The sequence below is a fragment of the Lactuca sativa genome, chromosome 8 (genome assembly GCF_002870075.4).
Source record: "Lactuca sativa cultivar Salinas chromosome 8, Lsat_Salinas_v11, whole genome shotgun sequence".
In the NCBI taxonomy this organism is placed as follows: Eukaryota; Viridiplantae; Streptophyta; class Magnoliopsida; order Asterales; family Asteraceae; genus Lactuca; species Lactuca sativa.
Window position 1 is genome coordinate 178,455,422 of NC_056630.2, and position 72,089 is coordinate 178,527,510.

General features: G+C 39.6%; 5 protein-coding genes across 6 annotated transcripts; 3 read left to right on the forward strand and 2 right to left on the reverse strand.

Annotated features, from left to right (window-relative positions):
* The first annotated feature begins 5,452 nt into the window (after nucleotides 1-5,452).
* Nucleotides 5,453-8,690, forward strand: LOC111885772 (2,3-bisphosphoglycerate-independent phosphoglycerate mutase). Its single transcript, XM_023882013.3, has 9 exons — nucleotides 5,453-5,689; nucleotides 6,151-6,278; nucleotides 6,373-6,523; nucleotides 6,639-6,842; nucleotides 6,950-7,374; nucleotides 7,469-7,661; nucleotides 7,778-7,873; nucleotides 7,972-8,127; nucleotides 8,287-8,690. Exons 1-9 carry the CDS (start codon nucleotides 5,528-5,530, stop codon nucleotides 8,443-8,445), a joined length of 1,674 nt encoding a protein of 557 aa, XP_023737781.1. The 5' UTR covers nucleotides 5,453-5,527; the 3' UTR covers nucleotides 8,446-8,690.
* A 669-nt stretch (nucleotides 8,691-9,359) lies between these two features.
* LOC111885745 (uncharacterized) lies at nucleotides 9,360-13,395 on the reverse strand. Its single transcript, XM_023881987.3, has 8 exons — nucleotides 12,959-13,395; nucleotides 11,633-11,780; nucleotides 11,377-11,527; nucleotides 10,619-10,744; nucleotides 10,442-10,522; nucleotides 10,162-10,354; nucleotides 9,804-10,074; nucleotides 9,360-9,710 (listed from the first exon to the last, which is right to left on the reverse strand). The coding sequence occupies exons 1-8, from the start codon at nucleotides 13,217-13,219 to the stop codon at nucleotides 9,475-9,477; spliced, it is 1,467 nt and encodes a 488-aa protein (XP_023737755.1). The 5' UTR covers nucleotides 13,220-13,395; the 3' UTR covers nucleotides 9,360-9,474.
* A 1,617-nt stretch (nucleotides 13,396-15,012) lies between these two features.
* On the forward strand, nucleotides 15,013-17,768 carry LOC111885744 (uncharacterized). 2 transcript variants are annotated; one of them, XM_023881984.3, is made up of 9 exons: nucleotides 15,013-15,356; nucleotides 15,535-16,169; nucleotides 16,269-16,354; nucleotides 16,431-16,599; nucleotides 16,678-16,766; nucleotides 16,851-17,015; nucleotides 17,083-17,160; nucleotides 17,243-17,346; nucleotides 17,484-17,768. In XM_023881984.3, the coding sequence occupies exons 2-9, from the start codon at nucleotides 15,572-15,574 to the stop codon at nucleotides 17,587-17,589; spliced, it is 1,395 nt and encodes a 464-aa protein (XP_023737752.1). In that variant the 5' UTR covers nucleotides 15,013-15,356; nucleotides 15,535-15,571; the 3' UTR covers nucleotides 17,590-17,768. The 2 variants fall into 2 exon arrangements, with proteins under 2 accessions (XP_023737752.1, XP_023737754.1); XM_023881986.3 differs by having other exon boundaries at nucleotides 15,015-15,356; nucleotides 16,278-16,354.
* Nucleotides 17,769-18,948: 1,180 nt separating this feature from the next.
* On the reverse strand, nucleotides 18,949-21,128 carry LOC122194411 (uncharacterized). Its single transcript, XM_023882021.3, has 4 exons — nucleotides 20,819-21,128; nucleotides 20,324-20,542; nucleotides 19,651-19,815; nucleotides 18,949-19,472 (listed from the first exon to the last, which is right to left on the reverse strand). Exons 1-4 carry the CDS (start codon nucleotides 21,011-21,013, stop codon nucleotides 19,182-19,184), a joined length of 870 nt encoding a protein of 289 aa, XP_023737789.3. The 5' UTR covers nucleotides 21,014-21,128; the 3' UTR covers nucleotides 18,949-19,181.
* A 45,011-nt stretch (nucleotides 21,129-66,139) lies between these two features.
* On the forward strand, nucleotides 66,140-66,965 carry LOC111885770 (calcium-binding protein CML42). Its single transcript, XM_023882011.3, has one exon. The coding sequence runs from the start codon at nucleotides 66,176-66,178 to the stop codon at nucleotides 66,770-66,772; it is 597 nt and encodes a 198-aa protein (XP_023737779.1). The 5' UTR covers nucleotides 66,140-66,175; the 3' UTR covers nucleotides 66,773-66,965.
* Nucleotides 66,966-72,089: the final 5,124 nt, after the last annotated feature.

Below are 72,089 nucleotides of genomic sequence, written 5' to 3' on the forward strand. Positions count from 1 at the left end.
ATTTATTTTATTGCGGAAAAAAAAATTTGTCCTTACAATGCAATTCATTGAAAAACTATGCTAATACATCTTTCTTAGCAAACTAATTCTAACTCTAAGTAGTAGCTCAAGAATCTAATCTTCAAGAAATGCGATCGAAATCCATTCCTTCATGGTTAGATTCTGCTCACTTCTTCCCTTAAGCTTCCTTTCTTTTCTTCGATCCTACAAAACATCAATTGCAATCTTATCACATTATGTATTTAGAATCTAGAATGAAGCTTAAAAGAGTTAGTTAATGGATTTTACCTAAATTAAAGCTATACGTTTCGACTCTCCCATCTCTTAGATCTCTTAGGTAAATGGGGCAGCTTCGTCTCCAATGCCCTTTCTCTTGGTAATAAAAGCAAATTGACTCCTTTGGAACTTGACATGGAACTACTTCAGACATTGCCTTTCTCTTATGATCAAACTTTTCGATCATAGCATGTCTTTCGTTGCCATTGTCTATATCCATAGAGGTCTTGAAGACAGATTCACCAATCAACTTTGCTTTTCTATTGCGCCAAACCATTGCTGATTCAGCAGCAATAAGCATATAGGTGAGATCTATAAGGGTCACGTCGCGGTTCATCATATAGTACTCTCTTACGAACTCACTATATGAGTTAGGAAGTGACTGAAGAACCCAATCAACAGTCATTTCCTCACAGACAACGGATCCCAACATTCTTAACCTATCAATGTGTGACTTCATCCCTAGGACGTGTGCACACACCGACTTTCCTTCTTTATGTTTACTTGCCAAAAGGGCTTGAGTGATCTTGAACTTTTCAAGCCTTTGAACTTGAGGGTTAGGGAGAATAATTGGAGGAGGTGGAGGAAGTGAAGTATGATTTCTTGTTCCTCGATCGAATCGTGGAATATCATCTTCATGTGGAAAGCTTGTTCCACGGGATTTGGGAAGACCATAGTTGTCGAACTTTGACATCTACTAAACGGGAGAAAACAAATTCAAGTTAGTTGATTGATTGAGTCCTTAGTAAATCACCCAAATGAAATACTAAGGCTAGGACCCAACACAATATTCTACAACTCGGGAGAGGCATGTCGTAACCCTAATTGCAGAATATTTGAAGGTAAGTGAATGACGATTCACTAATTTCCACCACGAAAAAGAATTTAAGTTTTAAATCTATGAAAACTCCTAGATCCTTTGAGATTCATTGAACTTTCAATGGCATGTTTAAATCTCGATATGTCCCTCTTGTTTGTGACTGGGATGCCGAGGATCACAAAGCGGGTGTGAATAACCATGCAAACTTACATGGTGCCCTCACATGTTACGGTCACCTATTCGATGTACCGGTAAACCACACACGCTCCACCGAACTATGACAAACATTGAGTCACCCTTTGCTACCTTTGCTTATAACCATTTAGTGTGCCGGTAAATCACACACGCTCCACTAATGTCTTCGCAAGGGCACAAAGTGTAATTTCATGGAATTGCATCAATTCACTTTTGCCTAAGTAACTAAGATTGGGAATTTTATGAAAACATTTAGTTACTTTAATAATTCATTATACTTATAATGGAAGGTTTCGTCCTATCCTACCCGTTCGACTAACGACCCTCCACTAGTTAAGAGTGCGGTGGGTAAGAGTGGATACCCATTCAATCGCCATTTTATAGGCAATTTCCTTAAACACCCCTTATAGACCAGCTTCGTGAATGAGGCCTACTAACGGTAAGACTGACTTTACTCATACATATATATAATGTTAGACTTTTAATGATATATATAGTATAGGGTGTATTTTACACTTTTAAAATATCAGGTGGTTTAATTTAACAATTACACTTTTAATTCAATTAAATTGTAAACCTAAACTTTTATGGATTTATTAAACCTCTTTTAATTATACACCTTAATTAATTAATAAAACCATAAGGGTGTGATTTGAACTTTTTCAAAACTATAATAAGGTTTTAGAATTTAACATTCCTAATTAAACTTTTAATCAACTTTTAAATTTCAAAACTTGAGGGCAGGTTTTGAAACATTTCAAAACATTAGGGTTTAGAATTTAAATATACATCAAAATTAAACAATTAATCAAAATTTAAATTCCAAAACTTGAGGGCAAGTTTTGAAACTTTTCAAAACAATTTAGTTTTAATATTTCTTAAAAAATTTCGAATTTATGACATTTAAATTTAAAAAAATTAAATATTAATACTCTTGATTTAATAATTATCTTGAATTAGACTATTAATTTAATTATTAAATCATAAGGGATTATTTAAATCATGAGGATAATTACCATTTATACATTTAAGATTAACTAATCCCTTAAATATCTCTATAGATTTCGAAAATAAGGATAGGATAATGCAAAATCTATAATTACCATATTTAACAATTAGAGGATAATTACAAGATATGGGATAATCCAAATCCCTAAAATTTAGGATCTTATCTTGGGGAGGAGGCTAATTTCGAAAATCAAGGGATTGAAACAAACCCTAGATTTCGAAATTTAAGGGTTTAAGGAAAGGATTTGAAGATCTTATTCAAACTCTTGCAAATTAGGGTTTACAAACCCTAATCTCAAAAAAAACCCTAGCCTCCTAGGGTTTATTGGCAATAAACCCTAATATGTCAAGTTCATACAATTGAATTTTTTTTATACATATCAAGCATCAATACAATAGAAACCAGTCTAGGCTCTGATACCACTGATGGGTTTTAGTCATAAGACATCCTATATGCTCATACAAACCCTAATGCTTGGATCTAGGTCTCTCTATTGTACATGCTTGTTATCCAAGACTATAAACCCTAATTCTAGCATATGGAATTCGATATTAACATATAATTAGGTTTATGATATTACCTTGATTGTTATGTAGCAATAACAATCCCAATTCCTCCTTGAATTGACTTTGGAAGGCTTAGAGTCACAAGTGTCATTCCTCTAATGGCTTACAAACACCATAAGCAAGTGGAGAAGGTATAAAGAGAGAGGAGAGAGGTAGAAATTCGTCCTTAGATGCTCTAGGGATCAAGTGCATGAAATCCTAAGGCCTTAGGGGTCTTTATATAGGGTTGGGATTAGGGTTTCAGTCCTTATCCTTATCTAGTTACTTGTCCATCAAGCAACCATAAGATAAGCCTTGAAAATCTCTATCTCTTGGACCTTCGACGATTTTAAGGATATCCTTATCCTTGAATTCGTCCATCCTTTAACAAGGATAACCATTGCCCTATTTTGCAACTATCACATAATTACAATTCAGCCCCTCTAGTTTAATTAATTACATTTGATCACAAAATTAATTCTTAATTAATTATTGACCAATATTAATTAAACAAATATGATTTCTCTTTTAATATATTATTCTTATAACATATTAATAAATCATAATAACCTCTCTATTTATTTATTTCTCCAATCAAGTTGCTTTGGTGAAGGCAACCCAAAAGGACCATGCACCATCGGGTCAAGTACATACCAAAATAGTTATGGACTTAGACACTAATCCAACAGATAAGTAGGAATAAAATGTAAGAGGATATTTAATTTCTCATATATCTACCCTAATAAATAATAATGGTTTTGCCACATGTCTTTTTCTCATTCAATTGGTCACATGTCATTTTGTCATAATTTTGAGATATATTTATTTTCCACTTGTCATTTACTTCATTTTTCATTTCCAATATATCATTAGTTTAGTTTCCATAAATTAAACTTACCATAATGACTATTAATTTTAAATTTTAAATTTTAAATTTTCAATTTCAATTTCAATTTCAATTTCAATTTTCAAACAAATTTACAATTTAAACCTTTGTGTTTAACATTTTGTTATAATTAACCCATTTAATAGATGAGTCTAATAATTAAACATATAATTTTAATTAATTTATTTTTTGCATGTATTTTTTCTCATAATTTTCAAATTCAAATAAACTTTCCATTTTATTGTTCTTATTTAACATTTTGTTTTAATCAACCCGTATAATATACGAGTCTTACAACTAATTATATAGATTCACACAATTTTGTGATATAAACTAGACTTTTTCTTACGACTACTTAGCCAAAAATTATCTTAAATTTTCCTCTAATAAATGAAATTTTTTTGTCACATGTTACATTGTCATTGATTTGGCCATATGTCATTTTGTGGTTATTTTCAATTAAATTCTTTTCACATGTCATTTTATGGTTTTTTCCATTTTATTAAATCCCACATAATATTTAAATATAATAATTGCAATAAATGTAATAATAAATACATATCAATTTCAATAATTGACTTTCCTTGTAATTTTAATATTTCTAAATTAAAAATTCATTAGTTTTCTTTGTTTATTTATCTAAATTATTTGTTTAAATTTAAAAGAGAAAAAAAAACACTTTAATTTTAATAATTCAATATTTTTCTAATTTTTCTTATTAATTCAAACTCTCAAATGTTTAGAATTTTCATATTTTTTTTAAATGAACCCATATAATATATGAGTCTTACACACACACACACACACACACACACATATATATATATATATATATATATATATATATATATATATATATATATATATATATATATATATATATATATATATATATATATATATATATATATATATAAGGAAGGGTTATAAGGAAAACAAAAAAAACCCCTAAAAATCATAAAAATGCATAAAAAAAATACTTAGAGATCACAAATCTTTTTTTTTTTTCGATTTTATATTCTTAAAAATCGCAGGTTTGTTTATAAATTTGCTGAAAAAAATTAAAAAATTGATTTTATATATATATATATATATATATATATATATATATATATATATATTATTTTTTGGTTTTTTTCAAAAAAAAAAAGTTCAGCGAAATTATATAAAAAATTGTTATTTTTAAGAATATAAAATCAAAAAAAAGTTATGATATGTATTTTTATGATTTTTAGAGTTTTTTTGTTTTCTATATATATATATATATATATATATATATATATATATATATATATATATATATATATATATATATATATATATATATATATATATATATATATATATATATATGCACAATTTTGTGATATAACCTAAAAATGTGGTTATTACCTATTATTATTATGTTTTTAAAATTTAGTCATTCATGGAGGTTGATGCGGCTTCCTTTCCTATTTTCCCTCGAGATGCGGGCGGAGACAGTTTCTTCATCTTGATTTTCCTTTTTTTCACCTATTCTTACTTTTCCTTTTCTCATTCATATCCCTCGATTTTCAAGTTTACTAAACCCTCCCTTCTCCATGCAAACTTTATTTGGGTCGGATACATATGACAAGAGAATAAATGAACTGAAGGGCTGCTTTTAACTATCACGTATAATTTAGGGGCTTTCTGATACTTTTGAGATCACACTCGAAGGTTCTGGAGAAACTATATATAGACCAGTTTGATCATCTGATGGGGAGTGCCTGAATTAAGCTCTCATAGAAACCAGAGACAGAGATCGTGAGAAGGAGATGGGAAGCAAAGAGGTTTCATGGAAGTTGGCCGATCACCCAAAGCTGCCGAAGGGAAAGTTGGTGGCGGTGGTGGTTTTGGATGGTTGGGGTGATGCTTCTCCCGGAAAATACAACTGCATCCATGTCGCCGAAACACCTACCATGGATTCTCTGAAAAACGTACATTTTTTTTCCTTTGATAATTCTCATACATTCTAACATCTATATCTACGATCTATCTATATCGATTTTTGTATTCGTTAGTCGATTCCGGAAAACCTTTTGTTAGCTGCGTGTTAGAATTATTGTCGATCAATCCAATTTAAAATTGATTGATTTTTAGATTTTGTATCGGAATCGCAACCTGATCAAAACAATGGTTCTAAAATCAAGTCGAATTAACGAGTATAACCTCGAAAGTGTAACAAAACTATCATTAATTTAGGAATTCTTGATGCTGTTTTACAACAGTTTTTTTGTAAATTTCACTCGAAGTATCTGTCGTAATTCTTCTTCGATTGATCTGTAACCTATTGGGATTCAAAAGGTTAAACTTTATTGAACCTACAATCTATTAAATTTCATAAATAATTACTATATCGAAGACATTTATTAAACTCTAAAGTGTGTTTTCTTTATAGACTGCCCCTGATAAATGGAGACTGGTGAGGGCTCATGGTACTGCTGTTGGGCTTCCCACAGAGGATGACATGGGAAACAGTGAAGTAGGACATAATGCTCTTGGTGCTGGGAGAATCTATGCTCAAGGGTGATGATTTCTTCATCTTCATTAATACTCATTTTTTAATCACATAATTGTAAACATAACATAACAAATAACATCTCATATATCTGTTTTGCAGGGCAAAACTTGTTGATCTTGCCCTTGCATCTGGAAAAATATACGATGATGAAGGGTTCAAATACATTAAGGAATCTTTTGCAAACAACACCTTACACCTCATTGGATTAATGAGTGATGGAGGTGTCCACTCTCGCCTTGATCAATTACAGGTATACATAGGGTTGAAAAACAATGTAACATGATTCCATGATTTACCTTCATCTCACATAAGATTGATCTTTTTTCAAAGATTATCATGTATACATGTATGTTATTGGATTGCAGTTGTTGCTAAAAGGTGCTAGTGAGCGTGGGGCCAAGAAGATAAGAGTCCATGTTCTTACTGATGGTAGGGATGTTTTGGATGGAACAAGTGTCACCCATGCTGAAACCCTAGAAAAAGATCTCTCCGAGTTGCGTGCTAAAGGCATTGATGCACAAATTGCTTCCGGTGGTGGACGCATGTATGTCACTATGGATCGTTATGAGGTAACAACGATTCATTGAATTGAAATCTTTATACTGTGTTTGACATGTATTGGACTGAGACTGATACTGATATCAGAATCATTACATTTCTTGAATTCTTTTTGAAGAATGATTGGCAAGTTGTGAAACGTGGTTGGGATGCTCAAGTTCTTGGTGAAGCTCCACACAAGTTCAAGAATGCAGTTGAGGCGATAAAGAAACTAAGGGAAGCTCCAAATGCTAATGACCAATATTTACCACCATTTGTGATTGTTGATGATGGCGGGAAGGCGGTGGGTCCCATTGTGGATGGTGATGCGGTTGTGACAGTTAACTTTCGAGCTGATCGTATGACAATGCTTGCTCAAGCTCTTGAATATGAAAAGTTTGATAAGTTTGATAGAGTCCGCTTCCCCAAAATTAGGTATGCAGGTATGCTTCAGTATGATGGAGAGTTGAAACTTCCAAGTCATTATCTTGTATCACCTCCATTGATTGAGAGGACTTCCGGTGAATATTTGGTCAACAATGGTATCCGCACTTTCGCCTGCAGGTGATTCTGATTCCTTTTCTTTATTTAAAAAAAAAAAGAAAAAAAGAAATACGCATAATAGAATTGAGAAGTGTCGTTTTTTTTTTGACAATAGCGAAACGGTGAAGTTTGGTCATGTTACTTTCTTCTGGAATGGAAATCGTTCGGGATGTTTCAATTCTGAGAAGGAAGAATATGTGGAAATTCCAAGTGATTCTGGAATTACATTTAATGAGAAACCAAAGATGAAGGCTTTTGAGATTGGTGAGAAAGCGCGTGATGCTATCCTAAGTGGAAAGTTTGACCAGGTAAATAAATCGTTTTCTCCCTTTATGCGGGCCCCACATGACATGACAAGACAGAACAGGTTGTACTGGAACTGATGTTAATGGGAAAAAAAAATTTAAAATGCGGTTAAATTTAGGTACGAGTGAATATACCAAATGGTGATATGGTTGGGCATACGGGCGATGTGGACGCCACAATTGTCGCTTGCAAGGCTGCGGATGAGGCTGTTAAGGTATGTTAAGTGTCACGTAAATTTTTAAATACATTTATAATTCTTGTTTATATATTTTAAATTATGATATACTGAAATAAATAAATATATTTTGACAGACGATACTTGATGCGGTAGAGAAAGTGGGTGGCATATATGTCGTGACTGCAGATCATGGAAACGCAGAGGATATGGTGAAACGTGACAAGAAAGGGGAGCCAATAGTTGGCAAGGATGGAAAAGTCCAAATCCTAACCTCACACACTCTTCAACCAGTAAGCAATAAATATATGTATATAACTCGTACTTTTACATTTATGCCCTATCTTTACTTTTTTGGGTTGGACAAGAAAAAGTACAGTTTTGTCCTATTCACATTAGTTACAATTACAGCTCAAACATAGTACAAGACTGATATGTTATGTTGTGTGCAGGTGCCGGTTGCGATAGGAGGACCGGGGTTAGCGAGTGGTGTGAAGTTCCGTAAGGATGTCCCGAATGGTGGGCTAGCGAATGTAGCGGCAACGGTTATGAATTTGCATGGGTTTGTGGCTCCTGATGACTATGAGACCACACTTATTGAAGTTGCTTAATTTGTTAATTAATCAACAGTTGAGATTATCATGAGTTTTGGCTTCATTTTTGCCGGTTTAGGGTGAGTTGAGGTCGACTCTTGATGCTCAAATAATGTCTGTCTTTTTTAGAATTGAATGAGTTGGATTTACGTAAAAAAGCTACCAACTTAATTTGGTTACAAGAGTTGGATCATATTAGATAAAATTATATTCATGGAATGGTTATCGAGAAAATAGTGAAACAATCCCCAAATTCTACAAAATTTTCAATCATGCTGATGTAATTCTCGGTAAAATATAAGATCATCGACGTAAAGACGTACATAAAGAAATTTACTTTTATCTTCTTTGAAGTGGACATCTTTTTAAAATTATCCTTCATAAAGCAAGCATATATTTGCTCTTTGTCAGACTAATCGAGCATTGTGTTTCTTGACATCTCTCTTTTCATTTAGAGTAAGACCTCATGAGTTCTCCCAAAATGTATGCTATCTAACATATTTAACATTTAACATCAACTATAAGTATAAAATTAAGGTACATTGATTTTTATAAATGTCCCTAATTTATTATGAAACCTAACTCGAATATACTACCAAATTGAGATGTATGAGTTATAACTTCTAATTTGAGATTCAAAATCACCAAAAATTTGAAAAGAATCAAATAATTCAACCGGGATTGTGAAGAGACCCTAACGCTTGCTCTTGTACATTCTCATGCTTTTGTTTCAAATTACAAAGCAATGGTAATAAGAATATTACCATTGTTTCATTTTTGTTTTGGGTTTAATCACCATACGATCTTTAGCAATTTTTATAATTTTCTTATCATTCACATTGACACGAATCCCAGTATTTAGTTCTTAGCCACAAAACAGAAACCGAAAGCTTCACATATATCTCTATTATCTCAAAGATCAAACACACAAATTAACCTATATCATATATCATATATATATATTTATATACTTAGAACATTCATATTCATAACTACTAACATATGTAATTATTCTCCACAACACAACACGGCCTATTATTATTTATATCAGTTAGACCAAACATGAACCAAACCATTACTATTTCCTGTATAGATTTCATTGCGATCTTCATCAAAGTAAAGGGCAGTTATGTCCTCAAGTGCTTCTTCAACCATATTCACTTCAATTTGCCTTGACCTTGAACTTGAGCTTCCCTCTTCTTCCTTTGATGAAATTGCATTGCTTGAGTTTATTTTTGCTATGCATTTTCCAGTCCATATGTTGCTTATATTAATAGAACCAGCTGCAATGCAACCAATCCCATTAAGAACCATTACATTGTGACACGCAATAAATAGCAATTGGGAAATGAAAAAGGGCATAAAAGTAAATTCACCTCTTCGATCAGTGAATTGCTGGTTATCAGCCGCCTTGCAGAAAGAAACAATGAGATCTTGATCACTAGTTATATAGATGTTGTTAGTATTACAGTCTGGATGTGATAAGACATGGTCTTCAAAAGATGTAACAAGTTCCCCTCTAAAGTTCCACACAGAAACCGTTTGATTTCTAAAGGTTAGAAACAGCTGATTCTCATATAGAAATATAAATGCAGATGGAGTCATAAACTTTGTGCTTCCAACTTCTTTCACCTCTGCATTCCTCACCTACAATCCAAGATGAATGATGTTTTAGATAAATTGGAAGAAATGAAAGGAACATGAACATTTAGTAACATTTAACATTTAACATACATCAAGAATTTGAAGATTCTCATTGTCTTGTTTAACAAGAAGCTTTTCATTGAATTGCTCAATAAAATCAACTTTCTTGTTTCGATGAAGTAAATGATTGAAGTCTTTTAAAACTGTGCCATCTTCTATGGATAAGATCTTCAAAGGAACATGGCTTTGACCCCGACTGAAAATTAGTAACATGATTCCAGGGCTGTTTCATAAAATGAATCAAAGGTTTTGTTTATTATTTAATATTTAATATTTATACAAAAAAAAAAAAAAAAAAAAAAAAGTTTACCTGATTTTGATTTCTTCCACATGTTTATCGGCTATGGAGTATAAGAGAGTGTAGTTCTTCAGGTCAAATACCTTGTATATACTAAAGTCAAAACAATATGTTATCATGTAGGGGACAAAAATTGCAAGTTTGTGTAAAAGACATGAATGCCCTCCTCTTTAAGGTAAGGAAAGATACCTATCTTGTGCAGAGTAGGTAAGAACCTTTTCATTTACATCATCAAACTCCACAAATCCAGGCCACTTTAAAGATTCGGTTTCAAAAAGAGGAAACCCTTCATCAGGTTTCCCTCTTTGTATGTATCTATCATAGAAAAGGAAAACAAATATTCAATTAATTAGATTTTCTACTTTTTTTCAAGTAAATTACATGTACATAAAATGCTGCATTTCCCTAGACAAGCTTCTAGGTCTCTTTTTGTCCCACTCACATTAATCCTTGGGACAAAAAACTGCAGCTTTTTGGTGGAACAAAAAACTGCAGTTTTTGGACAAGAAGCTGCAGCTTTTGGGTGGAGAAAAGTTGCAGCTTTTGAGCGGAACAAAAAGTTGCAGCTTTTGTCCTTTGAGCGGAACAAAAAGTTGCAGCTTTTGTCCAAAAAACTGTAGTTTTTGGACAAAAAGCTGCAGTTTTTGGGTGGAGAAAAGCTGCAGCTTTTGAGTGGAACAAAAAGCTGCAGTTTTTGGATAAAAAGCTGCAGTTTTTGGGTGGAGAAAAGCTCCAGCTTTTGGGTGGAACAAAATGCTGCAGTTTTTGGAAAAGTGTGACATTTGTCGCACTGGGGAGAAGTTTCTAGGGCTATTTTTGTCCAATTGACAAAAAAGCTGCAACTTTTGTCCAACTACATTAGTCTAAGCCTGTCATGTTGTGTCATGTCCTGTGTAACAAATAGGGGGAAAGGAAGATATATAAAAGAAATGAGTAGATATACGCACTCTATTCTTATTGATCTGCATTTTAGTGAACTGAAGTTATCGGAAGCATATACCGAAACTGTAATCAATGAATCATTATTTTTATTATAAAACAAGCTCCGGATGACTTCATCTGGATAGATATTCAAGAAACATATCCTCTTGTTTGTATCTGTATTTGGATTAAAAAAACAAGAAAATGTTATTCTTGCATACCCTTAAGTAGAAAGATAACAAGAAACTGTAGAGATTTAAAAATGTTTGTGTTTTGCATTACCTCTACTAAAAGCTGCACAAACACCAGAACTTGCAAGAGCAAAGACAATATCATGCACCACAACTATTTCAATGACTTTTGCTCTTTTCATCAACAATGGTAATACTAATGAACATTGGCCCACGGGATCATGGATATCGTATCTCTCCTGATATTGTATTAAAAAAAGTAAAGTAATTTATGTAATGTTTATTAACATATAGGGGAAATTTAGCAGGAAAAATGTAAATGTGTTGCATGTGATAATTATGATTTGTGTGGACATGAAAATCTCTTCATTTTTCTCTCACAAGCACACATGTATACATGTGTTAGTTATGTTCATCATTTTTATTCTTTAACTTTGATATAACGTGTGAGCACTGATAAGCTTTTTAATAGTTTGTAGCAAATAAATAATAATGAAAAAGAAATGGGACAACACATAGATGTGTTGGGTTGAAATGTAAAAATGAAGCTCTAGATATCATGCTTTATGTCATTGCTATATGACTGTTCAAATTTAAAGAAGATAAAAAGTTATTTTAACTTGAGTATATCTGAGAATTCTAATGTACAGTATTAGGAACTTAATTTCTTTAAACATTCATAGATTATTGATTAACAAATGAGAAGGGAAGAGGGTTGAAAAAAACAAGGAATAAAGCACATTTAAACCCTTAATTAGTAAGCAATTAAGCATCCACACTAAACTAAGCCCTAATTTTAGATCTATATTCAAATGCTCCCCTCAGATTGGAAGATAAATATCAAGATCCCCAATTTGGCAACAGAAACAAAACAGAAGCATCATATAAAGAAAATATTCATCTACAATGCTTAGGTTTGAACCATTCATTAGTCTCACATGTTTTGGTTCCAAGATCAGAAAAATCCCCTTCACAAATAAATAGACTAGAGAAGGAGCACATCATTAAGTATGGTAAAAACAAATGTTAAATCGCCTGAAAAGGCAAATAGATTAAGAACACCAAATCAAAGTTTATAATGTATTAATATCTAAATTAGGATTACGTTAGCATAATCAAGTGTTATTTTCCATAGCAAACAATCATCATACATCGCATCAACCCACAAGTTATATTGTCCAGATGATCATAGCCATTAGGGATTTCCGCATCCAACACGAAAGAAGAAAAGAGATTGACTACTTTTTAGTTATTTTATTATTTAAACGCATGACAAGGGAGCCCTAAAATTAGTGTCTGATCTCAAATTATATAGCTAACTCTTTAATTTTTGATAATTTTAGCTGCATAGTAGTGGAAACTAGCTGAATTGAAGAGAACTGAAGAAGAATACAGGGTAGGATGGGAAGGGGACTACCGTCAAGCGGAAGTTGCGAAAACGGTGGAGAGATTTGGTGATTGCAGAGGCACGATTGGGTTTAGAAGAAATCTCGCGTCTTTGAAGTTTTTTGACGCTGTTGTTGACCGACAGCGGGTTGCTCCATCCATGCTTCTTTGTAGCAACCACTCTCCTCCGACCACCGCATAGCGGTGGAGGTCTACTCCCACCTCTACCCGTGCTGCTAGCCATCGTAATTCTCCTATTTCTACTACCACCGCTACCACCAAACCCCTCCATATCCCTTCATTCAACTTTCACTAATTTAAAATTCAAGTCTTCAATTGAAATTCTAGCAGAAACAGTAGCAGCAGCTGCTGATTGCGACCTAATTGATGATAACGATGGGGGTGATCCTTTCGATCCTTTGGAATAACTCCACTGAACTGGAGTTCAATTGGGAAGTTTTCTCTTTAAGTTTGTGAAGGACCTCGGTGCTTTATGGCTGCATCTAATGCAATTATTACATTAAAGGTCCATACACTCTTCACATATTTTCATGTTTAGTCCTTTTTAGCTCAATAACTTCTATAAATGCCCCTATTTAAAAACAACAAAAAATAAAAAACAAAAGGTTTTTTTTTTTTTTTACCATTTATCTAAGATTTATTATTATTATTTTTTTAATTTGTATTGAAAAGGATTCTCGCTCCTAAAATAATAATAGTAAAAATATGATTGTATAATTACGGAGAATATAGAAAAATAATTCATTTTTTTTTTGTGAATAACAGTATCATCTTCGAAATATTGTATTTAAGACTAAAACAATTCTGTTTCGTAATGTCAGAAGATTGTTGAGATTACATCATCCAACCTAAACTCAAACTCTTTCTTCCCGACGTAACTATCTTGCTAGTTGTATATATAGTTATTTTGTATCCCGAGATTTAAGTGATTATTGCTTATATGGTCTCATGGTTGATCCTATTTGATTTTGCGAGCATTTTTTTCCAGCTACTGTAATTATAAGTGTTATTACTTATTACCATATTGCAACTGAAACAATCACTCGCAACATAGGTGTCTCTGAGGGTACGTTTATACCACCAACATCTTCACGTAATACTAAGAAATCATTTTATGGCAAGGAGACCGATTCGGTGATCCCGTTATAGTTAAGGATGAGAATGTATAGCTAGGGAAGACAGCGTGACATATATAAGACGATTATTAGTGATTCTAGTCTCATAATCATCTACCAAATTATAAAACCACATCTTAAACTCGTTCTGAGCCCATCGATGTCCGGTTAGTAAATATTCATTGGGGTTCTGGGTATATCTAGTGGACACAGAAACTATTGATAGTACTGGCACTAAAAAAAATTCTGACCAAATATAAAATAGTAAAGACATTGCTCCTTAATAGAAAAAAAAAATACTTTAATAGGTTGAAAAGGAGTAGTGTGGTTCCCCATAAGTATCCACATCCAACAACAATGTAATGCATCATCATTCATCCTTTCTCTTTAGGCAACAAAAGATACTACTAATTTATCCACACATTTCAATTTATTTCTCATATACTTCCATGTGTAACACATCAGTTATTTTAACATGATATTTCTTGCAAAGAATCGAGTCCACGATCATTGATCATTGAAATCTTTCTATTACAAATAACTACTACATAGGAGAGAAAAAATTCTACCAACAAAAAATACTTTAAAATGACAACACACTATTTATTCAAATGACTTTAAATATCCGATTTTTTTTTTGTCAAACAATATATTACAACATGTTGCAACGATATTGTTTCATTGGTTTATAATATGTTGGTATTATAAACAATATATTCGTCATCTTTCGATTACATTATCATTATATCAATAATCATTGGTCAATACATTACGATTTTCATGACTTCCAAAGATACCATATTCATAAAAAAAATTCCTGTAAATAGTCAAACTATCTTTGTATTAGTATATTAATTTTTGTTTAGTATTTAATTTAAAGAACTGCTACAATAAGTAGTTTTAAATATCTTTTTAACTGACATTCTCTTAGTAAAGTTGAAGGATTTAGCGTTACTTTGCTATTAAACCAAACGCATCTCTCTCTCTCTCTCTCTCTCTCTCTCTCTCTCTCTCTTTGTGCAGTGCTAAAAGATCGAATTTGGAGACGGAGAGATACAATCAGCCATCTCCAGTCCACCACTACCTCCGCCATTTTCTTCCAATGCTCCGTCGTCCTTTGAGGATCGGCATACATTTGTTCGTACAACGCCCAAACGGCTCATGTATTCCCGATAGCGTTATGCAATTTCCAACGTTCTCATTGGTTTCCCCACTGCAATTCGTTAGGGTTCACCTACTGAATCTCCGTATCTCATAATTCAGAGCCATTTCAACGGAGCTTCGGTCTCCAAGGCAAGAATCTTACCTTCTCTTTAATTTAATTTTATGATCACTTTCAGTGTTCATCTACCTAGCTATTTCAAATATGATCTTTGATTTTTGATTATTTAGTTTGTTATAATTATCCCTCTATAAATCGTTCTTTACTGATTATATGTGAAATTTTCTGTGATTTTTTCCCTTTAAATAGTGTTAGGATTAGGTTTAGGGGTAGGTTTTCGAACAGAATGGAGGCTTCTGGTGTTAATTCAGACGCGCACAGAGGCTCTTTGGCAAGCACCAGTACTAGCGATCATCATTATCACCATCCACGAAGGCAAAATGGAAACAACCCTTTCTCCGCTTCAAATTTCTTTCGCTCACCTGTATGTGCATTCTTGGAGTATATGGGAATTTTACAAACGCAAAGCATTATTCATTCCGATTCATCAGGCAGTTTGATCAATAGTGGACGCACTCGGAATGACTCCTCTCCATCCATGGATGATTCAAGTGAAGTATCTATCAGGATCGCTGGTAGTGGAGAACAAAATATCAATCAATCTTCAACTGTTGGAACAGCTACACAGAGTGAATCATTGGTTCACTCAATTTCAAGAGCTGTTTCTGCAGCGACCATGGATACTCAGGGAGATTCAAGGAGTGATCAAGGTGGTGCTGTGAGTGGGAATGGTGATGTGGAGTCTGCAGATGGTATTGGTGTTAACAATAGCAGAGATTCTACTTACCAAAGATATGATTTACAGCAGGCTGCCAGATTGGTTGAGCAAGTTCTTCCATTTTCTTTATTACTGTTGGTGGTCTTCATTCGGCAACACTTTGAAGGTATTGCAATCACATTGTTCTTATCTTCATCCATTTATGACTCCCATTTCCTCTTTGTTTGGAAATCTACTTTTTCTCACTGTAATTGCTCTTTGCAAGAGATTCCAGATTTTCTCATCACAATCTGGATTGCTGCTTTTATGTTCAAATCAAATGATATTCTTCGCAAGCAGACAGCTCTCAAGGTGCAAATCATTCTTTATTTCTTGATGTTTCTTTTTTGTTTTCCATCAATAACAGTTTCATCAAATATATTTTCAGGGAGAAAGGAAGATAGCAGTTCTAGCAACCATTTCTGTTTTGTTTACACTCCATGTGGCTGGTGTTTACTGGTGGTGCCGCCAGGATGACGTCCTGTATCCATTGGTGATGCTCCCTCCTGAAAGCACACCACCTTTCTGGCATGCAGTTTTCATAATAGTTGTCAATGGTGAGTTCTTTTCATCAAAAGTTATATATTTTATAACTTTTGATAACAAAACACTCAAGAATTTTTATTGGTTTTCAGATACTTTAGCTAGACAAGCAGCAATGGTGGTCAAATGTTTTCTGTTAATGTATTACAAGAACAGCAGAGGAAGAAATCGCCGAAAACAGGTCAGATACAATGCATAAATAAAGCTGAAAACAATATCTGTGTTGTTTGTTTCTGATTCTGAGTGGAGGTTTTGTGAGTGATAGGGTCAAATGTTGACTGTGGTTGAGTACTTGTTGCTTTTATATCGCGCATTGCTTCCTGCTCCAGTGTGGTATCGTTTCTTTTTGAACAAAGAATATGGAAGCCTATTTTCATCACTAATGACTGGATTATATCTCACATTCAAACTAACTTCCATTGTTGAAAAGGTTCATTCTTTCTATCCCACATTGAATGTTGTATGTATGGATTGTGACTTTTATAATTGTTGCACAGGTCCAATCATTAATTTCGTCTGTAAAGGCTTTATATCGCAAAGAGATTCACTATGGACCTTATGCAACATCTGAACAGGCAATCCTCTTTATTTTATTTTATTAATAATTAGTGAAGTTGAGAGATCCTAATAAAATTTATGATGATATGGATATGTCAGGTAAATGAAGCTGGTGAGGTTTGTGTTATTTGCCAAGAAAAAATGCATGTTCCAGTTGTGCTTCGATGTAAACATGTCTTCTGTGAAGAATGCGTATCAGAATGGTGACAATACCTCTCTTTTATGCTTTTATTTATACATGACAATTGACAAAAGAAAAGAGGTTTTATATGTTATATAATTTTGATGTATGAAAAAATGTAATGTAACAATAACAATAACAATAACAATTAACAAACAGGTTTGAAAGGGAAAGGACGTGTCCTTTGTGCAGAGCGTTGGTGAGACCTGCGGAGTTGAGATCGTTTAGTGATGGTTCCACGAGTTTATATTTTCAGTTGTTTTGACAAAGTGTTTAAGTAATGCATTGCATTTAGTAGTGGTGTGTAAAAGGTTGGTTTCACTAAAGTTTTTATATTGAAGTTAGTGAGTGTATAGTAAATAGTAATATTGCTTATTCCTTTCCCTCCTTTACATTTTATATTTTACAGATTTTTCCTCATTTAAATAATGATTTTCCTATTAACTCCTTACATTTTACATTTTACAGATTTTTCCTCATTTATGTTATTCTTCATTTTCTCCAAATATGAAGTCTTTTACATGGAAAATATATATATATATATATATATATATATATATATATATATATATATATATATATATATATATATATATATATATATATATATATATATATATATATATATATATATATATAAACAAGCTTTTAAATCATTCAACTATTTACATTTTACAAGTGCTTCTTTTGCCTTAATATATAATGTTGTGGAAATGAGCTTAAGTAAATACAACATTTGGGAATGTATGTAAAAATGTAATCTGTTTTGTTTATTTTTTTAAATATAGTAGTTTAATTTAAGATAAACTAAGGGTATATCCTCACAATGGATTTGAATAAAATTATATGGTTAAAATGTTGATAGATATATGTTATTGGATATAACTCACTTGTTAGAATACGTAATTTCCAGTAGTATATTGTCTTAGGATCGTTTTTTGTATAGTTTTCACACTAAATGAGATGTTATGGATGCAACATTGTTATAAAATTTTAGTTGAGTTGAGTCGTTTGAGTAATAAAGCTCGTAAGCATTGTAAAACTTTTGATATGTTACATGTTTACTAATTTTCTTGATCTATACACATATATAGTCAAGCTTTCCACTCATGAGAGCCTAGTGGTTGAAGCGTGAAATTTCATACATGATGTCCACGATTTAAACCCTAACACACCCAAAACATTACTAGTTTTACGCGATTGACCTCCTATATGGTCCAAAGTGTTTGCAAATTGTAAAGATTTTCACTTGCTCAATTATTCCTAAAAAATTCATACACATCCGAAAACATTTCTCTTCAAATTTAAGTAAATAAATGTTATCACTTGCTCACTTGTTTGTAACAATTGCCTAAACAGACACTCTTAACATCTATCCATCATTTCACATCGTATACACCGTTTGACTTGCAAATCAATATATACCCCTACATAGATATAATTTTCTTTGTTTACATAGATATAAATTTCTTTGCAAGTTTAGGTGGTTGGTGGACATTATAGTGAAATTCGGTCAAAGGGACAAAAACTTGATTGCTACCCATAAAAGGTGATGCTTGATTTGCATAAACCCCGTGGCATGGAGTTGGCTATGAAAGATCGCATGAAAAGTAGCAGTGTTAGGGCTTCGTTGTCTAATATACTTCCAAATTGTTTTCTGTTGATGTTGTTTTTTAGTAAATATATTTCTTTCTTTGAGTTCTTAATTGTAAATTGTGTAATACATAAACTTACTTAGAGATCATTTGTATCTACACAAGAGAAAAAGAAATAGATTTTATGTATACGTAACTTACTCCAGACATACATCATTTATCTATTAAAAAATTTATCCATATAAAACTTAATAAAAAAATCCTAATTCAAATTTGCACGACGACGACTCCCCTCTTGGAATTCAGTTTCCTTGGTTGTAAAGGAATTGTTCTGAGGAGACGAAGGAAACGGGGGTGCAGAAAGTGTCCTGGAAACTCTAGGATTAACTTCAGCAACCTCTTCAATTCCTTCATCCAAATACACCACCTCTTGCATACTTAGTTTATGATATTCAATTACTTCCCTCAAGCAGCTATTCTCGCGAACATATACCGAGTTCTCATTAGCCAAACGTGCCTTCTCAGCTAAAAGTGTTTCAAGTTGGAGTCGTATCTGATCATATATAGTAAGTTGTTATTCAAATTTAAAGTTGTAGATCATAAAAACATTTATGTATTTTGTACAAACAAAAAAATCCAAAATGATTTATAGTCCTATTTTTTTTAGGTGACAAACGGGGTTATAGGAAAAAAAAAGGGGGGGAAGTTAAATATTTATAGTAAATATGTACCATGTCATCATCGGCAGGGTGGTCTCCTTTTTCACGAGCCTCTCGAAGAATTTTATTTTCTTCTTCTAGCTGAGAACTTCTTTGTTTTGCAAAAGCTAAATCCGCTTTCACAGTTTTAATCTCTCGAAAAAGAAGTTTCGCTTTTGCAGCTGTTGCAATCGCCACCTGGCATATAAAACCAATTATTGTTTGATGCTTCATTTGTTACATGGGGCTCGAGTGGACTTTCTAGATCTATTTTATTTTCTATAATCATTGTTAGGAGGACAATCATGTCTTTTGAACATCTAGAGATCCAGACTCTTCTTTAAGTGGGATACAACATGCCAAAAAAAAAAAAAAAAAAAAAAAAAAAAAACCCATGTTGTAGTTGTACGTCTGGACTGAGACCGAAAATGATGTAAATGGAACAAAAATTATAATTTATTGTCACACCCAAAAGAAAAGACATGAATACCCTTCTCATTCTCATTATCCTAAATAACCTAGAAAATTTGTCCAGTCCAGTCCTATCCAAAAGAGTCCCATGTAACAAATACGGAAAATCTTGTAAGAATAACATGCATGTGATGATGCAATAATAATGTGAGAAGTCCAAGCTTATAAATTTGCTATGGTTTCAAATACTTGAACCATAGTAGATATGCAATTAATTACACATTTGCCACTTTACGTCGCGAGATGCCTTCAGTTGATCCTCATGATTGGTCGGTGTTTCAGGCTCTTGCTCCTGCGGCTGTGATTGTGACTGTTTTTCGGTGTCAAGTTCTTTACGATCAGTTGCTTCAGATTTGATCTTGTTCTGCAACTTACTAGCATCTTGAATATCATGACTTTTTTTGTCCACATTAATGGTGAGTGTACCCCCTTGCACTTTTTGATCACTTAACTCCTGGTTACAAATTTAACAACGAATCATCCCTTTTATTTTTTTTATTGGACTCCAACATTTTGTTAACTACATAATACATCACCTCTACATTATGCCTTCGCTAAATTTAGGAAAGATGAGTAATGTTGATTAATACATTATTGTTGTTGAAGAAATTATTAAAATAATATGGAAACAATTGAAAATGCATGAAAATGAAAACGAAATAAGAATTCTCAGAATAATTTTCATTGTAGGGATATATATGAAGAGTAAAGCACAAATAGAATGGAAAACCTTGGATCTGCGTTGAAGAGACGTGTTAAACGCCGAATTGGAGAGAGAAGAGTCACGGTGAGCATCAGATGTTCGTATCTGAGAGGCAAGAGGCGATGATGGAGCGGAGGTGGTGGTTTTATCGTCAGGAGGACGATAGAGTTCTTCCTTGAACGTCGAAGACCTAGAAATCCCATGCCTTCTACGGTACGCCATGCATATATATGGCTGATCAAGCAACCGATCGACAAGAAAACAAATTTGAAGCAGGCTGGTGATCAGAATCAACCGGAATGAACACCGCCGGGCGCCATTAACGCCACCGCAAGCCTACAATTACACAACCAGCGGATATGCTTCTTTTGAGGAATCAATGCCGTACGTCTTTTTAACAAACTCTCCGAATCTCAAGTTAACCGTTGTTTCGCTATATATATATATATATCTATGAGTAAAAATATTTTTTTTTGTGCCGCTAACTTTTGGTCCAAGTTTAAAAAATCAATGCACTTTTTGTCCAAAGTTTTAAAACATGGTTTTTATGGATTTAAAACCCACCACAGTTTTAAAATCCATTTCTCATACATACTTGTAGAATAACCATTATACGGTTTATACCCTCTATTTTATTTTATGTTATTTTATTTATTTATTTTGTGTGTCTTATTTTGTTACTGAATTAGGTGTGAGACCAGACCTATATATTACATGAGTTGATTAAAAAAAATATATCAAAATGTAAACATTAAGTATTTTTTAAAATTAAATTCTAAAATAAGGAAGGAAAAAACATATTTATTACAATTTAAGATCATATTTATTACATTTACTACTTACTTATATAGCTATATGTATTATGTGGTTTCTTAATTTTAACATTAAAAAAAACTAGACATTGACATGTGGATATTATTTATTTCAAAAATACTACCAAATAACAAGTGTCAAAACTTATGAAAGATTGAAATGTGCCAAAATAGATCTTCATTAATTAGGGTAGACTTGATGGGTCAATTATGTTATTTACATGAAAAGGAGAATGGCGCACTAAATTGTTGCAGACCCCATCCATCGGCCAATACACTAATAACCGATATCAGCTCTCATTTCCTCCCAAACGAGTAAAACACAAGGGGCAATCAATTGACTATTTCACTCTGACTCACTAGCAACTCCAAGAGTGTCCCCTCATCATCTTACGATGAAAAGCAAGTTTATTTTGTGGTAAAAAAGAATGACTAAACCCTCCTCCACCATCGATAAACTCTCCCTATTTTGCCATAGGTAGCACCAACGCCACCCACGAGCTCCGCCTCTTCCTCCATTATGGTTATCACATTCGCATAATTGGGCCATTTTGGGTTGAAGCAAACGCTTTAAATTGTTTGCAATAATATATGTTTGCACAAGAATCACTAATTTACTTTGATGGATTTTTGAACAATTGTGCGGGAAATGGAAAATCAAAGAAACTGGTGACAACTATGTGTTAAACGAATAAATGGTTGTTGAACTTGAAACACCATCTTTTCATTTTATATTTTAAAATCATTTAAAATGCTTTTGCAAAAATTTGGTCACAATGGGCGTGTTTGGCATGAAGCTTTTGGAAGCGTTTGGGAGCTTCTAGCTTTTAGCTTTTGAGAAAACGCTCTAGTTTAAACAAAAAGCTTCGTTTGGCAGTACGAGCGTTTACCTTTTAGTTTTAACAAAACGCTCCGATTCTAAAAGCTACTTCATGTAGCGTTTAACAAAACGCTCCTGAGCTTTTGAAATCAGTTTCCATAATTACCCTTAAAAATATATTTATATATTTATTTATTTTTAATCAATTGTCCGTTTATGTAATTTTATATATTTCAAAAGTTTCCAGCTACTTTTGCCAAACATTCATATAACAAATAAAAGTTATAACTTCCCGCTACCAGCTAACCGCTACCTGCTTTCAGCTAACAGCTATTTTTTCCAAACACGCCCAATATCTCACAAGTTCTCAAAATCAGTTTAGTTTTTAAGAAGTTTTATCAATTCAAATATCATTATATAAGATAAGATAAGATACCATTATATAATAACTGTAACATTCCAAAATTTTAGACAAGATTTTATTTTTAATTAATTCCAAAACATTCAAAGATCATATAAAAAAACAACTGAAAGTGAATCATAGTAAAATAATATCATAGTACAAATCCCAAAATCACATAAGGTGGAAAAACATGGACGGATGCGGTGCGATCAATCTGATCCCTTCCCTTTTGAGCTGGAAGTAACTGAAACATAAATTGAAAATCGTAAGTACAAAGCTTAGTGAGCTCCCCCAAAATACCCCATGCCATACATACATACAGTTAAAACATAATTGGGTCTATTTCACCCCCTTCGGTCTCTTTCAACCAGTACCGGTCTCTTTCAATCAGTATCGATCTCTTTCAACCGGTATTGGGTGTATTTCAACCTCTCAGGTCTCTTTCAACCGGTACTAGATGTATTTAACCCCCTTCAGTGTCTTTCAATCGGTATTGGGTGTATTTCAACCCCTTCAGTATCTTTCAACCGGTATCGGGTCTATTTCTACATCAAGCATATAATCATAACAGTAAGAGTCACAGAGACAAAAACAGATATTCAAGCAATACAAGAAATTGTCACGAAGACAACTATTATCCTACCAATATAATCTAGTGGGTCGGAATTGGTGCCTTCGACCCACGAGTATAGTGAAAGAAACTCACATCTTAGTCTGAAATGATCGTTGAACAGATCACAGCTCCGAATATCAACTCTACCGGTCGCTTATCCAACAAATAGTGACCAATTCTCAAATACAACTCAAAAACACCCATAATCCCCCTAAGTCAAACTTGGTCAAAGTCAACAATTAAAGTCAAAGTCAATAGACGGACAACCACGTCGTTGTCATCCTTGACCACGTCGTGGTGTCGATACGACAAAACAGTCATGGCTAGCCTAGCCACCATGTCATGGTGACCTTTACCACGTCGTGGTTATAACAACTTAACGAATTAAGTTGTTTTTTTTTCAATTCCAAGGATTCTCCAACTCAGATCTGGACCATTTTAGGGTCTAGATGGAGAAAGTTTCCAACTTTATCCCTTAGGACCCTCTAAAGTGAATAGATCTCAACTTTATGGTCCAAAAGACCACACGACTTAAGAAATAAGCACTTAATCTATAAGGCCACTTGTCTAACAACTCCAGAAGAGTTTTTGACACCATTTTCATTATAAAATTTTGTTCTTTTCATATATGCATGTCCAATGCATGTCTTGAACTCTTATTAGGTCAAAAATAGGGCAAAAAGAGCCAAGATCCATGTATGGTCTGAAAGCTCAATCCTAGTCTAGATCCAAAGCACCAAATACTCCCAAAGGTATAGACATCCATAAAGTCACAAGATTTATGAGACCAAACCACTCAAGACAACAAGGCATAGAAAAGGGGTGGACAAAATCTAGAGATCTAACAATTTATGCATCAAGATGAAAACTTTATACCTCATGGAGTTGCTTGAGGAATACACACTTCTGGATCTACGTTGCTTCGGAATCCCAAGATGATTTACCACCACCTTCTTTCTTTACAAGCGCCAAAAACACACACACACTTTAGGCTAAAAACTCATACAAGAGGTCTAGGGTTTACAAGGGACGAGTATGAGGGGTAGAGGCTGATGGGAGGGATGCTACAAGGGGATAAGGTCGTTTAAATGAGGCTCAAATCCTAAACTTTAGGGTTTTCTCCAACAGCGTCCACCACATCATGGCACCTATCGCCACATCGTGGTGATTCATAAAATCCTTGCGGCCCATAAGCAATTGCCACGTCGTGGTGAGGCTCCACCACGACGTGGTGTTGCCAAAATCCAATATATATATATATATATATATATGTATATATATATACATACATACATACATACACACACACACACTTTAAATTAGAGTACTTCCAAGAATCCGGATGTTACAATTCTCCCCCACTTGAATTAGAGTTCGTCCTAGAAGTATGCTGATGCAAATAACTTCGGGTGATGCTCCCCCATCTATTCCTTAGACTCTCATGTCCACTCAAAACCCTTTCGGTACTACCACTGCACCTTCACCAATCCCACAACGTTTTTCCTCAAGGTTTTTGTCTTCCGGTCAAGGATCGCTACCGGTCTCTCAATGTAATTCAGGCAGTCATCCACCTGAATATCCTTCAATGGAACCATTGCGGAATCCTGAACCAAAAACTTCCGCAACCGAGAGACATGAAAAGTGATCTAAATATGACTAAGCTCCTCCGAAAGATCCAAACGATATGCCACCCTTCCCACTCGGGCTAAAACCCTGAAAGGACCAATATATCTGGGGCCTAGCTTGCCCCACTTCCTGAATCGGATGACAACTGTCCAAGGTGACACCTTTAGGAGTACTATATCCCCGACTTGGAACTCCGAGTCTGACCGACATCTATCTGCGTAGCTCTTTTACCGACCATGTGCTGTCTAAAGTCTACCACAAACCTGCTGAATCATCTCGGTCGTCCGGAGTACTACCTCCGTACTCCCCATAACCTCCTGACCGACCTCACACCAACATATCAGGGTTATACACTTCCACACATAAAGCATTTTAAAAGGAGGTCGATCAATGCGGGTGTGATAACTGTTTTTATTTAAAAATTTTGCTAATGGAAGATACGTATCCCAACTCCCGCCAAAATCCAGAACACATGCTCACAACATGTCATCCAATTTCTGGATAGTTAGCTCACTCTGACCATTCGTTTGTAGGTGGAAAGTCATGTTGAAGTGCGGACGAGTACCATACTCCTTGTGGAATCTCTTCCAGAACGTGGAAGTGAATTGAAATTCCCTATCAGAGACTAAAGAAACCAGAACCCCATGTCGTGCTACAACCTATTGAATGTTAATGTCTGCCAACTTTTCGGCAAAGATACTCTCCTAAATCGGGACAAAATGCGCGCTCTTGGTAAATCAATCCACAATGACCCATATCGAATCCACTCCGCGCGTCGTCCAAGGCAATTTGGTGATAAATTCCATCGTAATCTCTTCCTATTTCCAAACGGGAATACCCAACAACTTCATTTTTTCGTGGGGTCATTGATGCTCGGCCTTGATTGTCCTGCAAGTCAAGCACCTCTCCACATACCAGGCCACATCCCGCTTCATGCATGACCACCAATAATCAAGCCGAAGGTCTCTGTATATTTTTGTCTCTCCAGGATGAATAGAGAACCTCGACTTGTGTGCATCCTCCATCAGAACTTGTCGTGCACTACCGCAGTATGGAACCCACACCCTCCAATGAAGGGTCAATAACCCCCGACTATCATAATTGAAGGAAGCCACCTGACCCACTATGTGCTAAATCATATGGTGTTTTTCCTTCAAATTCTTAACATGAACCTCTTAGATTTGCTCTAATAGTGGGGTAATCATAGTCATACTCAAACATACATCCCTGATCGGGGTGGAAACCGCCTTGTGGCTGAGAGCATCGGCCACCACGTTGGCCTTCCTGGGTGATAAAAGATCTCACAATCATAATCGTTCACCTCGTCCAACCATCTACGCTACCTCATGTTCATATTTTCCTAATCCATCAGATACCTCAGGATCTTGTGGTCCGTGTAAATAGTATAACGAACCGCATTGTAACGTCCCAAAATATGATCCAAAAACTTCATTTTAATTTAAATAAAACAATATTCCAAAAACATTACCCATACATCTCAAATGAAAATAAGTATCTCAATATCATAACAATCAAAGTGATTTCTCAAAAGTGGAATCCATGTGGGGTGTGCGATGCGGTCATCCCGAGCTCTTCCCATTGGAACCGGAAGTACCTGAAACATAAACTAAAACCGTAAGCACAAATCTTAGTGAGTTTACCAAACTACCTCATACTAAACATAATAAATCACATATTGGGCCCCTGCCCTACATCGGGCCTCGCCCGACATCGAGCCCCGCTCGGTTTACAAATTTGTTTTTCTCAGGCCTCGCCTGTCACTAGGCGTCACCCAATATACACATACAATATATATCTCACATAATAATGCTAACACATATAATGATTATAAACACTAGCATATGTTCCAGTTAGGGTTGTTCACTATTTGGATAAAACCGAATTGTCCAATTGGACAATTTGGATTGGACTATTTGGTTCGGAGATTCGGATTTTTGGATTGGTTTTCAACAAAACCGAATTATTATTTTGGATTTCGGATTGGTTTTGGTTTATAAAATAAGAACCGAATAGTCTAACAAAACAGAATAAACATTTATTATTTATTTATTTATAATATATATCTACAGTTATCTATTAATTTTGTAATTTATTTTTTCAAATAGGTTCAAAACATTTCACCCGATAAAAAAACATCAATATGTATTATCTTTCAAAAGTTTTCTATCTATAAAATATTTAACTATAATATATCTGCTTAGTAATTGTTTATAAATTTCAAATCACAACTAAATAACTTTTTTCGCTTCTTGTGTAAAATTGGGTAATATTATAATTATATGTTGGTTTAAAATGTTTCGATTTTGAAAACCGAATTATAAAATCGATCCAACCGAATTGTAATTGGATCGGATCAGATCGGATTTGAATTTAGTTTGGACTATTCGGATCCATGTTTTGAAAACCGAAATCAATTTGGATTCACTTGATTGGATCGGATCAAACCGATCCATCCAAACGAACACCCCTAATTCCAGTCCTCAAGCCTCGCCCAGCATCGAGCCCCGCCCAGTATACTGATGGGTTTTAGTCAAAAGAACAATCCTATGTGCTCATATAAAAACCCTAAAGTTTGGATCTAGGATTTTCTCCATACTAAAACGTTTTAGTACCTTGTCCAAGTAAGTGTTCTGATTAAGTCCCATTAGCCTTTTACTCTTATTTCCCACTATCCTTATTCCCAGAATATAGGCAGCCTCTCCGAGGTCCTTCATGGCAAAACACTTCCCAACCCAGGACTTGACTTCTTGCAACGCCGGGAAGTCATTTCCTATGAGTAGTATGTCATCGAAATACAACACGAGGAAGCTAACTATACTCTCACTGGCTTTGACATATACACATGATTCATCCTCGCTTCGCAGAAAACTAAACTCTTTGACTTTCTCATCGAAACAAGGATTCCATCGGCGAGATGCTTGTTTCAATCCATAAATGGACTTCTCAAGCTTACACAACCTATTGGGGTGCTTTGCATCGACAAAACCCTTTGGCTAACTCATGTAAACATCCTCAGCCAACTTTCCGTTAAGGAAAGCAGTTTTGACATCCATCTGCCATATCTCATAGTCATGAAATGCAGCAATGGCTAGCATCACCCTAATAGACTTTATCTTCGCAACCGGTGAGAAGGTCTCATTATAGTCAACTCCGGGAGTTTTAGTAAAGCTATTCGCAACTAATCGCGCCTTATAGGTGTGTACCTTCCCATCCATGTCAGTCTTCTTCTTGAAGATCCACTTGCACCCGACCGTCTTATGACCTGACACATTGTCAACCAAATTCCAAACTTGGTTGTCATACATGGACTGATTCTCGCTATCCATAGCCTCTTTCCATTTTGCAGACTACTGGCCTGCCATGGCTTCCTTGTAGCTATTAGGTTCATCCAAATTTATTAGTGTACTGCCACTAATAAATGTATCACCTTCACTTGTTATATGAAAACCATACAACACAGGTGAAACACTAACTCTACTGGAACGTCTAAGAGGTAAGGATTCTTCAATCGGTTCAACCGTAGTTTCCTCCTCGGGTTGAGCGCCAGTGTTAGAGGTTCCTTCATCACTCGACTCTTGAAGCTCTTCAAGATCGATTTTCCTCCCATTGTCCCCTTGGCTTATGAGTTCTCGCTCTCGGAAAACCCCTCTCCTCGCAACAAAGACAACATTGTCACTCGGTCTATAGAAAAGATATCCAAAGAAATTTTGTAGATAGTCGATGAAAATACACCGCTCACTTCGAGGCTTGAGCTTGTTGTGAGTCTCTCGTCTTACGAAAGCCTCGCAACCCCAAACCTTGATATGTGCCAACGAGGGAGCTTTCCCTGTCCATATCTCGTGAGATGTTTTGGCAACCTTCTTTGTAGGGACTAAGTTAAGGATATGGGTGGCAGTTTCTAAGGGATACCCCCAGAATGAGATAGGTAGCGAAGCACGACTCATCATGGAACGAACCATGTCTAGCAAGGTTTGATTACGCTTCTCATCCACACTATTCAACTATAGTGTCCTAGGTGGCATCAATTGTGAAACGATTCCGCATTCCTTGAGGTAGTCATGGAATTCAAGACTTAGGTACTCTCCACCTCGATCGGATCGAAGCATCTTGATTTTCCTTCCCAACTGATTCTCCACTTCTTGTTTAAACTCTTTGAACTTTTCAAAGGTTTATGACTTGTGCTTGATTAAGTAGATATACCCATATCTGCTATAATCATCGGTGAAAGTCACATAGAAGCGACTCGCATCCCTTGTGGTAGATGTAAAGGGCCCACACACATCGATGTGTATGAGTTCCAATAAACCCTCACCCCTTTCGCAGGTACCAGTGAAGGGTGACTTAGTCATCTTTCCAAGCAAACAAGACTCGCACACGTCATCGTCCCTAAAGTCGAATGACTCCAACACTCCATCCTTTTGGAGTTGAGTTATGCGTTTCTTGTTGACATGTCCAAGATGACAATGCCACAAGTATGCTTTGTCTAAAATATTGGAAGATTCGATATGTAACACATCATTTCCTAAGTTATCTACAACAATCACATGCAATGCTTCAAAATAGAAATCACCATTAAGATAAGCATTAATAGAACCCTTTTCATTATCTTATCTAAATCCTTGTCTATACAAATCATGAAAAGAAATGATGTTTCTTGCTATTTCTGGAGAATAGCAACAATTATTCAAATCTAGTCCTAATCCATTACTAAGCACTAAAGAGTAAACTACAATCTTGGTGACAGGCGACGATCTTCTATTCCCCATGATCAAGTTTATCTTCCCATGCTCCACATCATGTATCAAGTACCCAAGAAATAGCATGTGATGAATCATTAGATTGAATAGTATAAATACCTGCAAAGGACGACTTGATCTTCCCATCCTTGAAGTCTTGCAGATATTTCGGGTAGCTTCGTTTCCAATGCCCTATGTCGTGGTAGTGATAGCACTCTGCATCCTTTGGGTTGGAGGTGGGTCCAGCAGAACCAACCTTGGTTCCAATAGAAGAGGTGCCATCACAGGACTTTCCCTTATGGTGGCTCTTTGAGGGAGTCTTCCTCTTCTTACCCTTTCCTTGCCCAATAGTCAAGACTGGGGCAGCAGTAGGAGTAGGAGTTTGTGCAACAGACTTGTCCTTGAGGTTACGCTCAGCAGTCCTCAACAGACCTTGCAGCTTGCTCAATGTGACCTCCTTTTTGTTCATGTGGTAGGTCATGCGAAACTGGTTGAAGCAGGGTGGCGGCGAATAAAGAATGATGTTAATCGCCATCTCTTCGTCGAAGTTAACGTTTAACTTCAGCAGGCGGTCAACATACCTCTACATCATTTGTAGATGAGCATTGACAAACTCTCCGTCTCTCATCTTGGTCGTGATCATCGAAGCGATGATCTCGTACCTCTCCTGCCTCGCACTTTGGTGATACCTTTCAACCAAGTCCTGATGCATTTCGTAGCGATTGAAGTCCTCGTATGACTTTCGGAGTTCAACAGTCATTATTGCTAGCATGATGCAATGGACTTTCGTGGCATCACGCTCATAGGCCTCGAAGGCAGCGATTTCTTCGGGAGTGGCAGTGTTCATGTCCACCTCTTTCAGTTCCTTGTCGAGGACATACTCCTTGTCCTCGTAGCGGGTGACCATTCTTATGTTAAGGATCCAATCATTAAAATTGTTTTCGTTGAAAATCACCCTCCCACACAAATTCATGAGTGAGAATGAGCCGGAGGTGTTTGAGCTGGAAGCGTTATTGTTCAAGTTCGACATCTGAAAAAGAAAAGAGACAAAGTTTGATTAGATAAGAATCCCTAATTAAACACCCAAATGAAAAATTAGGGCTAGGATCCAACCACATTATTTTCAATTTAGAAGAGGGATGTTGTAATCTAAACAACAAATAATTTTAAGGTAAGTGAATGACGATTCACTAATCTCCACCATGAAAACAAATTAAAATTAAGTTTTAAATGTATTGAAAACTCCTAGATCTTTCGAGATTCATTGAACTTTTCAATGGGATGTTTAAATCTCGATATGCCCCTCAAGCTTGTGAGTGGGATGTCGAGGATCACAAACAGGGTGTGAATAACTGTAACACCGTAAATTTCAAAACAATTTTTCATTTTAAAATAATCGTTTAATTCTTAAAACACTTGGATTAAAATCTCATTCATAATCGAATTACAAAACATAACTCCAATTTTACTTGCATAATAAACCAGGATCCTCAAAACATGACTTTTTCTCTGGTGTGTACAATCGAGCCGGTGTTGTCCCGTGATCCTGAGAGAAACCTGAAACACATAACACAAAACACTGTAAGCACGAAGCTTAGTGAGTTCCCCAAAATACCACACATAACACATATTAGCCACTCGAGGCTATAACTATGTGGGTCCGTAGACCCTACTCTGTGAACCCTCTGGTTCTAACTCTGGGAACCTTCCGGTTCCAACTCTATAAACATGCACAACATAAATCACATAGAAATAATGCAGTACAATACATAACATACATATAGCATACAAATACTCTGTCACATAACTCTGGTTACCTACTCAAGGTAAAGTATAGTGAGAAGACTCACCTCGCGTATCTCGATAACTCGTAAAGCTCGGAAATCACTTGCGCTCGATCCCCCGAGCTATAATCCTCCTATAACACAATATATCTCTGATTAACACTTTCATAACTAAGGTCGACTACCCCTGTCAAGTCAACACTAGTCAACTTTGGTCAACGGTCAACTTGACCGGACTCGGCAAGTGCAGTAGAGTGACTCGGCGAGTCTATACGTGTTCACTGACTCCCTAGGATCCTCCCTTGACACGTCGAGTACTTCCCTGACTCGACGAGTTCCACCTGGCATGAATCGTAGGGCCACCACGACTCAACTCGCCGAGTCTCAAGAACAACTCGGCGAGTTCCAGCTTGACTCAGTCCACCTATCAACCCTCTCTGACTCTCCCTGACTCACTGAGTCAACCCTTAACTCGGTAAGACCACTCGCTGAGTGGTTATGGATAATCTTCATGCTACTCGCCGAGTCTGTTCTTCGGACTCGGCGAGTCTAAGCCATGCATGAACTCAAACTCACTTCTGAGGTCAGATCCGTTCCAGTAACTCATAGAACCAGTCCTTCCAAGAACATTTATCACGTAAAGTTACAATCTAGGTGCTCATGCAAAGGTCCAAAGGCCTTATTTGATGATATGGTCTCTAGAATGCTATTCTAAGCTCATGGCCTCCATTAACACTCATAAAGCTTGAGGGAAAAGAGTCTCTGGACTTCTTTGGGTCCAGATCCAAAGCATCAACACAAAAAGTGGCCAATTACTCCATGAATCATTCCACAAAGAAGCCCTAGCTCTAAGATTTACACCAAGGGCTGAGAAAGGAATGAATGGTTACCTCAAATGAAGTCTCTGGACTCAGGAATCACTGTATTAGCACCTCCTTTGGTCTCCTCTTGCCTTGATCCTCTTTTATATGCAAAATCACCGACAAATAATCAAGGATCTTCCTCTTTTCTCTCACAAAACGCTCCAGGACTCTTTTAGGGTTCTCTCTGGGGTTGGTGGCCGCAAATGACGGCCATAAGCCCCTTTAAATAGGTCTCATACCCTAAAATTTAGGGTTTCATTAAACAGCGTGGACTCGTCGAGTCCGAACGCGAACCCTTTCCCAAACCGCTATCATACTCGGCGAGTTTGAGCTCCAACTCGCCGAGTCTCCTCACAAAACACCAAAATTAAGAAGAAGAAATAATACCTAGGAATTCGGGCTGTTACAATTCTCCCCTACTAGAACTAGACTTCGCCCTCGAAGTCTCGCTCTGCAAATAACTCCGGATGCTGCTCACGCATCTCAAGCTCCGGCTCCCAAGTCATCTCGAACCCCTTACGATGCCGCCACTGAACCAAAACCAAGGGTATCTCCTTGTTTCTCAGAACCTTGATTTTCCGATCTCTGATTGCCACTGGTCTCTCAGCATAATTCAAGCTTGCATCCACCTAAATATCCTCTAATGGAACCACTGCCGACTCATCGGCTATACGTTTCCTCAGTTGCGACACATGAAAAGTGTCGTGAATCTGCCCCAACTCTGCTGGCAAATCCAAACGATAGGCTACCCAGCCTACCCTCGCGATCACTCGGAATGGACCAATATATCGGGGCCCCAACTTGCCCCTCTTCCTGAATCGAATCACTCCTTTCCCAGGAGAGTCCTTCAAGAGTACAAAGTCACCGACCAAAAATTCGTGCTCGGACCGGCGCCTGTCCGCATAACTCTTCTGGCGACTCTGAGCGGTCAACAACCTTTGCCTGACCTGCTGTATCTGCTATGACGTCTGAAGCATGATCTCTGTACTTCCCATCGCACGTTGCTCTACCTCTCCCACGCAAATGGGGTCCGATACCCCCTTCCTTACAACAGCTCAAAGGGTGGCATACTGATGCACTAATGATGGCTGTTGTTGTAGGAAAACTCTGCCAAGGGCAAATACGGGCCACAATTTCCCCTCGAAATCTAATACACATGCCCGAAACATATCCTTGAGCATCTGAATCATTTGCTCGCTCTGAAGTGTCCGTAGACATCACCATGGTAAACTCTAGCTCATTTCTCATATTCATCTTCGATACCGAGTACTAGGTCAGCCTTTGGCCCCACAACTGAACCCCCAAAGGTCACACATAACATGATCCAAAACATCTCACTAACTTCCTCCCTGTGACCACTATCATGGCCCAGTGACACGCAAGTCACGAAATCCCCTTTTCCTCTTAAAAAAATACAATCCGATCAAAGATCGACTCAGCTCTAACCTCTGGCGTCTCCTGCGCATATTCTCCCGCGCGCCTCGCTGATCCTCCCGACAGAGACGGAGACCCTGGTCTTGCCCCGGTTTAACCACTAGGATCCAAAAACTCAACACTAGGGCTACTCAAGCCTAAAACTCTTCTGCATCATGTACTTATCAGAGAACACTCTATCATCACACTCTCTTGCCGTCTAGTGGGTACTATGGCTTCCCGCAACATTACGACAGCCTCTGACTAGTGAGTACTACGGCTCCCCGTAGTATCACAACGCCAACTAACTAGTGAGTACTACGGCTCCCCATAGCATCACAACACCCTCTCTCTCTGGCTTGTGAGTACTACGGCTCCCCGTAGCATCACAACACCCTCTGACTGGTGAATACTACGGCTCCCGGTAGCATCACGACTCTCTCTCTCTCTCTGACTTGTGAGTACTACGGCTCCCCGTAGCATCACAACACTACCTGACTGGTGAATACTACGGCTCCCCGTAGCTTCACCCTATACTCTCATTCTCATTACAACGCCACACTATGTTCACTAACTCATGCACCGAAGACTATCATAGATAGTTACACACCCACTTGCCCCAATATGCATTACAGACTCTGGCGGCAACCGCCATAACACAGAACCTACCTCTGCGGAGATCCACTTCCTTAAATAATCCCTCTTGATGACAATACACGAAGGACTCCCACTGGAACCATGGATACATGATACATCACTAACCATCTTAAACCCAAGACTCTAAATAACTCTGAAATCGGGACGCTATACGCGGAAACCACGGAACACCCTAACAGAGCATCACAATGTCTTGCCTCTACCACTGATTCCCTTACTCCTAGCACCATACACATACAACAATACATTTCCTCTGAACCCCATAATAATTTCCTATTTCACTCAATGCGCAACTTCAGTGCATCCAAATACTCAATTGGAATACAAGGAAGGCGCTAACTCTTCAGAACACACTGATGATCCTCCGAAACCCTTTCCACTACTGCTCAAAATCCAAGCAAGAATACACATCCCAGCCCGGGAGTTGGCTACTCGACAATCTTTTACCCATATTTCAACCCAAAAGTTCTCAACTGCCCATACCATCATTACGAGTCTTCCACTTGAGACGACTCTGACCACCACCAGATTCCTGACCATTGACCACCCACTGTGGAGACACCCATCCTTTGCTCAGACATATACCACATGCATTATCTCACCCTGCACCTTTCCTTGATCACTAATAACCCTGATCTCATGAATTCAAGCCGCAGGTTTCTGTATCCAACCCCTAACCGCTCTTGCACAAATCTCTGGTTCTCTCAATAAACCACCCAGTTCTCCCCCACTTAGGGTTCGAACCATCACTATTTGACACATCAAGAACCTCACAACCATTTTCACCAGCAATAACGCACCTGCCCCTGGAAAGTGCTACGCAACGCCCGATAATCCCCTTTAAGGAAATCAATCGATCTCATAACTCTGAACCTCAGATGAAATCCTCAAGAACTTCTCGTCACGACTGCCTCTAGTCGTTCCAAGTTTCGTACCAATCCAATATCAAACAACTCAATTGTCCAATAACATCACTGACTCATAGACTGGACCACGAAATCATCATACTCCCCCACCTCGACTCATCAACCGACGTTCCAACACATGGATCATCGCAAGAACAGGGACCCACTCCCATATTTAATACCCAACATAGATAGAAAAACCACTGCACTGATTAACTCGACTGGACTCCCCACTGATACCTCTACAATACGCCCTACTATACTCAAATAGGTGTAACGTGGTCCTCAACTATCTCAGTCCTAACTAACTATCTGCTCATGGTAAATCACTGCCTCGCAGCACACATGCTACTTGATACTCTGATGGAAAATCATCATCAATGACAACCTGCAGGGTTTACCCCCAAACCCAAAACTTAAACATCATGCCTCTCATGTTCCGCACACGAACATAAATAGCACCACCCAGGTCATAGAAGGTGACATCTCCTCTATCGACTGATTGCTCAACTCAGACCGAAATTCTCCCCTCCCTCTGACTCCTTACCAAAGTACTCTAAAAGGCTCTCGACCTCCCTCTCAAGGGACGCCTCTTCGAACTCAATCATGGCCCACATGCCTAACACCCATAGCATCCAATCTCTACCTCATCAATCGTGACCGGATAACCGGAAAACCACAAGCATTATTCACTACGAACCATGGCACTCATCCCATGACATCTCTTCTCAATATGCTCCGGTGTATGGTACCCGAACCATAGCATCACTCCTCCATTTGCTCCGATGTATGGTACTCGAACCATAACATCATTCCTTCATCCGCTCTGATTTATGGTACTCGAACCATAATTTCACTCCTCGATCCGCTCTGATGTATGGTACTCGAACCATAACATCACTCCTCAATCCGCTCCGATGTATGGTACTCGAACCATAACATCATTCCTCAATCTGCTCCGATGTATGGTACTCGAACCATAACATCACTCCTCAATCCGCTCCGATGTATGGTTCTCGAACCATAACATCGCTCCTCAATCTGCTCCGATGTATGGTACTCGAACCATAACATCACTCCTCAATACGCTTCGATGTATGGTACTCGAACCATAACATCACTCCTCAATCCGCTCCGATGTATGGTACTCGAACCATAACATCACTCCTCAATCTGCTCCGATGTATTGTACTCGAACCATAACATCACTCCTCAATACACTTTGATGTATGGTACTCAAACCATAACATCACTCCTCCATCCGCTCATTAGAACCTTTAGAATACTCCCTGTATCAAGTATGGGTCCTCTGCTTTCAGTAGTACGGGCCCATACTACCTGCCACATCTACCCATACTTTCCACACGGACTATCTCGGAGCTTCTAAGTAGCTGCTCGACCTTCTCGTTCACCAATTCCGTCGCGCGCTTGCTCCCCAGCGAAATTCTCTACTCTGCCAGCGCACTCATCTGGCTAAGGTTACCCCCTAGGCTCTTCCTAGATTCCCACACTTCTCTGCCATCAGCTGCTGAAGAGCTCCTAATGATTCCAGTCATCTACCTCCTGAATATCGTCATATTCGCTTGGTAGCTGACTCCCATCATCGAGAGTTCCACAAAGCACGAAGCAAGCAGCATTCGAGCATCGAAGAATCTATATAACTCACTCTGGGTGATAACTCCGCTTGCTCTGCTCATCCTCGAAAGTACCACCGAACTCTGCAACTCTTCCCCTCTCGGGTTCTAACTATTCTTTCTCAAAGTACCACAGTACTTATCTAGGTATCTCCCCTAGATTACTCCTCTACTCAAATCCCTTAAAGGATTCCAACTAAATATTCTCACTCATCACATACTCAAAAGCACATCGCATATAACAGGAATTCCTAGGCTAAGGCATCACAAATCAGGCCACTCTAGTCCTATGATATGGAATACCTAGCCTGTCTCTAGCATGCAATAATATCTCATAAAGTGCATCAAAAATATCTCATAACACAAAAGTAAGGGTATTTTGGGAAATCACTGTTCGGGCTCTGGCTGATTGTACACACTGCTCTTTCTCGCTTTCTCTTTGAACTCTTATTCGCTTTAGAAAATTATTTCTTTGAAAACTTTTCTTACTTCCTCAGTTTGAGTCCAGATTTACTCGAAGGCGCATCCGAATCCCTCAAACCAAGGCTCTGATACCAACTTGTAACACCGTAAATTTCAAAAGAATTTTTCATTTTAAAATAATCGTTTAATTCTTAAAACACTTGGCTTAAAATCTCATTCATAATCGAATTACAAAACATAACTCCATTTTTACTTGCATAATAAACCAGGATTCTCAAAACATGACTTTTTCTCTGGTGTGTACAATCGAGCCGGTGCCGTCCCGTGATCCTGAGAGAAACCTGAAACACATAACACAAAACACTGTAAGTACGAAGCTTAGTGAGTTCCCCAAAATACCACACATAACACATATTAGCCACTCGAGGCTATAACTCTGTGGGTCCGTAGACCCTACTCTGTGAACCCTCTAGTTCTAACTCTAGGAACCTTCCGGTTCCAACTCTATAAACATGCACATCATAAATCACATAGAAATAATGCAGTACAATACATAACATACATATAGCATACAAATACTCTGTCACATAACTCTGGTTACCTACTCAAGGTAAAGTATAGTGAGAAGACTCACCTCGCGTATCTCGATAACTCGCAAATCCCGGAAATCACTCGCGCTCGATCCCCCGAGCTATAATCCTCCTATAACACAATATATCTCTGACTAACACTTTCATAACTAAGGTTGACTACCCCTGTCAAGTCAACACTGGTCAACTCTGGTCAACGGTCAACTTGACCGGACTCGGCGAGTGCACTAGAGCGACTCGGCGAGTCTATATGTGTTCACTGACTCCCTAGGATCCTCCCTTGACACGTCGATTACTTCCCTGACTCGACGAGTTCCACCTGGCATGAATCGCGGGGCCACCACGACTCAACTCGCCGAGTCTCAAGAACAACTCGGCGAGTTCCAGCTTGACTCAGTCCACCTGTCAACCCTCTCTAACTCTCCCTGACTCACTGAGTCAACCCTTAACTCGGTAAGACCACTCGCTGAGTGGTTATGGACAATCTTCATGCCACTCGCCGAGTCTGTTCTTCGGACTCGGCGAGTCTATGAAACGACCCAAAAATTTCATTTTTCAATATAACCAAAATCCATAATCTGAGTGTCATATCATAAAACCATACGTGATGTATCCCAAACATAATAAAAACACTGTGCGGAAAACTGTATCATATCTATGTCATATCAAAATCAAAGACTAAATCAACTCCCAGGATAAAAGATGAAGTTGTGGTGTGTGCGATGCCATCATCCCGAGCTCTTCCCTCTGCTTGCGGAAGTACCTGAAACCAAAACTGAAACTGTAAGCACGAAGCTTAGTTAGCTCCCCCAAACTACCACATACCATACAATAACATATCAAGCACATACTGGGGCCTTGCCCCCTCCATCGAACCGAAGTCCGAAGCTGACTGACTGGGACCTTGTCCCCTACATCGGACCGAAGCCTGAAGCTAACTGATTGGGGCCTTGCCCCCTCCATCGGACCGAAGTCCGAAGCTGACATCGGACCGAAATCCGAAGCTGACTAGGACCTTGTCCCCTACATCGAACCAAAGTCCGAAGCTGACATCGGACCGAAATCTGATGCTGACTGGGACCTTGTCCCCTACATCGAACCGAAGTCCGAAGCTGACATCGGACCGAAGTCCGAAGCTGACTGAACATAGCATAAACATATCACTAGCATGATCACACATATATCCTGTCTGAGCCACGAAGGCATCAAACATGCTAACTACTGCATCAGATCAAAATCCGGATACTACTACTAGCTAAACGGGTCGGCATTGTGGCCTTAGACCCATTCCTACTGGAAGGAAACTCACCTCGTGAACTGGCTGCTGAGTGAATGGCTTTGAGGGCTAACTGCTGCTGCTCTGGTTTCTCCCCGGCTACAAGTCCATAAACACACTCAATCAAATACTAAACACTGCACTGGGTAAAATGACTCTTTTACCCTTGGTCAAAGTCAACTCTAGGTCAAAGTCAACTCTTGGTCAAAGTCAACTCTAGGTAAAAGTCAAGTCTAGGTCAAAGTCAACCCACAGTTGACCTGACTCGCCGAGTTGGGCCGCCAACTCGCCGAGTCTCTAATCTCACTTCTCAATCCTACTCGTGGTTACTCGTCGAGTATGACATCGACTCGACGAGTACCCTCTCGATCCAAGAACTCAGAAAATCTTCATCCGACTCGCCGAGTCATATGAACAACTCGACGAGTTGTTCTTGAGCTTAAGAAGATTGCCTTGGACTCGCCGAGTTGTATGAACAACTTGCCGAGTCCTTCCATCACTGAGTCTACCCTCAAACTCGCTGAGTCCACTCCACTACTCACTGGACCCGCTCGACACCGCTCAAAAGGAAGAAATTGGGGACTCGCTACTCGACTCGCCGAGTCATTCTTCCGACTCGCCGAGTCACCGCCATGCAACTATTCTACACTCGATTCTGCTCGAATCCAATACATACACAAGATAGATCTGAGTCCAATAAGTTGATTTACCACGTAAAGTTTCCAACTTTACATGTACAAACACATGAACAAGGGAATAAAGGCTAAAAGATGCTTAAAAGGGGTAGATCTAGGGTTAATATGCAAAATAGCTCCATAAAGGCAATAGATCTGGGCTCTACAACTCCTAAATGAACAGATCTAAAGATATCTCGGCATAATAGGGCTTCCATATCAACATAAGGCTTGAGAAAAGCATCAACTAGATCTAGAAAGGGTTTTAAAGCATAAAAGGGAAGGAAATCTGAAGAATACCTCAAAGACCTCTTGCTTTCCCTTGAATCTCTGCTCTACAATCCTTCTCCTTGCTCCTTTCTTCTTCTCCTTCTTCAAGCCTTCACAAATGCACACAAGATCACTTAAAACGCACAAGATCGAATTAGGGTTTTCTCACAGCTTTTGAGGGTGAAGGAGGCGAGATTGGGGGCTATAAGGTGGCTTAAATAGTGGGCAAACCGGGGATTTAGGGTTTCTCCCAGAGGGACAGACTCGCCGAGTCGCCAGCTAACACGTGCTCGAAATCCCGACCCTACTCGGCGAGTCAGGCTATGAACTCGCCGAGTCCCTCTTGCAAAGCTTCAAAATAAATACCAAGGAATTATCATACCGGAGACGGGTCGTTACAATTCTCCCCCACTTATCTCAGACTTCGTCCTCGAAGTCTGCTACAGCTGAATCTGCAAATATCTCTGGGTAGTGCTCTCTCATCTCCTCCTTAGCCTCCCACGTCCACTCAGACCCCTTCCGGTGCTGCCACTGCACCTTCACTAACTGAATTACCTTGTTCCTCAAGGTCTTGGTCTTCCGGTCCAGAATCGCGACCGGCCTCTCAATATAATTCAGGCTGCTATCAACCTGAATATCCTCTTGGGGAACGACTGCCGACTCATCTACCAAACACTTCCTCAACTGAGACACATGGAAAGTGTTGTGGATCTGACTAAGCTCTTCAGGAAGATCTAACCGATAAGCAACCCGACCCACCCGGGCCAAAACCCTGAAAGGACCAATAAATCTAGGGCGCAACTTGCCCCTCTTCCGGAATCTGATGACACCCTTCCAAGGTGAGACCTTCAGAAGGACCATATCTCCCACTTGGAACTCCAAGTCTGTACGCCTCCTGTCGGCGTAGCTCTTCTGCCGACTCTGCGCAGTCTGCAGTCTACTACGAACCTGCTGGATCAACTCGGTCGTCTTGAGCACCACCTCTGTGCTCCCATGACCCGCTGACCGACCTCGCCCCAACAAATCGGGGTCCTACACTTCCTCCCATACAGCATCTCAAAGGGAGGTCGATCAATGCTCGCATGATAACTGTTGTTATACGAAAATTCTGCCAACGGAAGATACGTATCCCAACTGCCACCGAAATCTAGAACACATGCCCTAAGCATATCCTCGAGAGTCTGAATCGTCCTCTCGCTCTGCCCGTCCGTCTGAGGGTGGAAAGTGGTGCTGAAATGGAGACGAGTACCCATCTCGTCGTGGAACCGCTTCCAGAATCTGGATGTGAAACGGACATCTCGGTCTGACACCACCGATACCGGCACTCCATGACGTGCCACAATCTCTCGCACATAGATATCGGCTAACTTCTCCGCCGATATACTCTCCTGGATCGGGATAAAATGGGCACTCTTCGTCAACCGATCCACTACTACCCATATCGAATCCACTCCTCGTGCGGTCCTGGGGAGCTTGGTGATTAAATCCATGGTGATGTCCTCCCATTTCCATACGGGAATGTCTAACGGCTGCATCTTGCCGTGAGGTCTCTGGTGCTCCGCCTTGACCTTCCGGCAGGTCAGGCATCTCTCAACGTACCAGGCGACGTCCCGCTTCATGCAGGGCCACCAATAATCAGGTCGAAGATCTCGATACATCTTCGTCGCCCCTGGGTGGATAGAAAATCGAGACTTATTAGCCTCGTCCATCAATACTTGCCGTACTCCACCCCAGTGCGGTACCCACACCCTCCCGTGAAGCGTCAGCAATCCCCGACTGTCATAATCAAGCGAGGCTACTCGGCCCACTATCCTCTCACACTTCTATCTCTCCTCCTTGAGGCCCTCCACCTGAGCCTCCTTGATCCGCTCCAACAACGGAGTGATCCCTGTCATCCTCAAACACAGATCTCTGATAAGGGCCGCCGACACTTTGCGGCTTAGGGCGTCGGCCACCACGTTGGCCTTCCCTGGATGGTAAAGGATCTCACAATCATAATCCTTTAGCACATCCAACCACCTCCTCTGCCTCATGTTTAGACTCGGCTGATCCATAAGGTACCTCAAACTCTTGTGATCTGTGTAAATAGTACAACAGACCCGATAAAGGTAATGCCTCCAAATCTTGAGGGCAAACACAACTGCCCCCAGCTCTAAATCATGGGTAGGATAATTAGCCTCGTGAGGCTTCAATTGTCTCGAGGCATAAGCTATCACATGGCCTCGCTGCATGAATACCGCTCGCATACCTGTGATCGAGGCATCACAGTAGACTACAAAGTCCTCTACTCCCTCTGGCAAGGTAAGGATCGGAGCCTCGCACAATCTCTGTCTGAGGGTCTCGAACGATGCCTGTTGTTCAGGCCCCCAACGAAATACCACCGACTTCTTGGTCAGTCGGGTGAGCGGCACTACTATCTTGGAGAAGTCCTGAATAAATCTCCGATAATACCCTGCCAACCCTAGGAAGCTCCGAATCTCAGATGGAGACTTCGGGACCTCCCACTGCATCACAACCTCTATCTTGGCCGGATCTACCAAAATACCCTTCTAGTTGACGAGGTGACCAAGGAACTGCACCTCGCGCAACCAGAACTCACATTTGGAGAACTTTGCGAAAAGTCTCTCCCTCCACAAAGTCTCCAGCACCACCCGCAGGTGCTCCTCGTGCTGCTCCTGCGTCTTGGAATATACCAAGATATCATCTATGAATACTATCACTGACCGATCCAGCATCGGCCTGCACACGCGATTCATGAGATCCATGAACGCGGCTGGAGCATCGGTGAGCCCAAATGGCATCACCACAAACTCATAATGACCATACTTGGTCCTGAAAGCAGTCTTCTGTACATCCTCATCTCTAACCCGCATCTGATGATAACCGGAGCGTAGATCGATCTTGGAGAACCAAGACGCTCCCTGAAGCTGATCAAACAAATCATCTATCCTCGGAAGTGGGTAACGGTTCTTCACCGTTACCTTATTCAACTCCCGATAATCTATACACATACGATGCGACCCATCCTTCTTCTTCACAAACAGGATCGGCGCTCCCCAAGGCGAGCTGCTCGGCCGAATGAAACCCTTGTCTAATAGCTCCTGCAGCTGTGTAGACAACTCCTGCATCTCAGGGGGAGCTAGTCGATACGGTGCCTTGGCTATCGGAGCCACACCAGGAATTAGGTCGATCCTGAACTCAACCTGTCTCTCAGGAGGTATCCCCGACAAATCCTCGGGAAACACATCCGGGTAGTCTCGCACTATAGGAACATCATCAACTGTCGTCTTGCCCTTCTCCCGGGCATCCAAGACGTAAGCTACAAAACCGGCGCAACCCTGCTGAACATAGCGCCTCGCCCTTGCGGCGGAACAAAAGGTCGGTCCACGCTGTGGCCTCTCACCCTGAATCACTAACTCTCCCCCACTAGGAGTGCGAACCCTCACTAGCTGAAGCTCACAATCAATCACCGCCCCATTGGGGCTTAGCCAATCCATGCCCACAATAACCTTATTCCCTCGCAGGGGAATAGGTACCAGGTCCACTGAAAACTGCTCATCAAACAACTGAAGGGAACACCCTCTATGCACTCTGCCGACCCTCACGGTCCTATCAGCTGCTATCTCAACCTCTAATGGACAATCCAGCTCCCCAGGAGCTCTACTAAATCTCTTGCTAAGCGTAAGCGATACGAATGATCGGGTAGCCCCCGAATCGAACAATACCATAGCAGAAATGTCGTTCACAGAGAACGACCCTAAATAAAACATACAATCATAAGCAATATTCAAACGATAATAATAATAAAGAGATGAAGGGAAGATACATACCCGTCACCACATCAGGAGTCACTCGTGCCTCCTCTGCTGTCATCTAAAACGCCCTACTCTTCGCCACTGGCGCATCAGCTCGGCCCTGCCGGCCATCTGTAATCCTCAAAGTAGCAGGGGCAGGTGCAGCCACCTTCCCTGCTGCGGCTAAGCTCGAACACTGGGACTTTTTATGTCCCCTTTGATTGCACTGAAAGCAAATCAGATCTGATGCTGCAATGGCAGTAGCAGGAGCCGTACAATCCCTACTCAAATGCCCAATTCGACCGCACTTGTAGCAGCCGGAACTCCCTGCCTTCCACGCCCCCTCGTGCATCTTCCCACACCTACCACATCGACCGTGGCTCGGCTCTCCCCTGGACCTGTGATCTGAAACCCTGGGCTTTTTGCCCGAACCGCCTGAACCCGAAACCGCCTCCGGTTTCCTCTTCTTCTCCATCTCGAGATCAATCTCCCTCTCCCGAGCCCTAGCAATCATATCTTCCAGCGTTTTACAGCTGGACCGGTTCACAAACTGGCGGATATCGCTCCGCAACATCTCATGATAACGGGCCTTCTTCATTTCCTCATCAGCCACGTACTGAGGAACGAGAAGAGCCCTCTCCCTAAACTTGGCGGTGATCTCCGCCACTGTCTCTGTAGTCTGGGTGAGGTCCTGAAACTCCCTAGCCAACTGCTGCACCTCAATGACCGGTGCAAACTCCGCCCTGAACCTGGTAGAGAAATCAGCCCAGGTCATGGCGTCCAATGCTGCATCATCCCCAATGGCATGTCCGACCTCCTCCCACCAATCCCGTGCCCTGTCCTTCAGAAGACAGGACGCCAATCTGACATTGTCCCCCTCGGGACACCTGCTAGAGCGGAAAGCGTTGGCCACATCCGCCAACCATCTGGTACTCGCTATGGGGTCCTGCGCCCCATGATAGTCCGGAGCTCCACATGCCCTGAACTCCCTGAAAGTAAGGGTGCGCGACCCCATCATGGCCGCCACCTCGGCACGGAAGGTGCCCAATCTCTCATCCATCAGCTCTAGAATCCCCTCCTTGATCGAACCGAAGATCACAGGAGTCTGCTCTATAATGATGCGCGTAATCTCCGAAGAAAGAAACTCTCGGGTCTGCTCATCCATGCGCTCATCCCCCGAGCCTGAACCTGATCCCTCCCTGGCACCTCCACTGCCGGCTGCTGGTCTCGAACGTAAAACCACCATTCTGAATCACATCACAACTACATCAGAAAACCGAAATATCTCAAGGGATCATTGATACTACAACTAGCTCCCTGGTCTTGTCTCAGCCTTTCTTGATTCAAGTACGGATCCTCTGCTTTCAGTAGTACGGGCCCATACTACCTTCCACGTCTATCCGTACTTTCTTCAAGAACTGCCTTGACTCCACCAAGTCACTTCTACTACTACTGATCTCTGCTACTCTCATCCTATGCTTGCCCTAGGGAAACCTCAGACTCAACTCAACTAGTCCTCAGCTGCTGAAGGTCTCCTTATAATGCTAATTAGCCACCACCTGAACACCATCACATGTGAGGAGGATCAGATAATCCTTCAAGTAAAAGACCCGTCCCTATAACGGTTGGACTCAAACAAGAGCTGCGCAATAGGGCCAGTTCCAGCACTCTGGGATTATTCAACCCTGATCACATGTGGTGTGACGTGTTCACCTAATGGCTAACTCCCATTACTCAGAACCCCACAAAGCACGAAGCAAGCAGCATTCGGATAAAGGAAACATACTCAGGCAAAACTATTCTCATAACGAGAAACTGTACTAGCATACAATGCTAAGCTCATACTATCAGGCATAACCTAAACAGGCTATCCTACTGCTGTCTACTCAATACTAGCATGCAATACTCATAAAGTTGTAACACATAAAGCAGGCACATAAGGCATCCTCCTAGATCCTTAGTCCTATACTAGCATGTTGTTCTACTGAAACTGAAACTGAACAAATAACTTGTATGGGTAATTTGGGAGTACTTACATGAGCTCGGCTGATCGCATGCACCACACCCTTATCTCGTTTAAAAATTTCTTTCTTTCTAAGTGCTTTCAAAATTCTTTTAGAAAACATTTTCCTTTTAAAAATCTTTTTATTTCCCCTTAGTTTGAGTTCAGATACACCCGGAAGTGTATCCGAATCCATCAAACCAGGGCTCTGATACCAACTTGAAACGACCCAAAAATACGACCCAAAATTTTCATTTTCCAATATAACCAAAAACCATAATCTGAGTGTCATATCATAAAACCATACGTGATGTATCCCAAACATAATAAAAACACTTTGCGGAAAACTGTATCATATCTATGTCATATCAAAATCAAAGACTAAATCAACTCCCAGGATAAAAGCTGAAGCTGTGATGTGTGCGATGCCATCATCCCGAGCTCTTCCCTCTGCTTGCGGAAGTACCTAAAACCAAAACTGAAACTGTAAGCACGAAGCTTAGTGAGCTCCCCCAAACTACCACATACCATACAATAACATATCAAGCACATACTGGGGCCTTGCCCCCTCCATCGAACCGAAGTCCGAAGCTGACTGACTGGGACCTTGTCCCCTACATCGGACCGAAGCCCGAAGCTAACTGACTGGGGCCTTGCCCCCTCCATCGGACCGAAGTCCGAAGCTGACATCGGACCGAAATCCAAAGCTGACTGGGACCTTGTCCCCTACATCGAACCGAAGTCCGAAGCTGACATCGGACCAAAATCCGAAGCTGACTGGGACCTTGTCCCCTACATCGAACCGAAGTCCGAAGCTGACATCGAACCGAAGTCCGAAGCTGACTGAACATAGCATAAACATATCACTAGCATGATCCCACATAATTCCTGTCTGAGCCACGAAGGCATCAAACATGCTAACTACTGCATCGGATCAAAATCCGGATACTACTACTAGCTAAACGGGTCGCATTATGGCCTTAGACCCATTCCTACTGGAAGGAAACTCACCTCGTGAACTGGCTGCTGAGTGAATGGCTCTGAGGGCTAACTGTTGCTGCTCCGGTATCTCCCCGGCTACAAGTCCATAAACACACTCAATCAAATACTAAACACTGCACTGGGTAAAATGACTCTTTTACCCTTGGTCAAAGTCAACTCTAGGTCAAAGTCAACTCTTGGTCAAAGTCAACTCTAGGTCAAAGTCAACCCACAGTTGACCTGACTCGCCGAGTTGGGCCGCTAACTCGCCGAGTCTCTAATCTCACTTTTCAATCCTACTCGTGGCTACTCGTCGAGTATGATATCGACTCGATGAGTACCCTCTCGATCCAAGAAATCAGACAATCTTCATCCGACTCGCCGAGTCATATGAACAACTTGACGAGTTGTTCTTGAGCTTAAGAAGATTGCCTTGGACTCGCCGAGTTGTATGAACAACTCGCCGAGTCCCTCCATCACTGAGTCTACCCTCAAACTCGCTGAGTCCACTCCACTACTCACTAGACCCACTCGACACCGCTCAAAAGGAAGAAATCGGGGACTCGCGACTCGACTCGCCGAGTCACCGCCATGCAACTATTCTACACTCGATTCTGCTCGAATCCAATACATACACAAGATAGATCTGAGTCTAATAAGCTGATTTACCACGTAAAGTTTCCAACTTTACGTGTACAAACAGATGAACAAGGGAATAAAGGCTAAAAGATGCTTAAAAGGGGTAGATCTAGGGTTAATATGCAAAATAGCTCCATAAAGGCAATAGATCTGGGTGCTACAACTCCTAAATAAACAGATCTAAGGATATCTCGGTATAATAGGGTTTCCATATCAACATAAGGCTTGAGAAAAGCATCAACTAGATCTAGAGGGGGTTTTAAAGCATAAAAGGGAAGGAAATCTGAAGAATACCTCAAAGAGCTCTTGCTTTCCCTTGAATCTCTGCTCTACAATCCTTCACCTTGCTCTTTTCTTCTTCTCCTTCTTCAAGCCTTCACAAATGCACACAAGATCACTTAAAATCACTCAAGAACGAATTAGGGTTTTCTCACAGCTTCTGAGGGTGAAGGAGGCGAGAATGGAGGCCATAAGGTGGTTTAAATAGTGGGCAACCCGGGGATTTAGGGTTTCTCCCAGACGGGCAGACTCGCCGAGTCCAGAATATGGACTCGCCGAGTCGCCAGCTAACATGTGCTCGAAATCCCGTCCCTACTCGGCGAGTCAGGCTATGAACTCGCCGAGTCCCTCTTGCAAAGCTTCAAAATAAATACCAAGGAATCATCATACCGGAGACGGGTCGTTACAGTCTAAGCCATGCATGAACTCAAACTCACTCCTGAGGTCAGATCCGTTCCAGTAACTCATAGATCCAGTCCTTCCAAGCACATTTATCACGTAAAGTTACAATCTTGGTGCTCATGCAAAGGTCCAAAGGCCTTATTTGATGATATGGTCTCTAGAATGCTATTCTAAGCTCATGGCCTCCATTAACACTCATAAAGCTTGAAGGAAAAGTGTCTTTGGACCTCTTTGGGTCTAGATCTAAAGCATCAACACAAAAAGAGGCCAATTACTCCATGGATCATTCCACAAAGAAGCCCTAACTCTAAGATTTACACCAAAGGCTGAGAAAGGAACGAATGGTTACCTAAAATGAAGTCTCTGGACTCAGGAATCACTGGATTAGCACCTCCTTTGGTCTCCTCTTGCCTTGATCCTCTTTTATATGCAAAATCACCGACAAATAATCAAGGATCTTCCTCTTTTCTCTCACAAAACGCTCCAGGACTCTTTTAGGGTTCTCTCTGGGGTTGGTGGCCGCAAATGACGGCCATAAGCCCCTTTAAATAGGTCTCATACCCTGAAATTTAGGGTTTCATTAAACAGCGTGGACTCGCCGAGTCCGAACGCGAACCCTTTCCCTAACCGCGATCATACTCGGCGAGTTTGAGCTACAACTCGCCGAGTCTCCTCACAAAACACCAAAATTAAGAAGAATAATTAATACCTGGGAATCCGGGCTGTTACAATAACCATGCAAATGTACATGGTGCCCCAATGTTACAATTACCTAATCGACGTGCCGGTTAATCACACACGCTCCATCGATCTATGACAAACATCAAGTCACCCTTTGCCACCTTTTCTTAGAGCCAAATTAGTGTACCGGTTAACCACACACGATCCACTAACGTCTTAGCAAGGGTACAAAGTGTAATTTCATGGAATTGCATCAAATTCACTTTTGCCTAAAGTAACTAAGATTGGGAATTTTGTAAAAACATTTAGTTACTTTATAAATTCATTATACTTTTAATGAGGAAAGGGTTGCCCTATCCTACCCATTCGGCTAACGACCCTTCACCAATCAAGGAAGCGGTGGGTGAGAGTGGACACCCATTAAACGACCATTTTATAGGCCATAACCTTATACCCCCCTTATAGATCAGCTTCGTGAATGAGGCCTACTAACGGTAAGACTAGCATTTAAGTTATACATATATACTAATTATTCTTATAATATTATAATAGTATAGGGTGAATTTTAAACTTGTAAAATTCTAGGGTTTGAAATTTAATAATTTCAAAATTAAACTTTTAATTCAAAAAATTAAATTCCAAAACTTGAGGGCAAGTTTTGAAACATTTCAAAACTAACTAGATCAAAATTCAAATAAATAATTAAACAATTAATTATGGTGATTATCTAATTTTGACCTTTCAATGTTGATGGGTTTTAGTCAAAAGAATAATCCTATGTGCTCATACAAAAACCCTAAAGCTTGGATCTAGGCTTTTTTATTGTACATGCAATTCATCCAAGACTTGAATAACCTATTCTAACATGCATTGAAATCGAAATCTATAATAAACTAGTTTAGATGACACCTTTAAATGATTACAAGAATCCTTTGATCTTCAAGAAGCTTAGTGTCACAAGTGTAACACCTCTAATGTCTCACAAACACCACAAGCAAGAGGATGATCTAGAAGAGAGAAGGAGAGATGCTAATTTCGGCTATTGTAACTCTAGGGTTATTGGTGTAGCCAAAACTTGAAGCCTTAGGGTCCCTTATATAGCCGAGCAGCTAGGGTTTCAATCAAAACCCTAACTGGATGACTTAGGCCCTAAGCAGCTTGAGAACCTTCTGGAATACAGCTTCCTTGGAAGATTTCAAGATGGGCTCTATCTTAATTTCGTCCATGCCCTAATCCACAAGGATTCATAGCCCAAATCAACTATCACACAGTTGACAGTTTCAGTCCCCTTTATTTAATTAATCTCTTTTAGCCACATAATTAATTCTTAATTAATTCTTGTCTAAAATTAATTAAACTATATGATTTCTCCTTTAATATATTATTCATATAATATATTAAAAAACAATAATAACCTCTCTCTTTCTCTCTCCTTAAATGATCCTGTCAAGTTGCTTTGGTGAAGGCAACCCAAAAGGACCATGCACAATCGGGTCAAGTACATACTAAATATAGTTACAGCCTTAGACACTAATCTAACATATACATAGTAGCACATAACACATGCAAGGGTCACGCAGACTCCTATCATCCTAAAGAAATTAATAAGGGACGACATTGGTGACTTAGACCTACTAAACCCAGTGTGGAAACTCACCTCGAATGCTGAAACTCACTGAAGATCCCTGGCTGTTCTCTAACGACTCCCCGAGTTATCAATACAAAATAACACCCAATTAAGACTTGGATTCCATTCTAAATTCAATAATCCATACTTAGGGTAAAATGACCTTTTTACCCTTGGCATAGCTTGATCCAAGACTAAGGCCCAAATCCACAATGTAAAAGGCCCAACACCAAAAGATCCTTTAGGGCCCACTTATGGCCCAATTTTCCAAATTGGGCCCAACCCTCAATATGGGCCTCACTGAAACGACCCAAAAATACGACCCAAAAATTTCATTTTTCAATATAACTAAAACCCATAATCTGAGTGTCATATCATAAAACCATACGTGATATACCTCAAACATAACAAAAACACGGTGCTGAAAACTGTATCATATCAATGTCATATCAAAACCAAAAACTAAATCAACTCCCAGGATAAAAGCTGAAGCTGTGGTGTGTGCGATGCCATCATCCCGAGCTCTTCCCTCTACTTGCGGAAGTACCTGAAACCAAAACTGAAACTGTAAGCACGAAGCTTAGTGAGCTCCCCCAAACTACCACATACCATACAATACATAAATAAAGCACATACTGGGCCTTGCCCACTGCATCAGACCGAAGTCTGGAACTAGCTGCATCGGACCGAAGTCCGGAACTGACTGGGACCTTGTCCCCTGCATCGGACCAGAGTCCGGAACTGACTGCATCAGACCGAAGTCCGGAACTGACTGCATCAGACCGAAGTCCGGAACTGACTGATCATGGCATGGCATAAAACATAACAACTATTATAATCACATATACTGCATACTGCATCGGAACAGAGTCCGGAACACATAACACAAACATGCTTGTATCACAAAGACATCAAGCACTCTAACTACTGCATCAGACCAAAGTTCGGAACTACTGATAATTAAATACGTAAGCTACAAAACCGGCGCAACCCTGCTGAACATAGCGCCTCGCCCTTGCGGCGGAACAAAAACTCGGTCCTCGCTGTGGCCTCTCGCACTGAATCACTAACTCTCCCCCACTGGGAGTGCAAACCCTCACTAACTGAAGCTCACAATCAATCACCGCCCCATTGGGGCTTAGCCAATCCATGCCCACAATAACCTTATTCCCTCGCAGGGGAATAGGTACCAGGTCCACTGAAAACTGCTCATCAAACAACTGAATGGAACACCCTCTATGCACTCTGCCGACCCTCACGGTCCTATCATCTGCTATCTCAACCTCTAATGGACAATCCAGCTCCCCAGGAGCTCTACTAAATCTCTTGCTAAGCGCAAGCGATACGAATGATCGGGTAGCCCCCGAATCGAACAATACCATAGCAGAAATGCCGTTCACAGAGAACGACCCTAAATAAAACATACAATCATAAGCAATATTCAAACGATAATAATAATAATAAAGAGATGAAGGGAAGATACATACCCGTCACCACATCAGGAGTCGCTCGCGCCTCCTCTGCTGTCATCTGAAACGCCCTGCTCTTCGCCACTGGCGCATCAGCTCGGCCCTGCCGGCCATCTGTAATCCTCAAGGTAGCAGGGGCAGGTGCAGCCACCTTCCCTGCTGCGGCTAAGCTCGGACACTGGGACTTTTTATGTCCCCTCTGATTGCACTGAAAGCAAATCAGATCTGATGCTGCAATGGCAGTAGCAGGGGCCGTACAATCCCTACTCAAATGCCCAATCCGACCGCACTTGTAGCAGCCGGAACTCCCTGCCTTGCACTCCCCCTTGTGCAATCTCCCACACTTGCCACATCGACCGTGGCTCTGCTGACTCCTAGATCTGTGATCTGAAACCTTGGGCTTTTTGCCCGAACCGCCTGAACCCGAAACCGCCTCCGGTTTCCTCTTCTTCTCCATCTCGAGATCAATCTCCCTCTCCCGAGCCCTAGCAATCATATCTTCCAGCGTTTTACAGCTGGACCGGCTCACAAACTGGCAGATATCGCTCTGCAACATCTCATGATAACGGGCCTTCTTCATTTCCTCATCAGCCACGTACTGAGGGACGAGAAGAGCCCTCTCCCTGAACTTGGCGGTGATCTCCACCACTGTCTCTGTAGTCTGGGTGAGGTCCTGAAACTCCCTAGCTAACTGCTGCACCTCAATGACCGGTGCAAACTCCGCCCTAAACCTGGTAGAGAAATCAGCCCAGGTCATGGCGTCCAATGCTGCCTCATCCCCAATGGCATGTCCGACCTCCTCCCACCAATCTCGTGCCCTGTCCTTCAGAAGACAGGACGCCAATCTGACCTTGTCCCCCTCGGAACACCTGCTAGTGCGGAAAGTGTTGGCCACATCCGCCAACCATCTGGTACTCGCTATGGGGTCCCGCGCCCCATGATAGTCCGGAGCTCCACATGCCCTGAACTCCCTGAATGTAAGGGTGCGCGACCCCATCATGGCCACCACCTCGGCACGGAAGGTGCCCAATCTCTCATCCATCAGCTCTAGAATTCCCTCCTTGATCGAACCGAAGATCACAGGAGTCTGCTCTATAATGATGCGCGTAATCTCCGAAGAAAGAAACTCTCGGGTCTGCTCATCCATGCGCTCATCCCCCGAGCCTGAACCTGATCCCTCCCCGGCACCTCCACTGCCGGTTGCTGGTCTCGAACGCAAAACCACCATTCTGAAACACAACACAACTACATCAGAAAACTGAAATATCTCAAGGGATCATTGATACTACAACTAGCTCCCTGGTCTTGTCTCAGCCTTTCTTGATTCGAGTACGGATCCTCTGCTTTCAGTAGTACGGGCCCATACTACCTTCCACATCTATCCGTACTTTCTTCAAGAACTGCCTTGACTTCACCAAGTCACTTCTACTACTACAGATCTCTGCTACTCTCATCCTAGGCTTGCCCTAGGGAAACCTCAGACTCAACTCAACTAGTCCTCAGCTGCTGAAGGTCTTCTTATAATGTTAATTAGCCACCACCTGAATACCATCACATGTGACGAGGATCAGATAATCCTTCAAGTAAAAGACCCGTCCCTATAACGGTTGGACTCAAACAAGAGCTGCGCAATAGGGCCAGTTCCAGCACTCTGAGATTATTCAACCTTGATCACATGTGGTGTGACGTGTTCACCTAATGACTAACTCCCAGCACTCAGAACCCCACAAAGCACGAAGCAAGCACCATTCGGATAAAGGAAACATACTCAGGTAAAACTATTCTCATAACGAGAAACTGTACTAGCATACCATGCTAAGCTCATACTATCAGGCATAACCTAAACAGGCTATCCTACTGCTGTCTACTCAATACTAGCATGCAATACTCATAAAGTTGTAACACATAAAGCAGGCACATAAGGCATCCTCCTAGATCCTTAGTCCTATACTAGCATGCTGTTCTACTGAAACTGAAACTAAACAATAACTTGTATGGGTAATTTGGGAGTACTTACTTGAGCTCGGCTGATCGCATGCACCACACCCTTATCTCGTTTTAAAATTTTTCTTTCTTTCTAAGTGCTTTCAAAATTCTTTAGAAAATATTTTCCTTTTTAAAAATCTTTTTATCTTCCCCTTAGTTTGAGTTCAGATACACCCGGGAGTGTATCCGAATCCCTCAAACCAGGGCTCTGATACCAATTTGAAACGACCCAAAAATACGACCCAAAAATTTCATTTTTCAATATAACTAAAACCCATAATCTGAGTGTCATATCATAAAACCATACGTGATATATCTCAAACATAACAAAAACACGGTGCGAAAACTGTATCATATCAATGTCATATCAAAACCAAAAACTAAATCAACTCCCAGGATAAAAGCTGAAGCTGTGGTGTGTGCGATGCCATCATCCCGAGCTCTTCCCTCTACTTGCGGAAGTACCTGAAACCAAAACTGAAACTGTAAGCACGAAGCTTAGTGAGCTCCCCCAAACTACCACATACCATACAATACATAAATAAAGCACATACTGGGCCTTTCCCACTGCATCAGACCGAAGTCTGGAACTAGCTGCATCGGACCGAAGTCCGGAACTGACTGGGACCTTGTCCCCTGCATCGGACCAGAGTCCAGAACTGACTGCATCGGACCGAAGTCCGGAACTGACTGCATCGGACCGAAGTCCGGAACTGACTGATCATGGCATGGCATAAAACATAACAACTATTATAATCACATATACTGCATACTGCATCGGAACAGAGTCCGGAACACATAACACAAACATGCTTGTATCACAAAGACATCAAGCACTCTAACTACTGCATCAGACCAAAGTTCGGAACTACTGATAATTAAACGGGCCGGCATTGCGGCCGTAGACCCGTTCCTACTGAAGGGAAACTCACCTCGTGAACTGGCTGCTGTGTGTATGGCTCTGGAAGCTAACTGCTGCTGCTCCGGTATCTCCCCAGCTACAAGTCCATAAACACACTCAATCAAATACTAAACACTGCACTGGGTAAAATGACTCTTTTACCCTTGGTCAAAGTCAACTCTCGGTCAAGGTCAACTCTCGGTCAAAGTCAACCCTCAGTTGACCTGACTCGCCGAGTTGGGCCGCCAACTCGCCGAGTCTCTAACCTCACTTCTCAATCCTACTCATGGCCACTCGTCGAGTATGACATCGACTCGACGAGTACCCTCTCGATCCAAAAACTCAGAAAATCTTCATCCGACTCGCCGAGTCATATGAACAACTCGACGAGTTGTTCTTGAGTTTAAGAAGATTTCCTTGGACTCGCCGAGTTGTATGAACAACTCGCCGAGTCCCTCCATTACTGAGTCTACCCTCAAACTTGCTGAGTCCACTCCACTACTCACTGGTTCCACTCGACACCGCTCAAAAGGAAGAAATGAGGACTCGCGACTCGACTCGCCGAGTCACCGCCATGCAACTATACTACACTCGATTCTGCTCGAATCCAAAACATACAAATGATAGATCTGAGTCCAATAAGCTGATTTACCACGTAAGGTTTCCAACTTTACGTGTAAAAACACATGAACAAGGGAATAAAGGCTAAAAGATGCTTAAAAGGGGTAGATCTAGGGTTAATATGCAAAATAGCTCCATAAAGGCAATAGATCTGGGCTCTACAACTCCTAAATGAACAGATCTAAAGATATCTCGGCATAATAGGGCTTCCATATCAACATAAGGCTTGAGAAAAGCATCAACTAGATCTAGAAAGGGTTTTAAAGCATAAAAGGGAAGGAAATCTGAAGAATACCTCAAAGAGCTCTTGCTTTCCCTTGAATCTCTGCTCTACAATCCTTCTCCTTGCTCCTTTCTTCTTCTCCTTCTTCAAGCCTTCACAAATGCACACAAGATCACTTAAAACACACAAGATCGAATTAGGGTTTTCTCACAGCTTTTGAGGGTGAAGGAGGCGAGATTGGGGGCTATAAGGTGGCTTAAATAGTGGGCAAACCGGGGATTTACGGTTTCTCCCAGACGGACAGACTCGCTGAGTCCAGAATATGGACTCGCCGAGTCGCCAGCTAACACGTGCTCGAAATCCCGACCCTACTCGGCGAGTCAGGCTATGAACTCGCCGAGTCCCTCTTGCAAAGCTTCAAAATAAATACCAAGGAATTATCATACCGGAGACGGGTCGTTACACTCACCCTTAAGCCCAATAAATTTCCTTATCCCAAAGCTTGATTTTAGATGGCCTAACTTCTCCCCGACCTTCTAAGCCCAAAACATGACCCAAACCTAAAGCCCAACATCGAAGTCCACTGATTGTGCTATGTTGGGCGTAACCCTGGTATGCCCCGCGTACCAGGCTGCTTTGCTGGATCGGGAAGTCTCACGAGTATGCGCAACATACTCCCATTTATGCTGAGCGTAATCGTCAAAAGGACAAAGAGTCCATTAAACACTTAATGCTTAATACCAAACATCCAAATCATGGATCTGGCTCATAATAGACCTCTAAAACCATAAAGTCACTGACTTGGTGACTTTGCATGCCCCAAATGAACCCAAAATCGAAATATAACATTCTACTTCCATGAAATGAACTCAAACTCATGCATGGGTGAGTTCCAACCCAAAAGATGCTAACTTTAACACTTAGGAACCTCAAAACGTCAAGAGGGGCAACTCATAACTTCTGGTATTGCATCAAGCCACCAAAAATCACTCATGGGACCAAAAGTTAACCAAAACCAAGCTAGAACTAGATCTAAGCTATAACACAACAAGTTTAGAGCTTTATGCCTCTAATAAGTGCCAAATGATGAAGATGTTCCAGATATACAAGCTCACGCTCCTCCAATGAAGCTTCAAGATGATCTCCTTCCTTCAAAGCACCAAAGTACACTCAAAAAGACCTTCCAAGCTCAACAACACTCAACAATGGAGTTAGGGTTTCGTGGAGGCTGATTAGGGACAAAAAGGAGACTGATAGAAAAGATCCTTGGGACATAATGTTCTTTAAATAGTGCTCAAACCCTAAATATCAGGCTTTTGGGGTCTGGACACGTATGGCGTGCGTACCCACTTGTACGCTGCGCGTATGTGCATGGCATCCACGTTCCTATTACTCTAGTATGCCCTACGTACATGGGGTGGTATACCCCGCGTATGGCACGCCCCAAGCCCAAAATGAAAAAGTCCAATGACTTTAAGGCCCAAAATCAAAATAATTAAATTACAAAATTTAAATAAATACCTTAGAATTATCGAGCGTTACACATAAATGTAATGTCACCAAATCTTGAGGTCAAAAATCACAACCCCTAACTCCAAATCATGTGTAGGATCATTCGCCTCATGAGGCTTCAGCTACCTCGAAGCGTAAGCAATCACATGTCCCCACTGCATCAACACTGCTCCCACACTGTGATTGACGCATCACAGTATACCACAAAATCCTCAATACCCTCCGGTAAGGTCAAAATCAGCGCCTCACACAAACTTTGTCTCAGGGTCTCAAAAGTTTCCTGCTGCTCAGGTGCCCAATGAAACGTGATGGTCTTCTTCGTCAACCGAGTCAAAGGAACTGATATCTTCGTGAAATCCTAAATGAATCTCCGATAATAACTTGCCAATGTAAGGAAACTCTGAATATCAGATTGAGACCTCGAAACCTCCCACCTCATCACCGCCTCGACCTTGGCCGGATCGAATGTAATACCGTTTTGGTTGACAAGGTATCGCAGAAACCGCACCTCACGCAACTATAACTCAAATTTGGAGAATTTTGCATACAATCTTGCCCTCCTCAGAGTCTCCAATACCTCCCTTAGATGCTCCTCATCATGCTATTGGGTCTTGGAATAGACCAGGATGTCATCTATAAACATAATCACAAACCGATCCAATATGGGCATGCATACGCGATTCATGAGATCCATGAATGTGGCTGGAGCATTGGTGCGCCCAAAGGGCATCACCACAAACTCATACGGACCATAACGAGTCCGAAAGGCCGTTTTTTGCATATCCTCCTCTCTGACCCTCATCTGGTGATAAACCGAATGTAGATCAATCTTGGAAACCAAGATACACTCTAAAGCTGATCAAATAAATCATCGATCCTCGGAAGTGGGTAACAGTTCTTCACCGTTAGCTTATTCAACTCTCGGTAGTCAATACGCATCCGATGCATCCCATCCTTTTTCTTCACAAATAAGATTAACGGTCCCCATGGTGAACTACTCAGCTGAATAAATCCCTTATCTAGAGGTGCTAACTGATAGAGTGTTTTGGCTATCGGAGCCGCACCTAGAACCAAGTCAATCTAAAACTCCACCAGTCTCTCCATAGGCAATACAGACAGATCCTCCGAGAAGACTTCCCAGTATTCCTAAACAGTCGGTACATTGTCTACGATCACCTCACCCTTCTCCTGGGTATCCATCACATAGGTCACAAACCCGAAACATCACTACTGGAGATAACGTTTGGCCCTGGCTACCGAACAGATAGTCGACCCATGTTGAGGACCCTCATTGTGGATCACCATCTCCCCCTACTTCGGGTCCGAACACGTACCAACTGAAGCCCACAATCAATCATTGCCCCATTGGGGTTCTACAAATCTGTCCCCACATTGAACTTGCTATCGCGCAGGGGAATCAGAACCAAATCAATCAGATACTGCTCACCGAATAACTCCAAAGTGCATCCTCGGTGAACCCTCGACACTCGCACCGGATGGTCATCAGCAATCACAACCTCTAGTGGATAATTCAACTCTCCCGGGACATCGCCAAACCTCTTGCCAAACGCGAGAGATACAAAGGATCGGGTATCCCCCCGACTTGAATAAGACCAATGTAGGAATAACGTTAATAAGGAATGAACTAGTGACCACATACGGTGCTGCACAGACCTCCTCTTCTGTTAATTGAAATGCCCTGCTCCGAACAACTGGCGCCTCCGCCTTGCCCTGGCGGCCATCAATGATCCTCAAGGTCGTCAGAGCAGGTGCTGCTACTGGTCCTTCTGATGCTAAAATCGGGTAGTTGTCCTTCTTATAGACCTTCTGATTGTAATGGAAGCAAATTAGATCTGATATCTAGGTGGTGATGGTGGTGGCGGTACAATCCCTGCCTAAATTCCATGTCTTGTCGCACTTATAGCAGCCCGAATCACCCGCCCTACAGACTCCATCATGCATCTTGCCGCACTTGCCACAACGGCCCTAGCCCTGCTAGGGATGGCAATGGGTACGGGTATACCGGGTTTTGTGTTCCCCATCCCCATACCCGAATCTCCATCCCCATCCCCATACCCGACCCCATCCCCATCGGGGATTAAAAATCTATCTCCATCCCCATCCCCAATGGGTATCGGGGATCCCCAATGGGTAATCGGGGATTTTTACCCGTTACAAAGTTTTAAACTTTTATGAAAAATAACTCATAATTATATCTTAACCAACAAAACAAAAACTAACAGAACTAATATAAAACACTATAATCACTGAATGTCTTCAAACATGAACAATAACATTCAAGGTTACAAATTAAATCAATTTTTGCTAAAAAAGACAAAAAAAAGTCTTCCCAAAACTATATGTTTGATTGTTAAAAAACCTTACATTGTCTACTGAACATTTGCTTATGCATTATTAAAAATAAAAACCTAAATAATATATATATATATATATATATATATATATATATATATATATATATATATATATATATATATATATATATATATATATATATATCAGGTACCCATCGGGGCCAGTTTCGGGTACGGGTATGGGTACCCGACAGGTAGAACCATCCCCATCCCCATCCCTGGTTTTTGTATTCGGGTAATACCCATCCCCATCCCCATCCCTGGTTTTTGTATTCGGGTAATACCCATCCGCATCCCCGTCCCCAATCAACTTGGGGATTTACCCGGTCAACTCGGGTTAGGGTTTCGGGTACCCATCGGGTACGGGTTTTTTTGCCATCTCTAAGCCCTGCTGGTCCCTCGATTTAGAATCAAAACCCTTGGGTTTCTTCGCCGAAACCCCAGTTGTCTGCCAATGCTCTGCCTTCCTCTTACCTATGTGCTCCAAATCAATCTCCCATTCCCGAGTCCTGGATATCATGTCGTCCAATGTCGGGCAGGCAGAAAAACTAACAAATTCCCGAATATCTGATCTTAACATGTCATGGTATCGCGTCTTCTACAACTCCTCATCTGCGGCATACTGGGGTATCAATAGATCTCTCTCTCTCTCTCTCTCTCTCTCTCTCTCTCTTTCTAAACTTGGCGGTGATCTCTGCTACGGTCTCAATCGTCTGTCGAATATCTAGAAACTCCCTCGCTAACATTTGTAGCTCAGCAACTGGTGCAAACTCTGCTTGAAGCCGGGTCACAAAATCTGACGATGACATGGCCTTAATGGATGGGGCTCTTAGAGTATAGCTAACCTCCTCCCACCAATCCTGAGCTTGCTCCCTCAAAAAACATGTAGTGAACCTCACCTTCGACCCCTTGAGGCAAAAGCTAGTCATTTGAGCACACTTAATATCTGCTATTCATCGCTTGGCTGCAATGGGGTCCTTCACCTTAAAGAGTTTTGACGCCCCGCATCCCCTGGAATCCTTTAAGGAGAGAGTGTGGGCTCCATGCTTACTAGTGGCCAGATCGTCCCTAAAGATCTAAAGGTGGTCTTCCATCAACTCGATGATACCCTCCTTGATCGACCCAAACATCACCGGGGTCGCATCAAAGATGCCTCTAGTAATTTCAGACACGATGAACTTGTGTAAATATGCATCAATTGGTTCGACGCACGATCCCGAAACGGATCTAGAGCCTGAACCTCCTGCCCCACCGCATGTCATCATCATGCTAAAATATAACAATTAGTATACACATGAAGAGGTTCACACTCTCTAGTTTCTTGGATTCATTGCGGCCTTCCTTGTTTTGGGTATAGATCCTATGCTTTCAGTAGTACGAGCCTAATACTACCTTCCACACCTATCTATACCCTCCCCAAGGACTACCTCAAATCTTCCAATTTACTCCTTCCTATCTAATACTCTCCTCATACTAAAAGGCGTCCTACATGCCAAGACATATTCCACGAACTTCCTAGGGTTCCTTTCCTCACCACTCTCTACTATTAGCTGTAGAAGGAACTCCCACTAATACCAAATAACTACGACACGAATACAATTACATACTATTGGTTCTAGATAATTCTTAGAACGAAAGGTCCCACACTACAACAGTTGGACTCAACAAGAGTTGTGCAATAGGGTTAAACCTAACCTTCTAAAATTATCTAATATTAATAATTTGTAACAAACGCATTCGTATACTAGTCAGTTGGTACTAATAAAAATTCCTAAAAGCACAAAGCACACAACATTCGAGCATTATGCAATTCAAATTAGAACACAACCTAAACAGGTCATCCTATCAGATAACTAATTTCATACTAGCATGCATATATATAAGCTCATACAATAGGCATATAAAGGTATCTCGCCTAGCATTCTATCATGCAATCCTGAGTAGATCCTTAGTCCTAGTCTAGCATGCAATTCATATATGATAGCCTAAAACATTTAACATGTGTGAGTATTTTGGGAAGACTTACTTGAGCTCTGCTGATTTCATGCATCACATCCGTTTCTCTTATTAAAATGTTCCTTTTTACGGAAAATCTACCAAATCCCTTAATTAAAATGTTACTTTTTACGGAAAATCTATCAAATCCTTGATTTGAGTTCAAGCATGTATGAGAGTACGGCCGAATCCCTCAAACCAAGGCTCTGATACCAACTTGTAACATCCAAAAATTTCAGACAAAAAATTTTATTTTTAATTAATTCCGAAACATTCCACAATCATGTCAAAAACAGCCAAAAGTGAATCATAGTAAAATAATATCATAGTATAAATCCCAAAATCACATAAGGCGGAAAACATGGGCGGATGCGGTGTGATCAAGTCGGTCCCTTCCCTTTTGAGTTGGAAGTACTTGAAACATAAACTGAAAACTGTAAGCACAAAGCTTAATGAGCTCCCCCCAAAATACCCCATAGCATACACACATATAGTCAAAACATATCTGAGTCTATTTTGTCCCCTTCGGTCTCCTTCAACCTGTATTGTGTATATTTCAACCCCTTGGTCTCTTTCAACCAATATTGGGTATATTTTAACCCTTTCGGTCTCTTTCATTGGTATTGGGTGTATTTCAACCGGTACTAGGTGTATTTCAACTCCTTCGGTCTCTTTCAACTGGTACCGAGTCTATTTCACCCCATACACTACCATATAATCATAACAGTAAGAGTTACAGAGACAATAAATATATACAAGCAATACAAGAAATTGTCATGAAGACAACTATTAGCCTACCAACATAATCTAGTGGGTCGGCATTAGTGCCTTCGACCCATGAGTTTAGTGAAAGAAACTCACCTCTCAGTCTAAAATAAACGCTGAACAGGTCATAACTTCGATTATCAGCTCTATCGGTCGCCTATCCAATAGATAGTGACCAATTCTCAAATACAACTCAAAAATACCTAAAATGCCCGTAAGTCAAACTTAGTCAAAGTCAACAGTCAAAGTTAAAGCCAAAAGTCTGACCACCACGTCGTGGTCGTCCTAGACTACGTCGTGGTGTCGATACGACAAAATAGTCATGACCAGCCTAGCCACTATGTCGTGGTTACTAGGTTTTCAGCAACATAACAATTTAAGGTGTTTTTCTTCAATTCCAAGGATTCTCCAACTCAGATCTAGAGCATTTTAGGGTCTAGATGGATAATTTTTCCAACTTTATCCCTTAGGATTGTCCAAAGTGAATAGATCTTAACTTTATGGTCCAAAAGATCACATGACTTAAGAAATAAGCACTTAATTTATAAGTCACTTCTCCAACAACTCCAGAAGAGTTTTTGACACCATTCTCATTATAAAAATATACGCTTTTCAAACATGCATGTCCAATGCATGTCTTGAACTCTTATTAGGTCTAAAGTAGGGCAAAAAGGGCCATGATCCATGCATGGTCTTAAAGCTCAATCCTAGTCTACATCTAAAGCACCAAATAGTCCCAAAGGCCTGGAGATCCACAAAGTGACATGCTTTGTGAGACCAAACCACTCAAGTCAACAAGGCATAGAAAAGGGGTGGACAAAATCTAGAGATCTAACAATTTACCCATCAAGATGAAAACTTTTTACGTCATGGAGATGCTTAAGGAAGACACACTTCTGGATCTACGTTGCTTTGGACTCCCACGATGATCTAACACCACCTTCTTTCTTCATAAAGACCAAACATACACACACACACATACTTTAGGCTAAAAACTCACATAAGAGGTCTAGGGTTTGCAAGGGACAATTATGAGGGGTGGAGGCTGATAGGAGGGATGCTACAAGGGGTTAAGGTCGTTTAAATAGAGCTCAAATCCTAAACTTTAAGGTTTTCTCCAATAGTGGCCACCACGTGTTGGCACCTTTCGCTATGTCGTGGTGATTCATTAATTCCCCACTACCCATAAGCAATTGCCACGTTGTGGTGAGGCTCCACCACGACGTGGTGCTGACCAAAATCCAGTATATATATATATATATATATATATATATATATATATATATATATATATACACACACACACACACACACACACAATTTAAATTAGAGTACCTCCAAGAATACGAATGTTACAATAATGACCTTCAAAATATCCAAAAGTTCTCTAAGCCACAATCACTATTTGCACCTAATACATGTCTAAATAGTAGGTTAGACATTGGGAATGCCCGGTGAATAATATCGCGATTCCATCACGTTTTTAGCCAAGAAATTATCCATTCCTTTGACCTATGATGTATCCCTAAAATCTTTTGAAAACTCTTTAACATCATTTAGATCTTTGTTTAAGTAAATCATCACTCTTTACTCTTTTGAAAAATCACTTTAAACTCTTATATTTCTCTTATTAAACAATGTATCAATTCTTAACTCTTTTAATAAAATATTTTCATCATTTCTTTTTAAAATTTACTTTGAACTCTTGGAAACTCTTTTAATTAAAACTCATTACTTTTTTCTCCTTTTAAATATAAAGTCATTACTTTTTTCTTTTTGTAAAGATTTAAAATGTATAAAACTCTTCGATTAAACTCTTTACATTTTTCTTTATAAATCTTAAAGTATATAAAATACTTCATTAATATCTTTACTCTTTTCTTCTATATATCACTTAAGGGAAATAGACTCAGTTTTTGGAGCTAGAATTTTTTAGGAAATAAAAATTGTTATTCCAAATATATAAAATAATGATTAAAACAATTACATAAAATTAAATAATTGAAAATATATTAAATGATAAAAAAATAACCATATTAGATCGTGTTATTTGTGAATAAGTAAAATATAATAGAATTTTAGTGTCTAGTGAATATTTTGTAGAGAATGGTCAAATGTGACAAATTGGTGAAAACATGTGTTTGACGTTAGAGTTTCTCAACTAAGTGACTAGGACTTAATTTGTATAGTTTATTATGGAGAAGGACAATTAGTAATTTATTATAAGTTTTAAGAGAGTTTGTGAGTTATTTTGAAAAAATATTAGGAGGAGGGACCAAAAGTGCTAATTTCCTAAAATTTTTGTCGGCATGCGACGTTCATTAGGGCGACGCGTCACGCTTCTGACACAGATCAACATTTTAGAGTTGTAACGAACCTCTTATTCTCATCTATCCATCCTCTTTTTCACCCAAACAATTTCAATCCTTTTTCCTTACTAAAACCGATTTTTCTCTTTCAATCTCATGGAAACTTGAAGCTTAAAGTTGTTAAATGAAGTCTTGCTCATATCCCCCCCCCCCCCCCCCCCCCCCTCAATCTACTTTCTTGGAAGGCAACTTTCTCCCACTTTTCCTACAAATTCGTGTTACAGTTTATGTGAAATTGAAAATCCGAATGCATATCCCATTATGATGTTCATATGAGCTTTAGGTTGTAAGAGCATCCACAATGGTGAGCTCAATGGGAGAGTTGAATGTGGTAGCAAGTCTAAATGTCATTCAATGGATAAAACTCTATCATTGTGAGATTCCACCTTGGCATTCAATGAATTTGAAGTTCAATGGTCATTGAACTCTTCAATGGAAATATGAACGTTTTTAATTATATATATATATATATATATATATATATATATATATATATATATATATATATATATTATAAATTACCATTTGTAATATTCTGTTGAACTTTGTAGAGTTTAATACATTATAGGAAAAAAAATTAGAATATAATAGATTGTAAAAAGATGATGTGTTAATCCATTGAACTGTATAAAGTTCAACGCATTATCCATTAGGCAGACCCTAATTTTAACCCTAAATCCATCTTCAAATATTTATGAGATTTGTGAGTTTGGGTAATGTTTAGTGGGTTTTCAAAACCTAGATCTTCAAATCCGAATTTCCATGTTCCTTGTATTGTGAGATTTGTGAGATATAATACCACACCAACTAAAATGTGGAGTCTATGTGGCATCTATATGTACATGAAATATGCCACGTCGCCTAATATTTTGTTAGTTATTACCTGGTAAACACTTAATAAATATAGGAAAACATGAAATGACTAAAATGCGCCTCGTGTGAGGGACACATAATGGTGGTTAACGGATCTAGTGAAATAGTAACAAAGATAGGGACGAAATGTGACACTTACAATAGAGACCAATTTTGATAAAAATGAAAAACTAGGACTACAACTTTAGAATTACGCCAACTATAGGGACCATTTCTATAATTTAGTCTTGATTGAATAAAATATTACCACGTCCTTGGACTCTCCTGCTTTATAGCTTCTCTCTTCATTCCATCTATACTTAGAAACTTAACGATTCATACACCTCCAATTCGATTTGATAATCAGTTTTTTTTTCCCGGCAGAGCAGCCATGGGATCACCTACGACCACCGAAGAGGCTGATAAAAAGAGCCTCATTAAATCCTCTTCTTCCGTCTCCAACTCCTTCCGCCTCCGTTCTCCCTCCCTCAACTCCGTACGCCTCCGCCGTATCTTCGATTTATTTGATACAGATCACGACTCGTTCATCTCCGTCGACGAACTCAACCGCGCTTTGGTAGTCGTCGGCCTTGAAACCAACGTCTCGGAGCTCGATTCTGTCATTAAATCCTACATTCAGCCCGGCAACGAAGGTCTCACCTTCGACGACTTCCAGGCGTTGCACAAGTCCCTTGGCGACCTCTTCTTTGAGGACGGTGGTGGTGGAGAGGAGGAGGATGCCGGAAACGAGGACCGTAGCCAGCAGGAAGAGACGGATCTGACGGAGGCATTCAAAGTGTTTGATGAGGACGGAGATGGATTCATATCGGCGAAGGAGTTGCAGGTGGTTCTGGAAAAACTAGGGTTTGCGGAGGCGAGTGAGATGGGGAGGGTGGAGATGATGATATCGTCGGTTGATCGGAATGCTGACGGAGTGGTCGACTTCTCGGAATTTAAGGACATGATGAAGAATATGTCGCTTAAATAGGTAACTCTTCTTCATTCATTTTTCAGTTTTACTGTTATTAGTTTTTTTTTTTTTTTTCCTAATTAATTGTTTTTATGTAAATTTTTCTTCACCATTATTTGTAATTTTATTTTAATTATGACGTCAGTCTTGTATAAGAAAATATGTAACCTTGTTTTGTTGAAGAAATAAAATGTTATTGCAATTACTTGGAGATGGAATATGTTTGTGCATTGGTATTGAAACCTTGTCTGTTGGATGTTAAATATCCTCGTTGTTAGACCAGAGTATGGAAAACATAAACGAAATCAATGAAGCAATAAGACAAGGACAATATCTTTTAATGACAATAGACCCCACTATTTGTCTATTTTTGTTGTTCGTTGAAAGGCTAAGACCCTTCGAGAATCTCCTCAAACCTAGAGAATGTAAGCAACCATCCCACAATCTCTTCTCGGGAGTCGGGAACATAAAGTGATGCTTGTAAGCATGTTTCAGTAATGAATTGGAAGAGCCGAAAGAGAGATTAGCCAGAAAATCAAAAGCCAAATAAAATATTTATAGCACCCAAATTCCAACTGTTGCAACTCTTGACGAAAAGTTGCAATTGTTCGAAAATACCTGTCAAAACGGGTGAGTATATAACAAAAAAAAAAAAAAAAAAAAAAAAAAAAAAAAAAAAAAACTCCTAAACATAGCCACCTTTTAAAGTTCCCTCCATTTTTTCTTTTAAATATTTGAATGGATTTTAAAGTAATAAACTCAATAAAATTTACTTATGTGGGACTAGTTGCCAACTGCTAATGCAAGATAACAACCTTTTTACAAAATAATGTGATAAAAATTGTAATTGCTCCACTGATTGTGAAAATAATCCTAAAAGATATATATAGAATCAAAAACGGAAAAAAATCGTCACTAAATCCCTAATTGACAAATCTTGTTTGTCGAAAAAATTTGTCTTGTTTGCAACTTAGCGGTAGACTTGTCAAAAATTAGTGATGATTTTAGTACCCCGTATGTGTAGTTAGTGAGTCATATACTTTACAAAAATCATTGTTTATGATCAAAGTTTATACTTATTACAAATGTCAACCAATAATTCTTCGATAAAAGTACATTGATAGCCGCTAATAATAATTATGTTTTTTGCATTTTGGGTACAATTTAGGACAAAACGACTTGTATGTATGTATGTGTATGCATGTATATATTAGTTTATGGTGTTGATTCATTTGTTTTATTAGTCGATCAGATCAGATGAGTCTACATCCTCAACTTTTTGCAATTGTTACTGTTTCTTTGATTTTTGCTTCATGAGTTTTTGGTTTTTATATGAGTTTGATTATAGATGTGTTTCAGATTTATTATTGGAATGATAGGTGGTATTGTGTTGAATTTTGGGTGATTTTGTGGTCATGGATTTGTGGTCGGGGATGGTGACCGGAGGTGGCACTAGAAACTTGATTTAAGACCGAAAATGGTATGGGAACCGGAAGAAGATTAAGATGGGGTAACTGTCCAAATTAAATAAAAAGTTAGAACTAAACATGTAATTTTAAGAAAACTAAAGGGACCATCATTCTATTTCTGTTGATTTTTTAGGTTTTAGGGTTTTAAATCTTTATGCATTTTCTATTGATTTTCATATATATATATATATATATATATATATATATATATATATATATATATATATATATATATATATATATATATATATATATATATATATAGAGAGAGAGAGAGAGAGAGAGAGAGTAAATTACATAAACTGTCCCTGGTCCAAGTGCCAAATTGCACGTTCAGTCTCTATTTTTGAAAATTAACTCGGACCGTCCCTCATGTATTTAAATACTACCCGCCCAGTCCTTATTGTCTTTAGACGTTAGTTTTCTCCGTTTGGGTGCCCCATGTGCCTTGCACGCAGGGGTATTTCGTCATTTCATGTTGTGTAATCATATTAAAGTCGTTTCCTCTCCCCTGCTTTCATTTATCTTTGTCAGTCTCTTCCGCATTACTTATCCCCCCTTTCGTTCTTCGATTACGCTTCTCCAACCAACAAAAATGACAATTAGATTCAATTATGGAGCTGAAGTTGTGATTTTGTACCTCATGGAGCAAGAACAACCCTGGAAAACGTTACTATGCTTGTTCTAACCCAATTAATTTTGATTTATTGATAAATCTAATCTAATCTCCTAATTTCTGTAATTTTTAGCATTGTTAGATGTTTCTACACTTACTTTGCAGGCTCGTGGTTGCAATTTCATTGGTTGGGTGGTGGAGGATCATAAATGTGCTTATATGAATGTTAGGATGAAGCTTGAACAACAAAATCTAAAACTAAAGTTGTATCTAGCTATTAGTTGGTTTCTGTTTGTGTCAATTTCGGTGTATAAAGTATAGTATAAGTTATCAGATACGTTCACCTTTGAGTTGTACAAACTGAAGTTGGATGTATCAGTTTGCATGTTAACAAAGATATATTCTTTTTTGGGTAATTGCCAAACATGTATTCATACCACAACAATAATTTATATCATACATTACGTTATCAAATCATTACAAACATGAATTCATACATCAACAACCTAATTAATCATGAAGTCATTCAAACCATTACAAACATTCATCCAGTCAACATAGTTTGAAGTACATCACCATCATAGTTAAAGAAGTAGCACACCATTAGTTCAAATTGAAATTACAGATCCAAAATACATGAAACAACATTGTTTCAAGTACGTCAAAAGAATTAGCCAACCAAAATACATGAATGTAATATACAAACACTAAACCATCATACTTTTCCCCTTGCTCACAGCACCTGAGTTTTGTCACACACCAGCATTCGGTCCTACATTACTACCACTGACCTGTGATCCTCCCACTGCCTGCCCCTTGTAGCTCCTACCATTATGCCCAACATTTCCACAATTTGAACTTCTAATTGTTCTGGTCCCTCTAGCACTTTCATCATCAGTAGCAGATGTTATTCTTTTCTTTTTGGCCTACCAATAGGCACATGATATTTTGGTGGTAGTAACTTTGTTGGACATGCATTTTTTTTGCCCACATCATCCTCCTATTAATTGGTTCATTTTTAAAGGCATACACTTATTTCCATGTCTTTAACCAATATCTTGGGTGAACCCCTGTTTTAGGTATCCCAACATTCTTATTATTTCTCCTCATATCCCATATAGCTACAATTGTGTGCTTGCATGACATGCCAGTGACCCCCCACTTGTTACATGAGCTTGTATGTTGTGCTATGTCAACTACACATTGGTCCACACCTTCACCACCTGTAACCTGATACTTCCCATTTCCACAAAATGCAACCCTATACTCTGCAGCTTCAACTTTGATCTTCTCTAGAGTCTTGGTAGCTATAGGAGTTAGTGGGCAAAAACATTTGTCAATTGTCTTTTGGATAATAACAAGCTTCTTCATTATGTACTCTCTAATAAATTCCAAGCAACTTATAATTTGTTTGTCACGACCCTTGACAAGTTTGCTATTCAATGTCTCACAAAGGTTGTTTAACAATGCATCACAATATGCTCTTCCTGTAGAATAACAATGTTACATCATAATTTTCAATAATCTTTTAAGATGCATACAATCAACAATGTTGAAGAATTCTAACATGTATAACTTACCTGTGAAGTAAGACCTGGACCAATGTTGGGGTGGAATGGCTTTAATCCATTTATATGCATCATTGTTCAATTTTTTCAGTTCCTCCACTGCAAGATTGAATTGTTGTACAGTTGATGTTGTTGCATATCTACAGAGACAATCTTTAAAATCCTTGGCCCTCCACTTCCGCTTCATATTCTCATGGATAGGAAAAAGGCAAAATCTATTTTCTGCACATGGAAACAATTTTGCAAATGCAGGGAAAACACCCTACAACACAAACATAGTCAACTTTATATAATTAGTACAAATAATATAAAGGTTAAGTAGTTAAACTGTTTATATTATTACCTTCTGCCTATCATTTATAAATGTGAAGTTTGAATTAGTAGTCAAATCCAAATCACCACCAAGATTTCTTAGAAACCATGTCCAAGAGTTGTAGTTCTCATACTCTACAACACCATATGCCATTGGCTAAGGGCAGTTGTTTCCATCTAATCCCTATAACAGTAAGAACAAATTAGGTTAACATCTATAGGTCATATGTAAGATTAAGAAGTTCAACCGTGTATGCTATTACTTACCACTGCTATTATAATTATACCAGGGTAGGGATCCTTCATGAATCCACCATCCAGTCCAAGAAAGTCCATTTTCCCTGCTATAAAACCTAGTTTTAGTGGCCCAAGACACACACACACACACACACACACATATATATATATATATATATATATATATATATATATATATATATATATATATATACGTATAAAAATCCTAGTATCTGATGCAGGGTTGGAAGCATTATCCACTTGAAGCTTGACGGTTGTGTTTGGGTTTCGAGTTTGAACCTTAATATATAATATTGACCCCCAAAATAAACCCATAATAGTTTATAGGGATTTTTCTTTTGCCCTAAACAATTTCATTTCTGACATCTAAATTTGGTATTTCTTCTCTAGCTGGTCCTTTAAAGCCCTGTTTGGTATTTCTGGGTTAGACTTCAACTGCTCAAGTATTTGTTTGGAAAGAAACTTGTAATTACAAGCTTTGATTTTTCTTTTTTGGAGACATTTATTCTCATTTTCATACATTTTCACTGTTCAATCATCATCCTTTTTCCATTTACTTACTAAAAGTTTCCAAGGGCACTTATTACTTTCATCTACTTTCACTGAACTTTTCTTTTTACTGGACCCACCTTTACAACTACACTTACTTGGTCCTCCTTTTTCACATGCTTGACTAGGTCCACCATTCATGTTACTTTGATTGGCCCTATTTTTTTCCCACTAGTTTTTCTTGGTCCACCTTTCCTACAAGTCTCAAGTATCCCCATATGTGGTGTTGTTCCTTTACATACTACCCTAACCCTATTTTTATCATTCTTGAAAATATCGAGTTCTCTTCTTGTCTCTATTGCATGTAAGTAAATTCTGTCTTTTGCTTCCCGAGAACTTGAGAATGTTTGAAGTATTTAGAAAGGGTCACTCACTTGAGCTGCATCATTTATCTGTTCCCTTTCAGCAGCCCGAATTTTATTTCTTCTTTTACTCATTTACCCTTCATCAGATGATGACTCATATTGTAGAACATCAGTGTTGATCACATCCATTTTCTCATCAGACATTACTACATTCTCTATTGTAATAGGGTATCACCAACCCACTCCAAATTATCATCA

Coding starts and splice junctions, on each gene's coding strand:
- LOC111885772 (XM_023882013.3), top strand. CDS start 5,528: ATGGGAAGCAAAGAGGTTTCATGGAAGTTGGCCGATCACCCAAAGCTG. Junction 7,375..7,468: donor ATCCGCACTTTCGCCTGCAG/GTGATTCTGATT, acceptor TTTTGACAATAG/CGAAACGGTGAAGTTTGGTC. Junction 8,128..8,286: donor CCTCACACACTCTTCAACCA/GTAAGCAATAAA, acceptor TGTTGTGTGCAG/GTGCCGGTTGCGATAGGAGG.
- LOC111885745 (XM_023881987.3), bottom strand. CDS start 13,219: ATGGAGGGGTTTGGTGGTAGCGGTGGTAGTAGAAATAGGAGAATTACG. Junction 11,781..12,958: donor TTCGCAACTTCCGCTTGACG/GTAGTCCCCTTC, acceptor ATACAATATCAG/GAGAGATACGATATCCATGA. Junction 9,711..9,803: donor GCAATTCACTGATCGAAGAG/GTGAATTTACTT, acceptor GTTGCATTGCAG/CTGGTTCTATTAATATAAGC.
- LOC111885744 (XM_023881984.3), top strand. CDS start 15,572: ATGGAGGCTTCTGGTGTTAATTCAGACGCGCACAGAGGCTCTTTGGCA. Junction 16,355..16,430: donor GCAAGCAGACAGCTCTCAAG/GTGCAAATCATT, acceptor ATATATTTTCAG/GGAGAAAGGAAGATAGCAGT. Junction 17,161..17,242: donor CTTATGCAACATCTGAACAG/GCAATCCTCTTT, acceptor TGGATATGTCAG/GTAAATGAAGCTGGTGAGGT.
- LOC122194411 (XM_023882021.3), bottom strand. CDS start 21,013: ATGGCGTACCGTAGAAGGCATGGGATTTCTAGGTCTTCGACGTTCAAG. Junction 19,816..20,323: donor AACTGAAGGCATCTCGCGAC/GTAAAGTGGCAA, acceptor TTTATATGCCAG/GTGGCGATTGCAACAGCTGC. Junction 19,473..19,650: donor ACCCTGCCGATGATGACATG/GTACATATTTAC, acceptor ATATATGATCAG/ATACGACTCCAACTTGAAAC.
- LOC111885770 (XM_023882011.3), top strand. CDS start 66,176: ATGGGATCACCTACGACCACCGAAGAGGCTGATAAAAAGAGCCTCATT.